The sequence below is a fragment of the Elephas maximus genome, chromosome 12 (genome assembly GCF_024166365.1).
Source record: "Elephas maximus indicus isolate mEleMax1 chromosome 12, mEleMax1 primary haplotype, whole genome shotgun sequence".
Classification (NCBI taxonomy): domain Eukaryota; kingdom Metazoa; phylum Chordata; class Mammalia; order Proboscidea; family Elephantidae; genus Elephas; species Elephas maximus.
In genome coordinates, this window is record NC_064830.1 from 21,806,639 (window position 1) to 21,878,727 (window position 72,089).

Sequence of the window (72,089 nt, forward strand, 5' to 3'; positions counted from 1 at the left end):
TGGGTCTAGTTCGACCTGGTTTGATCTGGTTATGCCCGGCTGCATCTGGTCATATCCAGCTTGGTCTGACTGGGTCCCGTTTGATCCTTGCCTTGCTTTGCTCCATTCAGGTCCTTTCGGCTCCATTCGGCTCGAATCGTGTGGATTCAGCTTGATTAGGCTCGATTCGGCTGGATTCGGCTCCATTCAGCTTGATTCGGCTCAGTTAGGCTCGATTTGACTCACGTTGGCTCTATTTGGCCTTATTCAGCCCTATTCCGCTCTATTTGGCTCTATTCGACTCTTTTCTACTCTGTTCGTATCTATTCCACTCCATTTGACTCCATTCCAAACAATTCCACTCTATTCTACACTATCCTACTCTATTCCTTTCTACCCTACCCTAACAAACTCTAATCGGTTCGATTCTATTTGACGCGATTTGTCTTATTTCCTATGCATTTGGATTGATTCGGCTCGATTCGGCTCTATCGGACTCTATTCTACTCTACACTACTCTATTCTACCCTGCTCTACTCTCCTTACCCTATTCTGTTTTATTCTGTTCCGTTGTATTCTCTTCTCTTCTACCCTAATCGACCCTACTCTATTCAATTCGATTTGTCGCATTGCAACCCTCTTCGACGCGATTCGATGTGACTAGGCTCGAATCGGCTCCAACGGGGTCCATTCGGTTCAAATCGGTTTGATTTGGCTCAGTTCAGCTCGATTTGGCTCGATTTGGCTCTAATCAGCTCTATTCGACTCAACTTCTGTATTCGATGCCATTCGACTCCATTCAAAAACATTCAGCTCCACTCCAGCATTCTACTCCATTCTAATCTCTTCTACTCTATCCTATTGTAATCTGCTGTACCCTATCCTTCTCTACTATAATCCATTCTAATAGATTTGATTCGATGCAACACGATTCAACACGAATTGCAGGGATTCGACGCCATTCAAAGTGATTCGACACCATACGATGAGATTGGGCACGATTTGTCTCCATTTGGTTCTATTCGTCTCTACTCGACTCGACTCTATTCTTTCTCTTTTGTTCTGTCCTCTTCTATTCTAGTCTACTCTACCCTACCTTAACCTGCCCTACTCTAATCTATACAATTTGATTTGAGAGATTTTGACGCGATTCGGCACCATTCGGTTCAAATCAGCTCAGTTGGGTCAGTTCAGCTCGATTCGGCGCGATTTGGTGGAATTTGGCTCGATTCGGCCCTATTCTGCCCTATTTGGCTCTAGTCAACTCTTTTCTACTCTATTCATCATTATTCGACTCCATTCGATTCCATTCTACTCCATTCTGGTCTACTCTATTCTACCCTACCCTACCCTGCTCTAGTTCACTCGAATTGATTCTCTTTGACGCCATTCAAAGCAATTTGTCTCGTTTCATCTCCATTTGGCTCTATTCGCCTCTATTCAACTCTATTCTGCTTTACTCTATTCTACTCGACTCTATTCTATTGTATTCTTTCTGTTCAGTTCTATTTTACTCTATTCTATTTTTCTACCCTACTCTACTCCATTGGATTCGACTTGACACATTTCGACACGATTCGACGCGATTCAGCTCAAATACAATTCGATTTGATTCGATGCAATTCGACACGATTTGACGGGATGCGACACGATTCTCCGTGATACAATGCGATTAGGCGCAATTCGGCTCGATTTGTCTCGATTCATCTCGTTTCATCTTGATTCAGCTCAGTTCGGCTCCATTCGGCTCTAATCAGCTCTATTTGGCTCTTTTCGACTCTATTCAACTCCACTCTTCCCTATTCTACTCTCTGCTATGCTTTCTTTTGTGTTCTGTTCTATGCCATTCTGTTCTACCCTCCCCTCCCCTACTCTGTCCAACTCTAATCTATTCGACTCTTTTCAATTGAATTCTCTTCTCTTCTATTCTTCTACTCTCTATTCCACCCTGTGCTACCCTACCCTACCCTAATCTATTCTATTCCATTCTATTTGACTCTACAGTACCCTACTCAATTCTACCCTGCCCTACCCTGTTCTGTTCCTTTCAGTTGTGTTCTATGCCGTTCTGGTCTATTCTGTTCCTTTCCAGTCTATCCTTCCCTACCCTACTCTAATCTATTCTATTCCATGTGATTTCATGCGATTCCACGAAATTTGATACAATTCGACTCTATTCTCTTTTATTTTATTCTATTCTCCCCATCCTAACCTACTGTACGCTAATCTATCCTTTTCTATTCTGCTCTGTTCTGTTCTATTCTAGTCTTCTATTCTCTCTATTCCAACCTACCCTACCCTAATCGATTCTATTCTATTCTGTTCTCTTCTACTCGATTCTACTCTGCACGACCCTACACTACCGTAATCTATACTATTCTATTCTGTTCTGTTGTATTGTATTCTATTCTACTCTTTCCTGTCCTAGTCTATTCTATCCTACACTACCCTGCTCTAATAGACTCTATTCAATGCGATTCGATATGATTTGATGATATTCGATGCAACTCGAGGCAATTCAACACAATTCAACTCTCTTCTCTTCTCTTCTTCTACTGTCTCTATTCCACCCTTCGCTCCCCTACCCTACGCTATCCCACATTACCCTACTCTTGTCTACTCATCTAGGCTACTAGCCTAGGGTAATAGTCTAGACTACTAGTCTAGTTTGTTCTAGTCTACTATAGTCCACCCTAGTCGACCCTACTCAAACTTACTCTACCTTATTCCGTTCAAATCTATTCCATTGGCTCCGATTCAAAGCCATTCAATGTGATTGGTCGGCATTTCATGGCAATCGACGGGATTCGACAGGTATCGAAGCAATTCAACACGATTTGACACGATTAGAGGCAATCCGACAGGATTCAACGTGATTCGACAAGATTCGACGGGATTCCATGCCATTCGACTTGATTCGACCCAATTCGACGGCACTCGACTTTCTTTGAAGGGATTCAGTGCAACATGACACAGATTGACACGATTCAACAAACTGAATGAGATGCGATGGGATGTGACAGGAATCGACCCGACCAGACGCCAGTCGAAGCCATTTCATGCGATTCAATGGAGTTCAACAGGTTTGGAACCGACTTGAAGCGATTCGATGCCATTGATGCAATTTGACAGGAATCGAAGCATTTCGACGTGTTGTGATGGAACTCAATACGATTTGACACGATTCAACAGGATTCGACAAGAATCGACAGGGTTCAATGGGGTTTGAAGAGATTCGTCGTGATTTGACGAAATTCAATGCGATTCAAAGGGGTGTGACGGGATTCGACGCGATTGGATGGAATTCGATGCGATTCGATGCGATTTGTTGGAATTTGTTGGGATTCGATGGCATTCAATGAGATTCGTTCGAGCTGACTCGATCCGGTTGGAATCGGATGGAACCGGTTGGATTCGCTTGGAATAGGAGGGATCAGGTTGGATCTGGTTGGATCCAGATGGAACCGATAGCAACCGGTTGGAACTGGATGGAACGGGATGGATCCAGTTGGAACCGGATGGACCCAATTGGAACCTGTTGGACCTGGATGGAAGTGTTCGGAGACAGATGGATACGGTTGGAGCTGGATGGATCCGGTTGGAAGCGTATGGATCCGGATGGAACCGGTGGGAAGCAGATAGTTCCAGAATGAACCGGTTGGAACCAGATGGATCCAGTTGGAACCGGTTGGATCCAGCTGGAAGCAGTTGAAACCTGATGGATCCGGCTGGATCTGGTTGGAGGCGGAGGGATCCGGTTGGAACCGGTTGGATCCAGCTGGAACCAGTTGAAACTTGATTGATCTGGCTGGATCCGGATGGGACCGGTTTGAACTGGATAGTTCCAGGAGGAACCGGTTGGAACCGGATGGATCCATTTGGAACCGGCTGGAACGGGTTGGATCCAGCTGGAACCAGTTGAAACCTGATTGATATGGCTGGATCTCGATGGATCCGGTTGGAAGCGGATGGATCTGGATGGAACCGGTTGGAACCGGATAGTCCCGGAAGGAACAGATTGGAGCCGGATGGATCCAGTTGGAACCGACTGGAACCGGTTGGATCCAGCTGGAACCAGTTGAAACCTGATTGATCTGGCTGGATCTGGATGGATCCGGTTGGAAGCTGATTGATGCGGATGGAACAGGTTGGAACCAGATCGATCCAGATGGGACTGGTTGGAACCGGATAGTTCCGTAAGGATACGGATGGATTCAGTTCCAACAGGTTGGAACCGGTTGGATTCTGCTAGAACCAGTTCAAACCTGATGGATCCGGCTGGGTCCACAGGGAACCAGTTGGAACCGGACGGATCCGGTTCCAATCCGTTGGATCCGGTTGGAACCCGATGGGAAAGACTGGAAGCGGATGGATCCGGTTGGAAGTGGTTGGGACTGGTTGGATCCAGGTGTATCTGTTTAGAACTGGTTGAATCCATTCGGATCTGACTGGATCCTTTTATGTCTGGCTGGATCCGGTTGTACTCGGCTGGATCTGCTTCTATCCACCTGCATTCGATTGGATCCACTTGGATCCATTAGGCCCGGTTGGATCTGGCTTGATGCGGTTGGGTCTAGTTCGACCTGGTTTGATCTGGTTATGCCCGGCTGCATCTGGTCATATCCAGCTTGGTCTGACTGGGTCCCGTTTGATCCTTGCCTTGCTTTGCTCCATTCAGGTCCTTTCGGCTCCATTCGGCTCGAATCGTGTGGATTCAGCTTGATTAGGCTCGATTCGGCTGGATTCGGCTCCATTCAGCTTGATTCGGCTCAGTTAGGCTCGATTTGACTCACGTTGGCTCTATTTGGCCTTATTCAGCCCTATTCCGCTCTATTTGGCTCTATTCGACTCTTTTCTACTCTGTTCGTATCTATTCCACTCCATTTGACTCCATTCCAAACAATTCCACTCTATTCTACACTATCCTACTCTATTCCTTTCTACCCTACCCTAACAAACTCTAATCGGTTCGATTCTATTTGACGCGATTTGTCTTATTTCCTATGCATTTGGATTGATTCGGCTCGATTCGGCTCTATCGGACTCTATTCTACTCTACACTACTCTATTCTACCCTGCTCTACTCTCCTTACCCTATTCTGTTTTATTCTGTTCCGTTGTATTCTCTTCTCTTCTACCCTAATCGACCCTACTCTATTCAATTCGATTTGTCGCATTGCAACCCTCTTCGACGCGATTCGATGTGACTAGGCTCGAATCGGCTCCAACGGGGTCCATTCGGTTCAAATCGGTTTGATTTGGCTCAGTTCAGCTCGATTTGGCTCGATTTGGCTCTAATCAGCTCTATTCGACTCAACTTCTGTATTCGATGCCATTCGACTCCATTCAAAAACATTCAGCTCCACTCCAGCATTCTACTCCATTCTAATCTCTTCTACTCTATCCTATTGTAATCTGCTGTACCCTATCCTTCTCTACTATAATCCATTCTAATAGATTTGATTCGATGCAACACGATTCAACACGAATTGCAGGGATTCGACGCCATTCAAAGTGATTCGACACCATACGATGAGATTGGGCACGATTTGTCTCCATTTGGTTCTATTCGTCTCTACTCGACTCGACTCTATTCTTTCTCTTTTGTTCTGTCCTCTTCTATTCTAGTCTACTCTACCCTACCTTAACCTGCCCTACTCTAATCTATACAATTTGATTTGAGAGATTTTGACGCGATTCGGCACCATTCGGTTCAAATCAGCTCAGTTGGGTCAGTTCAGCTCGATTCGGCGCGATTTGGTGGAATTTGGCTCGATTCGGCCCTATTCTGCCCTATTTGGCTCTAGTCAACTCTTTTCTACTCTATTCATCATTATTCGACTCCATTCGATTCCATTCTACTCCATTCTGGTCTACTCTATTCTACCCTACCCTACCCTGCTCTAGTTCACTCGAATTGATTCTCTTTGACGCCATTCAAAGCAATTTGTCTCGTTTCATCTCCATTTGGCTCTATTCGCCTCTATTCAACTCTATTCTGCTTTACTCTATTCTACTCGACTCTATTCTATTGTATTCTTTCTGTTCAGTTCTATTTTACTCTATTCTATTTTTCTACCCTACTCTACTCCATTGGATTCGACTTGACACATTTCGACACGATTCGACGCGATTCAGCTCAAATACAATTCGATTTGATTCGATGCAATTCGACACGATTTGACGGGATGCGACACGATTCTCCGTGATACAATGCGATTAGGCGCAATTCGGCTCGATTTGTCTCGATTCATCTCGTTTCATCTTGATTCAGCTCAGTTCGGCTCCATTCGGCTCTAATCAGCTCTATTTGGCTCTTTTCGACTCTATTCAACTCCACTCTTCCCTATTCTACTCTCTGCTATGCTTTCTTTTGTGTTCTGTTCTATGCCATTCTGTTCTACCCTCCCCTCCCCTACTCTGTCCAACTCTAATCTATTCGACTCTTTTCAATTGAATTCTCTTCTCTTCTATTCTTCTACTCTCTATTCCACCCTGTGCTACCCTACCCTACCCTAATCTATTCTATTCCATTCTATTTGACTCTACAGTACCCTACTCAATTCTACCCTGCCCTACCCTGTTCTGTTCCTTTCAGTTGTGTTCTATGCCGTTCTGGTCTATTCTGTTCCTTTCCAGTCTATCCTTCCCTACCCTACTCTAATCTATTCTATTCCATGTGATTTCATGCGATTCCACGAAATTTGATACAATTCGACTCTATTCTCTTTTATTTTATTCTATTCTCCCCATCCTAACCTACTGTACGCTAATCTATCCTTTTCTATTCTGCTCTGTTCTGTTCTATTCTAGTCTTCTATTCTCTCTATTCCAACCTACCCTACCCTAATCGATTCTATTCTATTCTGTTCTCTTCTACTCGATTCTACTCTGCACGACCCTACACTACCGTAATCTATACTATTCTATTCTGTTCTGTTGTATTGTATTCTATTCTACTCTTTCCTGTCCTAGTCTATTCTATCCTACACTACCCTGCTCTAATAGACTCTATTCAATGCGATTCGATATGATTTGATGATATTCGATGCAACTCGAGGCAATTCAACACAATTCAACTCTCTTCTCTTCTCTTCTTCTACTGTCTCTATTCCACCCTTCGCTCCCCTACCCTACGCTATCCCACATTACCCTACTCTTGTCTACTCATCTAGGCTACTAGCCTAGGGTAATAGTCTAGACTACTAGTCTAGTTTGTTCTAGTCTACTATAGTCCACCCTAGTCGACCCTACTCAAACTTACTCTACCTTATTCCGTTCAAATCTATTCCATTGGCTCCGATTCAAAGCCATTCAATGTGATTGGTCGGCATTTCATGGCAATCGACGGGATTCGACAGGTATCGAAGCGATTCAACACGATTTGACACGATTAGAGGCAATCCGACAGGATTCAACGTGATTCGACAAGATTCGACGGGATTCCATGCCATTCGACTTGATTCGACCCAATTCGACGGCACTCGACTTTCTTTGAAGGGATTCAGTGCAACATGACACAGATTGACACGATTCAACAAACTGAATGAGATGCGATGGGATGTGACAGGAATCGACCCGACCAGACGCCAGTCGAAGCCATTTCATGCGATTCAATGGAATTCAACAGGTTTGGAACCGACTTGAAGCGATTCGATGCCATTGATGCAATTTGACAGGAATCGAAGCATTTCGACGTGTTGTGATGGAACTCAATACGATTTGACACGATTCAACAGGATTCGACAAGAATCGACAGGGTTCAATGGGGTTTGAAGAGATTCGTCGTGATTTGACGAAATTCAATGCGATTCAAAGGGGTGTGACGGGATTCGACGCGATTGGATGGAATTCGATGCGATTCGATGCGATTTGTTGGAATTTGTTGGGATTCGATGGCATTCAATGAGATTCGTTCGAGCTGACTCGATCCGGTTGGAATCGGATGGAACCGGTTGGATTCGCTTGGAATAGGAGGGATCAGGTTGGATCTGGTTGGATCCAGATGGAACCGATAGCAACCGGTTGGAACTGGATGGAACGGGATGGATCCAGTTGGAACCGGATGGACCCAATTGGAACCTGTTGGACCTGGATGGAAGTGTTCGGAGACAGATGGATACGGTTGGAGCTGGATGGATCCGGTTGGAAGCGTATGGATCCGGATGGAACCGGTGGGAAGCAGATAGTTCCAGAATGAACCGGTTGGAACCAGATGGATCCAGTTGGAACCGGTTGGATCCAGCTGGAAGCAGTTGAAACCTGATGGATCCGGCTGGATCTGGTTGGAGGCGGAGGGATCCGGTTGGAACCGGTTGGATCCAGCTGGAACCAGTTGAAACTTGATTGATCTGGCTGGATCCGGATGGGACCGGTTTGAACTGGATAGTTCCAGGAGGAACCGGTTGGAACCGGATGGATCCATTTGGAACCGGCTGGAACGGGTTGGATCCAGCCGGATCCAGTTGAAACCTGATTGATATGGCTGGATCTCGATGGATCCGGTTGGAAGCGGATGGATCTGGATGGAACCGTTTGGAACCGGATAGTCCCGGAAGGAACAGATTGGAGCCGGATGGATCCAGTTGGAACCGACTGGAACCGGTTGGATCCAGCTGGAACCAGTTGAAACCTGATTGATCTGGCTGGATCTGGATGGATCCGGTTGGAAGCTGATTGATGCGGATGGAACAGGTTGGAACCAGATCGATCCAGATGGGACTGGTTGGAACCGGATAGTTCCGTAAGGATACGGATGGATTCAGTTCCAACAGGTTGGAACCGGTTGGATTCTGCTAGAACCAGTTCAAACCTGATGGATCCGGCTGGGTCCACAGGGAACCAGTTGGAACCGGACGGATCCGGTTCCAATCCGTTGGATCCGGTTGGAACCAGATGGGAAAGACTGGAAGCGGATGGATCCGGTTGGAAGTGGTTGGGACTGGTTGGATCCAGGTGTATCTGTTTAGAACTGGTTGAATCCATTCGGATCTGACTGGATCCTTTTATGTCTGGCTGGATCCGGTTGTACTCGGCTGGATCTGCTTCTATCCACCTGCATTCGATTGGATCCACTTGGATCCATTAGGCCCGGTTGGATCTGGCTTGATGCGGTTGGGTCTAGTTCGACCTGGTTTGATCTGGTTATGCCCGGCTGCATCTGGTCATATCCAGCTTGGTCTGACTGGGTCCCGTTTGATCCTTGCCTTGCTTTGCTCCATTCAGGTCCTTTCGGCTCCATTCGGCTCGAATCGTGTGGATTCAGCTTGATTAGGCTCGATTCGGCTGGATTCGGCTCCATTCAGCTTGATTCGGCTCAGTTAGGCTCGATTTGACTCACGTTGGCTCTATTTGGCCTTATTCAGCCCTATTCCGCTCTATTTGGCTCTATTCGACTCTTTTCTACTCTGTTCGTATCTATTCCACTCCATTTGACTCCATTCCAAACAATTCCACTCTATTCTACACTATCCTACTCTATTCCTTTCTACCCTACCCTAACAAACTCTAATCGGTTCGATTCTATTTGACGCGATTTGTCTTATTTCCTATGCATTTGGATTGATTCGGCTCGATTCGGCTCTATCGGACTCTATTCTACTCTACACTACTCTATTCTACCCTGCTCTACTCTCCTTACCCTATTCTGTTTTATTCTGTTCCGTTGTATTCTCTTCTCTTCTACCCTAATCGACCCTACTCTATTCAATTCGATTTGTCGCATTGCAACACTCTTCGACGCGATTCGATGTGACTAGGCTCGAATCGGCTCCAACGGGGTCCATTCGGTTCAAATCGGTTTGATTTGGCTCAGTTCAGCTCGATTTGGCTCGATTTGGCTCTAATCAGCTCTATTCGACTCAACTTCTGTATTCGATGCCATTCGACTCCATTCAAAAACATTCAGCTCCACTCCAGCATTCTACTCCATTCTAATCTCTTCTACTCTATCCTATTGTAATCTGCTGTACCCTATCCTTCTCTACTATAATCCATTCTAATAGATTTGATTCGATGCAACACGATTCAACACGAATTGCAGGGATTCGACGCCATTCAAAGTGATTCGACACCATACGATGAGATTGGGCACCATTTGTCTCCATTTGGTTCTATTCGTCTCTACTCGACTCGACTCTATTCTTTCTCTTTTGTTCTGTCCTCTTCTATTCTAGTCTACTCTACCCTACCTTAACCTGCCCTACTCTAATCTATACAATTTGATTTGAGAGATTTTGACGCGATTCGGCACCATTCGGTTCAAATCAGCTCAGTTGGGTCAGTTCAGCTCGATTCGGCGCGATTTGGTGGAATTTGGCTCGATTCGGCCCTATTCTGCCCTATTTGGCTCTAGTCAACTCTTTTCTACTCCATTCATCATTATTCGACTCCACTCGATTCCATTCTACTCCATTCTGGTCTACTCTATTCTACCCTACCCTACCCTGCTCTAGTTCACTCGAATTGATTCTCTTCGACGCCATTCAAAGCAATTTGTCTCGTTTCATCTCCATTTGGCTCTATTCGCCTCTATTCAACTCTATTCTGCTTTACTCTATTCTACTCGACTCTATTCTATTGTATTCTTTCTGTTCAGTTCTATTTTACTCTATTCTATTTTTCTACCCTACTCTACTCCATTGGATTCGACTTGACACATTTCGACACGATTCGACGCGATTCAGCTCAAATACAATTCGATTTGATTCGATGCAATTCGACACGATTTGACGGGATGCGACACGATTCTCCGTGATACAATGCGATTAGGCGCAATTCGGCTCGATTTGTCTCGATTCATCTCGTTTCATCTTGATTCAGCTCAGTTCGGCTCCATTCGGCTCTAATCAGCTCTATTTGGCTCTTTTCGACTCTATTCAACTCCACTCTTCCCTATTCTACTCTCTGCTATGCTTTCTTTTGTGTTCTGTTCTATGCCATTCTGTTCTACCCTCCCCTCCCCTACTCTGTCCAACTCTAATCTATTCGACTCTTTTCAATTGAATTCTCTTCTCTTCTATTCTTCTACTCTCTATTCCACCCTGTGCTACCCTACCCTACCCTAATCTATTCTATTCCATTCTATTTGACTCTACAGTACCCTACTCAATTCTACCCTGCCCTACCCTGTTCTGTTCCTTTCAGTTGTGTTCTATGCCGTTCTGGTCTATTCTGTTCCTTTCCAGTCTATCCTTCCCTACCCTACTCTAATCTATTCTATTCCATGTGATTTCATGCGATTCCACGAAATTTGATACAATTCGACTCTATTCTCTTTTATTTTATTCTATTCTCCCCATCCTAACCTACTGTACGCTAATCTATCCTTTTCTATTCTGCTCTGTTCTGTTCTATTCTAGTCTTCTATTCTCTCTATTCCAACCTACCCTACCCTAATCGATTCTATTCTATTCTGTTCTCTTCTACTCGATTCTACTCTGCACGACCCTACACTACCGTAATCTATACTATTCTATTCTGTTCTGTTGTATTGTATTCTATTCTACTCTTTCCTGTCCTAGTCTATTCTATCCTACACTACCCTGCTCTAATAGACTCTATTCAATGCGATTCGATATGATTTGATGATATTCGATGCAACTCGAGGCAATTCAACACAATTCAACTCTCTTCTCTTCTCTTCTCTTCTCTTCTTCTACTGTCTCTATTCCACCCTTCGCTCCCCTACCCTACGCTATCCCACATTACCCTACTCTTGTCTACTCATCTAGGCTACTAGCCTAGGGTAATAGTCTAGACTACTAGTCTAGTTTGTTCTAGTCTACTATAGTCCACCCTAGTCGACCCTACTCAAACTTACTCTACCTTATTCCGTTCAAATCTATTCCATTGGCTCCGATTCAAAGCCATTCAATGTGATTGGTCGGCATTTCATGGCAATCGACGGGATTCGACAGGTATCGAAGCGATTCAACACGATTTGACACGATTAGAGGCAATCCGACAGGATTCAACGTGATTCGACAAGATTCGACGGGATTCCATGCCATTCGACTTGATTCGACCCAATTCGACGGCACTCGACTTTCTTTGAAGGGATTCAGTGCAACATGACACAGATTGACACGATTCAACCAACTGAATGAGATGCGATGGGATGTGACAGGAATCGACCCGACCAGACGCCAGTCGAAGCCATTTGATGCGATTCAATGGAATTCAACGGGTTTGGAACCGACTTGAAGCGATTCGATGCCATTGATGCAATTTGACAGGAATCGAAGCATTTCGACGTGTTGTGATGGAACTCAATACGATTTGACACGATTCAACAGGATTCGACAAGAATCGACAGGGTTCAATGGGGTTTGAAGAGATTCGTCGTGATTTGACGAAATTCAATGCGATTCAAAGGGGTGTGACGGGATTCGACGCGATTGGATGGAATTCGATGCGATTCGATGCGATTTGTTGGAATTTGTTGGGATTCGATGGCATTCAACGAGATTCGTTCGAGCTGACTCGATCCGGTTGGAATCGGATGGAACCGGTTGGATTCGCTTGGAATAGGAGGGATCAGGTTGGATCTGGTTGGATCCAGATGGAACCGATAGCAACCGGTTGGAACTGGATGGAACGGGATGGATCCAGTTGGAACCGGATGGACCCAATTGGAACCTGTTGGATCTGGATGGAAGTGTTTGGAGACAGATGGATACGGTTGGAGCTGGATGGATCCGGTTGGAAGCGTATGGATCCGGATGGAACCGGTGGGAAGCAGATAGTTCCAGAATGAACCGGTTGGAACCAGATGGATCTAGTTGGAACCGGTTGGATCCAGCTGGAAGCAGTTGAAACCTGATGGATCCGGCTGGATCTGGTTGGAGGCGGAGGGATCCGGTTGGAACCGGTTGGATCCAGCTGGAAGCAGTTGAAACTTGATTGATCTGGCTGGATCCGGATGGGACCGGTTTGAACTGGATAGTTCCAGGAGGAACCGGTTGGAACCGGATGGATCCATTTGGAACCGGCTGGAACGGGTTGGATCCAGCCGGAACCAGTTGAAACCTGATTGATATGGCTGGATCTCGATGGATCCGGTTGGAAGCGGATGGATCTGGATGGAACCGGTTGGAACCGGATAGTCCCGGAAGGAACAGATTGGAGCCGGATGGATCCAGTTGGAACCGACTGGAACCGGTTGGATCCAGCTGGAACCAGTTGAAACCTGATTGATCTGGATGGATCTGGATGGATCCGGTTGGAAGCTGATTGATGCGGATGGAACAGGTTGGAACCAGATCGATCCAGATGGGACTGGTTGGAACCGGATAGTTCCGTAAGGATACGGATGGATTCAGTTCGAACAGGTTGGAACCGGTTGGATTCTGCTAGAACCAGTTCAAACCTGATGGATCCGGCTGGGTCCACAGGGAACCAGTTGGAACCGGACGGATCCTGTTCCAATCCGTTGGATCCGGTTGGAACCAGATGGGAAAGACTGGAACCGGATGGATCCGGTTGGAAGTGGTTGGGACTGGTTGGATCCAGGTGTATCTGTTTAGAACTGGTTGAATCCATTCGGATCTGACTGGATCCTTTTATGTCTGGCTGGATCCGGTTGTACTCGGCTGGATCTGCTTCTATCCACCTGCATTCGATTGGATCCACTTGGATCCATTAGGCCTGGTTGGATCTGGCTTGATGCGGTTGGGTCTAGTTCGACCTGGTTTGATCTGGTTATGCCCGGCTGCATCTGGTCATATCCAGCTTGGTCTGACTGGGTCCCGTTTGATCCTTGCCTTGCTTTGCTCCATTCAGGTCCTTTCGGCTCCATTCGGCTCGAATCGTGTGGATTCAGCTTGATTAGGCTCGATTCGGCTGGATTCGGCTCCATTCAGCTTGATTCGGCTCAGTTAGGCTCGATTTGACTCACGTTGGCTCTATTTGGCCTTATTCAGCCCTATTCCGCTCTATTTGGCTCTATTCGACTCTTTTCTACTCTGTTCGTATCTATTCCACTCCATTTGACTCCATTCCAAACAATTCCACTCTATTCTACACTATCCTACTCTATTCCTTTCTACCCTACCCTAACAAACTCTAATCGGTTCGATTCTATTTGACGCGATTTGTCTTATTTCCTATGCATTTGGATTGATTCGGCTCGATTCGGCTCTATCGGACTCTATTCTACTCTACACTACTCTATTCTACCCTGCTCTACTCTCCTTACCCTATTCTGTTTTATTCTGTTCCGTTGTATTCTCTTCTCTTCTACCCTAATCGACCCTACTCTATTCAATTCGATTTGTCGCATTGCAACACTCTTCGACGCGATTCGATGTGACTAGGCTCGAATCGGCTCCAACGGGGTCCATTCGGTTCAAATCGGTTTGATTTGGCTCAGTTCAGCTCGATTTGGCTCGATTTGGCTCTAATCAGCTCTATTCGACTCAACTTCTGTATTCGATGCCATTCGACTCCATTCAAAAACATTCAGCTCCACTCCAGCATTCTACTCCATTCTAATCTCTTCTACTCTATCCTATTGTAATCTGCTGTACCCTATCCTTCTCTACTATAATCCATTCTAATAGATTTGATTCGATGCAACACGATTCAACACGAATTGCAGGGATTCGACGCCATTCAAAGTGATTCGACACCATACGATGAGATTGGGCACGATTTGTCTCCATTTGGTTCTATTCGTCTCTACTCGACTCGACTCTATTCTTTCTCTTTTGTTCTGTCCTCTTCTATTCTAGTCTACTCTACCCTACCTTAACCTGCCCTACTCTAATCTATACAATTTGATTTGAGAGATTTTGACGCGATTCGGCACCATTCGGTTCAAATCAGCTCAGTTGGGTCAGTTCAGCTCGATTCGGCGCGATTTGGTGGAATTTGGCTCGATTCGGCCCTATTCTGCCCTATTTGGCTCTAGTCAACTCTTTTCTACTCCATTCATCATTATTCGACTCCACTCGATTCCATTCTACTCCATTCTGGTCTACTCTATTCTACCCTACCCTACCCTGCTCTAGTTCACTCGAATTGATTCTCTTCGACGCCATTCAAAGCAATTTGTCTCGTTTCATCTCCATTTGGCTCTATTCGCCTCTATTCAACTCTATTCTGCTTTACTCTATTCTACTCGACTCTATTCTATTGTATTCTTTCTGTTCAGTTCTATTTTACTCTATTCTATTTTTCTACCCTACTCTACTCCATTGGATTCGACTTGACACATTTCGACACGATTCGACGCGATTCAGCTCAAATACAATTCGATTTGATTCGATGCAATTCGACACGATTTGACGGGATGCGACACGATTCTCCGTGATACAATGCGATTAGGCGCAATTCGGCTCGATTTATCTCGATTCATCTCGTTTCATCTTGATTCAGCTCAGTTCGGCTCCATTCGGCTCTAATCAGCTCTATTTGGCTCTTTTCGACTCTATTCAACTCCACTCTTCCCTATTCTACTCTCTGCTATGCTTTCTTTTGTGTTCTGTTCTATGCCATTCTGTTCTACCCTCCCCTCCCCTACTCTGTCCAACTCTAATCTATTCGACTCTTTTCAATTGTATTCTCTTCTCTTCTATTCTTCTACTCTCTATTCCACCCTGTGCTACCCTACCCTACCCTAATCTATTCTATTCCATTCTATTTGACTCTACAGTACCCTACTCAATTCTACCCTGCCCTACCCTGTTCTGTTCCTTTCAGTTGTGTTCTATGCCGTTCTGGTCTATTCTGTTCCTTTCCAGTCTATCCTTCCCTACCCTACTCTAATCTATTCTATTCCATGTGATTTCATGCGATTCCACGAAATTTGATACAATTCGACTCTATTCTCTTTTATTCTATTCTATTCTCCCCATCCTAACCTACTGTACGCTAATCTATCCTTTTCTATTCTGCTCTGTTCTGTTCTATTCTAGTCTTCTATTCTCTCTATTCCAACCTACCCTACCCTAATCGATTCTATTCTATTCTGTTCTCTTCTACTCGATTCTACTCTGCACGACCCTACACTACCGTAATCTATACTATTCTATTCTGTTCTGTTGTATTGTATTCTATTCTACTCTTTCCTGTCCTAGTCTATTCTATCCTACACTACCCTGCTCTAATAGACTCTATTCAATGCGATTCGATATGATTTGATGATATTCGATGCAACTCGAGGCAATTCAACACAATTCAACTCTCTTCTCTTCTCTTCTTCTACTGTCTCTATTCCACCCTTCGCTCCCCTACCCTACGCTATCCCACATTACCCTACTCTTGTCTACTCATCTAGGCTACTAGCCTAGGGTAATAGTCTAGACTACTAGTCTAGTTTGTTCTAGTCTACTATAGTCCACCCTAGTCGACCCTACTCAAACTTACTCTACCTTATTCCGTTCAAATCTATTCCATTGGCTCCGATTCAAAGCCATTCAATGTGATTGGTCGGCATTTCATGGCAATCGACGGGATTCGACAGGTATCGAAGCGATTCAACACGATTTGACACGATTAGAGGCAATCCGACAGGATTCAACGTGATTCGACAAGATTCGACGGGATTCCATGCCATTCGACTTGATTCGACCCAATTCGACGGCACTCGACTTTCTTTGAAGGGATTCAGTGCAACATGACACAGATTGACACGATTCAACCAACTGAATGAGATGCGATGGGATGTGACAGGAATCGACCCGACCAGACGCCAGTCGAAGCCATTTGATGCGATTCAATGGAATTCAACGGGTTTGGAACCGACTTGAAGCGATTCGATGCCATTGATGCAATTTGACAGGAATCGAAGCATTTCGACGTGTTGTGATGGAACTCAATACGATTTGACACGATTCAACAGGATTCGACAAGAATCGACAGGGTTCAATGGGGTTTGAAGAGATTCGTCGTGATTTGACGAAATTCAATGCGATTCAAAGGGGTGTGACGGGATTCGACGCGATTGGATGGAATTCGATGCGATTCGATGCGATTTGTTGGAATTTGTTGGGATTCGATGGCATTCAACGAGATTCGTTCGAGCTGACTCGATCCGGTTGGAATCGGATGGAACCGGTTGGATTCGCTTGGAATAGGAGGGATCAGGTTGGATCTGGTTGGATCCAGATGGAACCGATAGCAACCGGTTGGAACTGGATGGAACGGGATGGATCCAGTTGGAACCGGATGGACCCAATTGGAACCTGTTGGATCTGGATGGAAGTGTTTGGAGACAGATGGATACGGTTGGAGCTGGATGGATCCGGTTGGAAGCGTATGGATCCGGATGGAACCGGTGGGAAGCAGATAGTTCCAGAATGAACCGGTTGGAACCAGATGGATCTAGTTGGAACCGGTTGGATCCAGCTGGAAGCAGTTGAAACCTGATGGATCCGGCTGGATCTGGTTGGAGGCGGAGGGATCCGGTTGGAACCGGTTGGATCCAGCTGGAAGCAGTTGAAACTTGATTGATCTGGCTGGATCCGGATGGGACCGGTTTGAACTGGATAGTTCCAGGAGGAACCGGTTGGAACCGGATGGATCCATTTGGAACCGGCTGGAACGGGTTGGATCCAGCCGGAACCAGTTGAAACCTGATTGATATGGCTGGATCTCGATGGATCCGGTTGGAAGCGGATGGATCTGGATGGAACCGGTTGGAACCGGATAGTCCCGGAAGGAACAGATTGGAGCCGGATGGATCCAGTTGGAACCGACTGGAACCGGTTGGATCCAGCTGGAACCAGTTGAAACCTGATTGATCTGGATGGATCTGGATGGATCCGGTTGGAAGCTGATTGATGCGGATGGAACAGGTTGGAACCAGATCGATCCAGATGGGACTGGTTGGAACCGGATAGTTCCGTAAGGATACGGATGGATTCAGTTCGAACAGGTTGGAACCGGTTGGATTCTGCTAGAACCAGTTCAAACCTGATGGATCCGGCTGGGTCCACAGGGAACCAGTTGGAACCGGACGGATCCTGTTCCAATCCGTTGGATCCGGTTGGAACCAGATGGGAAAGACTGGAACCGGATGGATCCGGTTGGAAGTGGTTGGGACTGGTTGGATCCAGGTGTATCTGTTTAGAACTGGTTGAATCCATTCGGATCTGACTGGATCCTTTTATGTCTGGCTGGATCCGGTTGTACTCGGCTGGATCTGCTTCTATCCACCTGCATTCGATTGGATCCACTTGGATCCATTAGGCCTGGTTGGATCTGGCTTGATGCGGTTGGGTCTAGTTCGACCTGGTTTGATCTGGTTATGCCCGGCTGCATCTGGTCATATCCAGCTTGGTCTGACTGGGTCCCGTTTGATCCTTGCCTTGCTTTGCTCCATTCAGGTCCTTTCGGCTCCATTCGGCTCGAATCGTGTGGATTCAGCTTGATTAGGCTCGATTCGGCTGGATTCGGCTCCATTCAGCTTGATTCGGCTCAGTTAGGCTCGATTTGACTCACGTTGGCTCTATTTGGCCTTATTCAGCCCTATTCCGCTCTATTTGGCTCTATTCGACTCTTTTCTACTCTGTTCGTATCTATTCCACTCCATTTGACTCCATTCCAAACAATTCCACTCTATTCTACACTATCCTACTCTATTCCTTTCTACCCTACCCTAACAAACTCTAATCGGTTCGATTCTATTTGACGCGATTTGTCTTATTTCCTATGCATTTGGATTGATTCGGCTCGATTCGGCTCTATCGGACTCTATTCTACTCTACACTACTCTATTCTACCCTGCTCTACTCTCCTTACCCTATTCTGTTTTATTCTGTTCCGTTGTATTCTCTTCTCTTCTACCCTAATCGACCCTACTCTATTCAATTCGATTTGTCGCATTGCAACACTCTTCGACGCGATTCGATGTGACTAGGCTCGAATCGGCTCCAACGGGGTCCATTCGGTTCAAATCGGTTTGATTTGGCTCAGTTCAGCTCGATTTGGCTCGATTTGGCTCTAATCAGCTCTATTCGACTCAACTTCTGTATTCGATGCCATTCGACTCCATTCAAAAACATTCAGCTCCACTCCAGCATTCTACTCCATTCTAATCTCTTCTACTCTATCCTATTGTAATCTGCTGTACCCTATCCTTCTCTACTATAATCCATTCTAATAGATTTGATTCGATGCAACACGATTCAACACGAATTGCAGGGATTCGACGCCATTCAAAGTGATTCGACACCATACGATGAGATTGGGCACGATTTGTCTCCATTTGGTTCTATTCGTCTCTACTCGACTCGACTCTATTCTTTCTCTTTTGTTCTGTCCTCTTCTATTCTAGTCTACTCTACCCTACCTTAACCTGCCCTACTCTAATCTATACAATTTGATTTGAGAGATTTTGACGCGATTCGGCACCATTCGGTTCAAATCAGCTCAGTTGGGTCAGTTCAGCTCGATTCGGCGCGATTTGGTGGAATTTGGCTCGATTCGGCCCTATTCTGCCCTATTTGGCTCTAGTCAACTCTTTTCTACTCCATTCATCATTATTCGACTCCACTCGATTCCATTCTACTCCATTCTGGTCTACTCTATTCTACCCTACCCTACCCTGCTCTAGTTCACTCGAATTGATTCTCTTCGACGCCATTCAAAGCAATTTGTCTCGTTTCATCTCCATTTGGCTCTATTCGCCTCTATTCAACTCTATTCTGCTTTACTCTATTCTACTCGACTCTATTCTATTGTATTCTTTCTGTTCAGTTCTATTTTACTCTATTCTATTTTTCTACCCTACTCTACTCCATTGGATTCGACTTGACACATTTCGACACGATTCGACGCGATTCAGCTCAAATACAATTCGATTTGATTCGATGCAATTCGACACGATTTGACGGGATGCGACACGATTCTCCGTGATACAATGCGATTAGGCGCAATTCGGCTCGATTTATCTCGATTCATCTCGTTTCATCTTGATTCAGCTCAGTTCGGCTCCATTCGGCTCTAATCAGCTCTATTTGGCTCTTTTCGACTCTATTCAACTCCACTCTTCCCTATTCTACTCTCTGCTATGCTTTCTTTTGTGTTCTGTTCTATGCCATTCTGTTCTACCCTCCCCTCCCCTACTCTGTCCAACTCTAATCTATTCGACTCTTTTCAATTGTATTCTCTTCTCTTCTATTCTTCTACTCTCTATTCCACCCTGTGCTACCCTACCCTACCCTAATCTATTCTATTCCATTCTATTTGACTCTACAGTACCCTACTCAATTCTACCCTGCCCTACCCTGTTCTGTTCCTTTCAGTTGTGTTCTATGCCGTTCTGGTCTATTCTGTTCCTTTCCAGTCTATCCTTCCCTACCCTACTCTAATCTATTCTATTCCATGTGATTTCATGCGATTCCACGAAATTTGATACAATTCGACTCTATTCTCTTTTATTCTATTCTATTCTCCCCATCCTAACCTACTGTACGCTAATCTATCCTTTTCTATTCTGCTCTGTTCTGTTCTATTCTAGTCTTCTATTCTCTCTATTCCAACCTACCCTACCCTAATCGATTCTATTCTATTCTGTTCTCTTCTACTCGATTCTACTCTGCACGACCCTACACTACCGTAATCTATACTATTCTATTCTGTTCTGTTGTATTGTATTCTATTCTACTCTTTCCTGTCCTAGTCTATTCTATCCTACACTACCCTGCTCTAATAGACTCTATTCAATGCGATTCGATATGATTTGATGATATTCGATGCAACTCGAGGCAATTCAACACAATTCAACTCTCTTCTCTTCTCTTCTTCTACTGTCTCTATTCCACCCTTCGCTCCCCTACCCTACGCTATCCCACATTACCCTACTCTTGTCTACTCATCTAGGCTACTAGCCTAGGGTAATAGTCTAGACTACTAGTCTAGTTTGTTCTAGTCTACTATAGTCCACCCTAGTCGACCCTACTCAAACTTACTCTACCTTATTCCGTTCAAATCTATTCCATTGGCTCCGATTCAAAGCCATTCAATGTGATTGGTCGGCATTTCATGGCAATCGACGGGATTCGACAGGTATCGAAGCGATTCAACACGATTTGACACGATTAGAGGCAATCCGACAGGATTCAACGTGATTCGACAAGATTCGACGGGATTCCATGCCATTCGACTTGATTCGACCCAATTCGACGGCACTCGACTTTCTTTGAAGGGATTCAGTGCAACATGACACAGATTGACACGATTCAACCAACTGAATGAGATGCGATGGGATGTGACAGGAATCGACCCGACCAGACGCCAGTCGAAGCCATTTGATGCGATTCAATGGAATTCAACGGGTTTGGAACCGACTTGAAGCGATTCGATGCCATTGATGCAATTTGACAGGAATCGAAGCATTTCGACGTGTTGTGATGGAACTCAATACGATTTGACACGATTCAACAGGATTCGACAAGAATCGACAGGGTTCAATGGGGTTTGAAGAGATTCGTCGTGATTTGACGAAATTCAATGCGATTCAAAGGGGTGTGACGGGATTCGACGCGATTGGATGGAATTCGATGCGATTCGATGCGATTTGTTGGAATTTGTTGGGATTCGATGGCATTCAACGAGATTCGTTCGAGCTGACTCGATCCGGTTGGAATCGGATGGAACCGGTTGGATTCGCTTGGAATAGGAGGGATCAGGTTGGATCTGGTTGGATCCAGATGGAACCGATAGCAACCGGTTGGAACTGGATGGAACGGGATGGATCCAGTTGGAACCGGATGGACCCAATTGGAACCTGTTGGATCTGGATGGAAGTGTTTGGAGACAGATGGATACGGTTGGAGCTGGATGGATCCGGTTGGAAGCGTATGGATCCGGATGGAACCGGTGGGAAGCAGATAGTTCCAGAATGAACCGGTTGGAACCAGATGGATCTAGTTGGAACCGGTTGGATCCAGCTGGAAGCAGTTGAAACCTGATGGATCCGGCTGGATCTGGTTGGAGGCGGAGGGATCCGGTTGGAACCGGTTGGATCCAGCTGGAACCAGTTGAAACTTGATTGATCTGGCTGGATCCGGATGGGACCGGTTTGAACTGGATAGTTCCAGGAGGAACCGGTTGGAACCGGATGGATCCATTTGGAACCGGCTGGAACGGGTTGGATCCAGCCGGAACCAGTTGAAACCTGATTGATATGGCTGGATCTCGATGGATCCGGTTGGAAGCGGATGGATCTGGATGGAACCGGTTGGAACCGGATAGTCCCGGAAGGAACAGATTGGAGCCGGATGGATCCAGTTGGAACCGACTGGAACCGGTTGGATCCAGCTGGAACCAGTTGAAACCTGATTGATCTGGATGGATCTGGATGGATCCGGTTGGAAGCTGATTGATGCGGATGGAACAGGTTGGAACCAGATCGATCCAGATGGGACTGGTTGGAACCGGATAGTTCCGTAAGGATACGGATGGATTCAGTTCGAACAGGTTGGAACCGGTTGGATTCTGCTAGAACCAGTTCAAACCTGATGGATCCGGCTGGGTCCACAGGGAACCAGTTGGAACCGGACGGATCCTGTTCCAATCCGTTGGATCCGGTTGGAACCAGATGGGAAAGACTGGAACCGGATGGATCCGGTTGGAAGTGGTTGGGACTGGTTGGATCCAGGTGTATCTGTTTAGAACTGGTTGAATCCATTCGGATCTGACTGGATCCTTTTATGTCTGGCTGGATCCGGTTGTACTCGGCTGGATCTGCTTCTATCCACCTGCATTCGATTGGATCCACTTGGATCCATTAGGCCTGGTTGGATCTGGCTTGATGCGGTTGGGTCTAGTTCGACCTGGTTTGATCTGGTTATGCCCGGCTGCATCTGGTCATATCCAGCTTGGTCTGACTGGGTCCCGTTTGATCCTTGCCTTGCTTTGCTCCATTCAGGTCCTTTCGGCTCCATTCGGCTCGAATCGTGTGGATTCAGCTTGATTAGGCTCGATTCGGCTGGATTCGGCTCCATTCAGCTTGATTCGGCTCAGTTAGGCTCGATTTGACTCACGTTGGCTCTATTTGGCCTTATTCAGCCCTATTCCGCTCTATTTGGCTCTATTCGACTCTTTTCTACTCTGTTCGTATCTATTCCACTCCATTTGACTCCATTCCAAACAATTCCACTCTATTCTACACTATCCTACTCTATTCCTTTCTACCCTACCCTAACAAACTCTAATCGGTTCGATTCTATTTGACGCGATTTGTCTTATTTCCTATGCATTTGGATTGATTCGGCTCGATTCGGCTCTATCGGACTCTATTCTACTCTACACTACTCTATTCTACCCTGCTCTACTCTCCTTACCCTATTCTGTTTTATTCTGTTCCGTTGTATTCTCTTCTCTTCTACCCTAATCGACCCTACTCTATTCAATTCGATTTGTCGCATTGCAACACTCTTCGACGCGATTCGATGTGACTAGGCTCGAATCGGCTCCAACGGGGTCCATTCGGTTCAAATCGGTTTGATTTGGCTCAGTTCAGCTCGATTTGGCTCGATTTGGCTCTAATCAGCTCTATTCGACTCAACTTCTGTATTCGATGCCATTCGACTCCATTCAAAAACATTCAGCTCCACTCCAGCATTCTACTCCATTCTAATCTCTTCTACTCTATCCTATTGTAATCTGCTGTACCCTATCCTTCTCTACTATAATCCATTCTAATAGATTTGATTCGATGCAACACGATTCAACACGAATTGCAGGGATTCGACGCCATTCAAAGTGATTCGACACCATACGATGAGATTGGGCACGATTTGTCTCCATTTGGTTCTATTCGTCTCTACTCGACTCGACTCTATTCTTTCTCTTTTGTTCTGTCCTCTTCTATTCTAGTCTACTCTACCCTACCTTAACCTACCCTACTCTAATCTATACAATTTGATTTGAGAGATTTTGACGCGATTCGGCACCATTCGGTTCAAATCAGCTCAGTTGGGTCAGTTCAGCTCGATTCGGCTCGATTTGGTGGAATTTGGCTCGATTCGGCCCAAATCTGCCCTATTTGGCTCTAGTCAACTCTTTTCTACTCTATTCATCATTATTCGACTCCATTCGATTCCATTCTACTCCATTCTGGTCTACTCTATTCTACCCTACCCTACCCTGCTCTAGTTCACTCGAATTGATTCTCTTCGACGCCATTCAAAGCAATTTGTCTCGTTTCATCTCCATTTGGCTCTATTCGCCTCTATTCAACTCTATTCTGCTTTACTCTATTCTACTCGACTCTATTCTATTGTATTCTTTCTGTTCAGTTCTATTTTACTCTATTCTATTTTTCTACCCTACTCTACTCCATTGGATTCGACTTGACACATTTCGACACGATTCGACGCGATTCAGCTCAAATACAATTCGATTTGATTCGATGCAATTCGACACGATTTGACGGGATGCGACACGATTCTCCGTGATACAATGTGCTTAGGCGCAATTCGGCTCGATTTGTCTCGATTCATCTCGTTTCATCTTGATTCAGCTCAGTTCGGCTCCATTCGGCTCTAATCAGCTCTATTTGGCTCTTTTCGACTCTATTCAACTCCACTCTTCCCTATTCTACTCTCTGCTATGCTTTCTTTTGTGTTCTGTTCTATGCCATTCTGTTCTACCCTCCCCTCCCCTACTCTGTCCAACTCTAATCTATTCGACTCTTTTCAATTGAATTCTCTTCTCTTCTATTCTTCTACTCTCTATTCCACCCTGTGCTACCCTACCCTACCCTAATCTATTCTATTCCATTCTATTTGACTCTACAGTACCCTACTCAATTCTACCCTGCCCTACCCTGTTCTGTTCCTTTCAGTTGTGTTCTATGCCGTTCTGGTCTATTCTGTTCCTTTCCAGTCTATCCTTCCCTACCCTACTCTAATCTATTCTATTCCATGTGATTTCATGCGATTCCACGAAATTTGATACAATTCGACTCTATTCTCTTTTATTCTATTCTATTCTCCCCATCCTAACCTACTGTACGCTAATCTATCCTTTTCTATTCTGCTCTGTTCTGTTCCATTCTAGTCTTCTATTCTCTCTATTCCAACCTACCCTACCCTAATCGATTCTATTCTATTCTGTTCTCTTCTACTCGATTCTACTCTGCACGACCCTACACTACCGTAATCTATACTATTCTATTCTGTTCTGTTGTATTGTATTCTATTCTACTCTTTCCTGTCCTAGTCTATTCTATCCTACACTACCCTGCTCTAATAGACTCTATTCAATGCGATTCGATATGATTTGATGATATTCGATGCAACTCGAGGCAATTCAACACAATTCAACTCTCTTCTCTTCTCTTCTTCTACTGTCTCTATTCCACCCTTCGCTCCCCTACCCTACGCTATCCCACATTACCCTACTCTTGTCTACTCATCTAGGCTACTAGCCTAGGGTAATAGTCTAGACTACTAGTCTAGTTTGTTCTAGTCTACTATAGTCCACCCTAGTCGACCCTACTCAAACTTACTCTACCTTATTCCGTTCAAATCTATTCCATTGGCTCCGATTCAAAGCCATTCAATGTGATTGGTCGGCATTTCATGGCAATCGACGGGATTCGACAGGTATCGAAGCGATTCAACACGATTTGACACGATTAGAGGCAATCCGACAGGATTCAACGTGATTCGACAAGATTCGACGGGATTCCATGCCATTCGACTTGATTCGACCCAATTCGACGGCACTCGACTTTCTTTGAAGGGATTCAGTGCAACATGACACAGATTGACACGATTCAACAAACTGAATGAGATGCGATGGGATGTGACAGGAATCGACCCGACCAGACGCCAATCGAAGCCATTTGATGCGATTCAATGGAATTCAACGGGTTTGGAACCGACTTGAAGTGATTCGATGCCATTGATGCAATTTGACAGGAATCGAAGCATTTCGACGTGTTGTGATGGAACTCAATACGATTTGACACGATTCAACAGGATTCGACAAGAATCGACAGGGTTCAATGGGGTTTGAAGAGATTCGTCGTGATTTGACGAAATTCAATGCGATTCAAAGGGGTGTGACGGGATTCGACGCGATTGGATGGAATTCGATGCGATTCGATGCGATTTGTTGGAATTTGTTGGGATTCGATGGCATTCAACGAGATTCGTTCGAGCTGACTCGATCCGGTTGGAATCGGATGGAACCGGTTGGATTCGCTTGGAATAGGAGGGATCAGGTTGGATCTGGTTGGATCCAGATGGAACCGATAGCAACCGGTTGGAACTGGATGGAACGGGATGGATCCAGTTGGAACCGGATGGACCCAATTGGAACCTGTTGGATCTGGATGGAAGTGTTTGGAGACAGATGGATACGGTTGGAGCTGGATGGATCCGGTTGGAAGCGTATGGATCCGGATGGAACCGGTGGGAAGCAGATAGTTCCAGAATGAACCGGTTGGAACCAGATGGATCTAGTTGGAACCGGTTGGATCCAGCTGGAAGCAGTTGAAACCTGATGGATCCGGCTGGATCTGGTTGGAGGCGGAGGGATCCGGTTGGAACCGGTTGGATCCAGCTGGAAGCAGTTGAAACTTGATTGATCTGGCTGGATCCGGATGGGACCGGTTTGAACTGGATAGTTCCAGGAGGAACCGGTTGGAACCGGATGGATCCATTTGGAACCGGCTGGAACGGGTTGGATCCAGCCGGAACCAGTTGAAACCTGATTGATATGGCTGGATCTCGATGGATCCGGTTGGAAGCGGATGGATCTGGATGGAACCGGTTGGAACCGGATAGTCCCGGAAGGAACAGATTGGAGCCGGATGGATCCAGTTGGAACCGACTGGAACCGGTTGGATCCAGCTGGAACCAGTTGAAACCTGATTGATCTGGATGGATCTGGATGGATCCGGTTGGAAGCTGATTGATGCGGATGGAACAGGTTGGAACCAGATCGATCCAGATGGGACTGGTTGGAACCGGATAGTTCCGTAAGGATACGGATGGATTCAGTTCGAACAGGTTGGAACCGGTTGGATTCTGCTAGAACCAGTTCAAACCTGATGGATCCGGCTGGGTCCACAGGGAACCAGTTGGAACCGGACGGATCCTGTTCCAATCCGTTGGATCCGGTTGGAACCAGATGGGAAAGACTGGAACCGGATGGATCCGGTTGGAAGTGGTTGGGACTGGTTGGATCCAGGTGTATCTGTTTAGAACTGGTTGAATCCATTCGGATCTGACTGGATCCTTTTATGTCTGGCTGGATCCGGTTGTACTCGGCTGGATCTGCTTCTATCCACCTGCATTCGATTGGATCCACTTGGATCCATTAGGCCCGGTTGGATCTGGCTTGATGCGGTTGGGTCTAGTTCGACCTGGTTTGATCTGGTTATGCCCGGCTGCATCTGGTCATATCCAGCTTGGTCTGACTGGGTCCCGTTTGATCCTTGCCTTGCTTTGCTCCATTCAGGTCCTTTCGGCTCCATTCGGCTCGAATCGTGTGGATTCAGCTTGATTAGGCTCGATTCGGCTGGATTCGGCTCCATTCAGCTTGATTCGGCTCAGTTAGGCTCGATTTGACTCACGTTGGCTCTATTTGGCCTTATTCAGCCCTATTCCGCTCTATTTGGCTCTATTCGACTCTTTTCTACTCTGTTCGTATCTATTCCACTCCATTTGACTCCATTCCAAACAATTCCACTCTATTCTACACTATCCTACTCTATTCCTTTCTACCCTACCCTAACAAACTCTAATCGGTTCGATTCTATTTGACGCGATTTGTCTTATTTCCTATGCATTTGGATTGATTCGGCTCGATTCGGCTCTATCGGACTCTATTCTACTCTACACTACTCTATTCTACCCTGCTCTACTCTCCTTACCCTATTCTGTTTTATTCTGTTCCGTTGTATTCTCTTCTCTTCTACCCTAATCGACCCTACTCTATTCAATTCGATTTGTCACATTGCAACACTCTTCGACGCGATTCGATGTGACTAGGCTCGAATCGGCTCCAACGGGGTCCATTCGGTTCAAATCGGTTTGATTTGGCTCAGTTCAGCTCGATTTGGCTCGATTTGGCTCTAATCAGCTCTATTCGACTCAACTTCTGTATTCGATGCCATTCGACTCCATTCAAAAACATTCAGCTCCACTCCAGCATTCTACTCCATTCTAATCTCTTCTACTCTATCCTATTGTAATCTGCTGTACCCTATCCTTCTCTACTATAATCCATTCTAATAGATTTGATTCGATGCAACACGATTCAACACGAATTGCAGGGATTCGACGCCATTCAAAGTGATTCGACACCATACGATGAGATTGGGCACGATTTGTCTCCATTTGGTTCTATTCGTCTCTACTCGACTCGACTCTATTCTTTCTCTTTTGTTCTGTCCTCTTCTATTCTAGTCTACTCTACCCTACCTTAACCTACCCTACTCTAATCTATACAATTTGATTTGAGAGATTTTGACGCGATTCGGCACCATTCGGTTCAAATCAGCTCAGTTGGGTCAGTTCAGCTCGATTCGGCTCGATTTGGTGGAATTTGGCTCGATTCGGCCCAAATCTGCCCTATTTGGCTCTAGTCAACTCTTTTCTACTCTATTCATCATTATTCGACTCCATTCGATTCCATTCTACTCCATTCTGGTCTACTCTATTCTACCCTACCCTACCCTGCTCTAGTTCACTCGAATTGATTCTCTTCGACGCCATTCAAAGCAATTTGTCTCGTTTCATCTCCATTTGGCTCTATTCGCCTCTATTCAACTCTATTCTGCTTTACTCTATTCTACTCGACTCTATTCTATTGTATTCTTTCTGTTCAGTTCTATTTTACTCTATTCTATTTTTCTACCCTACTCTACTCCATTGGATTCGACTTGACACATTTCGACACGATTCGACGCGATTCAGCTCAAATACAATTCGATTTGATTCGATGCAATTCGACACGATTTGACGGGATGCGACACGATTCTCCGTGATACAATGTGCTTAGGCGCAATTCGGCTCGATTTGTCTCGATTCATCTCGTTTCATCTTGATTCAGCTCAGTTCGGCTCCATTCGGCTCTAATCAGCTCTATTTGGCTCTTTTCGACTCTATTCAACTCCACTCTTCCCTATTCTACTCTCTGCTATGCTTTCTTTTGTGTTCTGTTCTATGCCATTCTGTTCTACCCTCCCCTCCCCTACTCTGTCCAACTCTAATCTATTCGACTCTTTTCAATTGAATTCTCTTCTCTTCTATTCTTCTACTCTCTATTCCACCCTGTGCTACCCTACCCTACCCTAATCTATTCTATTCCATTCTATTTGACTCTACAGTACCCTACTCAATTCTACCCTGCCCTACCCTGTTCTGTTCCTTTCAGTTGTGTTCTATGCCGTTCTGGTCTATTCTGTTCCTTTCCAGTCTATCCTTCCCTACCCTACTCTAATCTATTCTATTCCATGTGATTTCATGCGATTCCACGAAATTTGATACAATTCGACTCTATTCTCTTTTATTCTATTCTATTCTCCCCATCCTAACCTACTGTACGCTAATCTATCCTTTTCTATTCTGCTCTGTTCTGTTCTATTCTAGTCTTCTATTCTCTCTATTCCAACCTACCCTACCCTAATCGATTCTATTCTATTCTGTTCTCTTCTACTCGATTCTACTCTGCACGACCCTACACTACCGTAATCTATACTATTCTATTCTGTTCTGTTGTATTGTATTCTATTCTACTCTTTCCTGTCCTAGTCTATTCTATCCTACACTACCCTGCTCTAATAGACTCTATTCAATGCGATTCGATATGATTTGATGATATTCGATGCAACTCGAGGCAATTCAACACAATTCAACTCTCTTCTCTTCTCTTCTTCTACTGTCTCTATTCCACCCTTCGCTCCCCTACCCTACGCTATCCCACATTACCCTACTCTTGTCTACTCATCTAGGCTACTAGCCTAGGGTAATAGTCTAGACTACTAGTCTAGTTTGTTCTAGTCTACTATAGTCCACCCTAGTCGACCCTACTCAAACTTACTCTACCTTATTCCGTTCAAATCTATTCCATTGGCTCCGATTCAAAGCCATTCAATGTGATTGGTCGGCATTTCATGGCAATCGACGGGATTCGACAGGTATCGAAGCGATTCAACACGATTTGACACGATTAGAGGCAATCCGACAGGATTCAACGTGATTCGACAAGATTCGACGGGATTCCATGCCATTCGACTTGATTCGACCCAATTCGATGGCACTCGACTTTCTTTGAAGGGATTCAGTGCAACATGACACAGATTGACACGATTCAACAAACTGAATGAGATGCGAGGGGATGTGACAGGAATCGACCCGACCAGACGCCAATCGAAGCCATTTGATGCGATTCAATGGAATTCAACGGGTTTGGAACCGACTTGAAGCGATTCGATGCCATTGATGCAATTTGACAGGAATCGAAGCATTTCGACGTGTTGTGATGGAACTCAATACGATTTGACACGATTCAACAGGATTCGACAAGAATCGACAGGGTTCAATGGGGTTTGAAGAGATTCGTCGTGATTTGACGAAATTCAATGCGATTCAAAGGGGTGTGACGGGATTCGACGCGATTGGATGGAATTCGATGCGATTCGATGCGATTTGTTGGAATTTGTTGGGATTCGATGGCATTCAACGAGATTCGTTCGAGCTGACTCGATCCGGTTGGAATCGGATGGAACCGGTTGGATTCGCTTGGAATAGGAGGGATCAGGTTGGATCTGGTTGGATCCAGATGGAACCGATAGCAACCGGTTGGAACTGGATGGAACGGGATGGATCCAGTTGGAACCGGATGGACCCAATTGGAACCTGTTGGATCTGGATGGAAGTGTTTGGAGACAGATGGATACGGTTGGAGCTGGATGGATCCGGTTGGAAGCGTATGGATCCGGATGGAACTGGTGGGAAGCAGATAGTTCCAGAATGAACCGGTTGGAACCAGATGGATCCAGTTGGAACCGGTTGGATCCAGCTGGAAGCAGTTGAAACCTGATGGATCCGGCTGGATCTGGTTGGAGGCGGAGGGATCCGGTTGGAACCGGTTGGATCCAGCTGGAAGCAGTTGAAACTTGATTGATCTGGCTGGATCCAGATGGGACCGGTTTGAACTGGATAGTTCCAGGAGGAACCGGTTGGAACCGGATGGATCCATTTGGAACCGGCTGGAACGGGTTGGATCCAGCCGGAACCAGTTGAAACCTGATTGATATGGCTGGATCTCGATGGATCCGGTTGGAAGCGGATGGATCTGGATGGAACCGGTTGGAACCGGATAGTCCCGGAAGGAACAGATTGGAGCCGGATGGATCCAGTTGGAACCGACTGGAACCGGTTGGATCCAGCTGGAACCAGTTGAAACCTGATTGATCTGGATGGATCTGGATGGATCCGGTTGGAAGCTGATTGATGCGGATGGAACAGGTTGGAACCAGATCGATCCAGATGGGACTGGTTGGAACCGGATAGTTCCGTAAGGATACGGATGGATTCAGTTCCAACAGGTTGGAACCGGTTGGATTCTGCTAGAACCAGTTCAAACCTGATGGATCCGGCTGGGTCCACAGGGAACCAGTTGGAACCGGAAGGATCCGGTTCCAATCCGTTGGATCCGGTTGGAACCAGATGGGAAAGACTGGAACCGGATGGATCCGGTTGGAAGTGGTTGGGACTGGTTGGATCCAGGTGTATCTGTTTAGAACTGGTTGAATCCATTCGGATCTGACTGGATCCTTTTATGTCTGGCTGGATCCGGTTGTACTCGGCTGGATCTGCTTCTATCCACCTGCATTCGATTGGATCCACTTGGATCCATTAGGCCCGGTTGGATCTGGCTTGATGCGGTTGGGTCTAGTTCGACCTGGTTTGATCTGGTTATGCCCGGCTGCATCTGGTCATATCCAGCTTGGTCTGACTGGGTCCCGTTTGATCCTTGCCTTGCTTTGCTCCATTCAGGTCCTTTCGGCTCCATTCGGCTCGAATCGTGTGGATTCAGCTTGATTAGGCTCGATTCGGCTGGATTCGGCTCCATTCAGCTTGATTCGGCTCAGTTAGGCTCGATTTGACTCACGTTGGCTCTATTTGGCCTTATTCAGCCCTATTCCGCTCTATTTGGCTCTATTCGACTCTTTTCTACTCTGTTCGTATCTATTCCACTCCATTTGACTCCATTCCAAACAATTCCACTCTATTCTACACTATCCTACTCTATTTCTTTCTACCCTACCCTAACAAACTCTAATCGGTTCGATTCTATTTGACGCGATTTGTCTTATTTCCTATGCATTTGGATTGATTCGGCTCGATTCGGCTCTATCGGACTCTATTCTACTCTACACTACTCTATTCTACCCTGCTCTACTCTCCTTACCCTATTCTGTTTTATTCTGTTCCGTTGTATTCTCTGCTCTTCTACCCTAATCGACCCTACTCTATTCAATTCGATTTGTCGCATTGCAACACTCTTCGACGCGATTCGATGTGACTAGGCTCGAATCGGCTCCAACGGGGTCCATTCGGTTCAAATCGGTTTGATTTGGCTCAGTTCAGCTCGATTTGGCTCGATTTGGCTCTAATCAGCTCTATTCGACTCAACTTCTGTATTCGATGCCATTCGACTCCATTCAAAAACATTCAGCTCCACTCCAGCATTCTACTCCATTCTAATCTCTTCTACTCTATCCTATTGTAATCTGCTGTACCCTATCCTTCTCTACTATAATCCATTCTAATAGATTTGATTCGATGCAACACGATTCAACACGAATTGCAGGGATTCGACGCCATTCAAAGTGATTCGACACCATACGATGAGATTGGGCACGATTTGTCTCCATTTGGTTCTATTCGTCTCTACTCGACTCGACTCTATTCTTTCTCTTTTGTTCTGTCCTCTTCTATTCTAGTCTACTCTACCCTACCTTAACCTGCCCTACTCTAATCTATACAATTTGATTTGAGAGATTTTGACGCGATTCGGCACCATTCGGTTCAAATCAGCTCAGTTGGGTCAGTTCAGCTCGATTCGGCGCGATTTGGTGGAATTTGGCTCGATTCGGCCCTATTCTGCCCTATTTGGCTCTAGTCAACTCTTTTCTACTCCATTCATCATTATTCGACTCCACTCGATTCCATTCTACTCCATTCTGGTCTACTCTATTCTACCCTACCCTACCCTGCTCTAGTTCACTCGAATTGATTCTCTTCGACGCCATTCAAAGCAATTTGTCTCGTTTCATCTCCATTTGGCTCTATTCGCCTCTATTCAACTCTATTCTGCTTTACTCTATTCTACTCGACTCTATTCTATTGTATTCTTTCTGTTCAGTTCTATTTTACTCTATTCTATTTTTCTACCCTACTCTACTCCATTGGATTCGACTTGACACATTTCGACACGATTCGACGCGATTCAGCTCAAATACAATTCGATTTGATTCGATGCAATTCGACACGATTTGACGGGATGCGACACGATTCTCCGTGATACAATGCGATTAGGCGCAATTCGGCTCGATTTATCTCGATTCATCTCGTTTCATCTTGATTCAGCTCAGTTCGGCTCCATTCGGCTCTAATCAGCTCTATTTGGCTCTTTTCGACTCTATTCAACTCCACTCTTCCCTATTCTACTCTCTGCTATGCTTTCTTTTGTGTTCTGTTCTATGCCATTCTGTTCTACCCTCCCCTCCCCTACTCTGTCCAACTCTAATCTATTCGACTCTTTTCAATTGTATTCTCTTCTCTTCTATTCTTCTACTCTCTATTCCACCCTGTGCTACCCTACCCTACCCTAATCTATTCTATTCCATTCTATTTGACTCTACAGTACCCTACTCAATTCTACCCTGCCCTACCCTGTTCTGTTCCTTTCAGTTGTGTTCTATGCCGTTCTGGTCTATTCTGTTCCTTTCCAGTCTATCCTTCCCTACCCTACTCTAATCTATTCTATTCCATGTGATTTCATGCGATTCCACGAAATTTGATACAATTCGACTCTATTCTCTTTTATTCTATTCTATTCTCCCCATCCTAACCTACTGTACGCTAATCTATCCTTTTCTATTCTGCTCTGTTCTGTTCTATTCTAGTCTTCTATTCTCTCTATTCCAACCTACCCTACCCTAATCGATTCTATTCTATTCTGTTCTCTTCTACTCGATTCTACTCTGCACGACCCTACACTACCGTAATCTATACTATTCTATTCTGTTCTGTTGTATTGTATTCTATTCTACTCTTTCCTGTCCTAGTCTATTCTATCCTACACTACCCTGCTCTAATAGACTCTATTCAATGCGATTCGATATGATTTGATGATATTCGATGCAACTCGAGGCAATTCAACACAATTCAACTCTCTTCTCTTCTCTTCTTCTACTGTCTCTATTCCACCCTTCGCTCCCCTACCCTACGCTATCCCACATTACCCTACTCTTGTCTACTCATCTAGGCTACTAGCCTAGGGTAATAGTCTAGACTACTAGTCTAGTTTGTTCTAGTCTACTATAGTCCACCCTAGTCGACCCTACTCAAACTTACTCTACCTTATTCCGTTCAAATCTATTCCATTGGCTCCGATTCAAAGCCATTCAATGTGATTGGTCGGCATTTCATGGCAATCGACGGGATTCGACAGGTATCGAAGCGATTCAACACGATTTGACACGATTAGAGGCAATCCGACAGGATTCAACGTGATTCGACAAGATTCGACGGGATTCCATGCCATTCGACTTGATTCGACCCAATTCGACGGCACTCGACTTTCTTTGAAGGGATTCAGTGCAACATGACACAGATTGACACGATTCAACCAACTGAATGAGATGCGATGGGATGTGACAGGAATCGACCCGACCAGACGCCAGTCGAAGCCATTTGATGCGATTCAATGGAATTCAACGGGTTTGGAACCGACTTGAAGCGATTCGATGCCATTGATGCAATTTGACAGGAATCGAAGCATTTCGACGTGTTGTGATGGAACTCAATACGATTTGACACGATTCAACAGGATTCGACAAGAATCGACAGGGTTCAATGGGGTTTGAAGAGATTCGTCGTGATTTGACGAAATTCAATGCGATTCAAAGGGGTGTGACGGGATTCGACGCGATTGGATGGAATTCGATGCGATTCGATGCGATTTGTTGGAATTTGTTGGGATTCGATGGCATTCAACGAGATTCGTTCGAGCTGACTCGATCCGGTTGGAATCGGATGGAACCGGTTGGATTCGCTTGGAATAGGAGGGATCAGGTTGGATCTGGTTGGATCCAGATGGAACCGATAGCAACCGGTTGGAACTGGATGGAACGGGATGGATCCAGTTGGAACCGGATGGACCCAATTGGAACCTGTTGGATCTGGATGGAAGTGTTTGGAGACAGATGGATACGGTTGGAGCTGGATGGATCCGGTTGGAAGCGTATGGATCCGGATGGAACCGGTGGGAAGCAGATAGTTCCAGAATGAACCGGTTGGAACCAGATGGATCTAGTTGGAACCGGTTGGATCCAGCTGGAAGCAGTTGAAACCTGATGGATCCGGCTGGATCTGGTTGGAGGCGGAGGGATCCGGTTGGAACCGGTTGGATCCAGCTGGAAGCAGTTGAAACTTGATTGATCTGGCTGGATCCGGATGGGACCGGTTTGAACTGGATAGTTCCAGGAGGAACCGGTTGGAACCGGATGGATCCATTTGGAACCGGCTGGAACGGGTTGGATCCAGCCGGAACCAGTTGAAACCTGATTGATATGGCTGGATCTCGATGGATCCGGTTGGAAGCGGATGGATCTGGATGGAACCGGTTGGAACCGGATAGTCCCGGAAGGAACAGATTGGAGCCGGATGGATCCAGTTGGAACCGACTGGAACCGGTTGGATCCAGCTGGAACCAGTTGAAACCTGATTGATCTGGATGGATCTGGATGGATCCGGTTGGAAGCTGATTGATGCGGATGGAACAGGTTGGAACCAGATCGATCCAGATGGGACTGGTTGGAACCGGATAGTTCCGTAAGGATACGGATGGATTCAGTTCGAACAGGTTGGAACCGGTTGGATTCTGCTAGAACCAGTTCAAACCTGATGGATCCGGCTGGGTCCACAGGGAACCAGTTGGAACCGGACGGATCCTGTTCCAATCCGTTGGATCCGGTTGGAACCAGATGGGAAAGACTGGAACCGGATGGATCCGGTTGGAAGTGGTTGGGACTGGTTGGATCCAGGTGTATCTGTTTAGAACTGGTTGAATCCATTCGGATCTGACTGGATCCTTTTATGTCTGGCTGGATCCGGTTGTACTCGGCTGGATCTGCTTCTATCCACCTGCATTCGATTGGATCCACTTGGATCCATTAGGCCTGGTTGGATCTGGCTTGATGCGGTTGGGTCTAGTTCGACCTGGTTTGATCTGGTTATGCCCGGCTGCATCTGGTCATATCCAGCTTGGTCTGACTGGGTCCCGTTTGATCCTTGCCTTGCTTTGCTCCATTCAGGTCCTTTCGGCTCCATTCGGCTCGAATCGTGTGGATTCAGCTTGATTAGGCTCGATTCGGCTGGATTCGGCTCCATTCAGCTTGATTCGGCTCAGTTAGGCTCGATTTGACTCACGTTGGCTCTATTTGGCCTTATTCAGCCCTATTCCGCTCTATTTGGCTCTATTCGACTCTTTTCTACTCTGTTCGTATCTATTCCACTCCATTTGACTCCATTCCAAACAATTCCACTCTATTCTACACTATCCTACTCTATTCCTTTCTACCCTACCCTAACAAACTCTAATCGGTTCGATTCTATTTGACGCGATTTGTCTTATTTCCTATGCATTTGGATTGATTCGGCTCGATTCGGCTCTATCGGACTCTATTCTACTCTACACTACTCTATTCTACCCTGCTCTACTCTCCTTACCCTATTCTGTTTTATTCTGTTCCGTTGTATTCTCTGCTCTTCTACCCTAATCGACCCTACTCTATTCAATTCGATTTGTCGCATTGCAACACTCTTCGACGCGATTCGATGTGACTAGGCTCGAATCGGCTCCAACGGGGTCCATTCGGTTCAAATCGGTTTGATTTGGCTCAGTTCAGCTCGATTTGGCTCGATTTGGCTCTAATCAGCTCTATTCGACTCAACTTCTGTATTCGATGCCATTCGACTCCATTCAAAAACATTCAGCTCCACTCCAGCATTCTACTCCATTCTAATCTCTTCTACTCTATCCTATTGTAATCTGCTGTACCCTATCCTTCTCTACTATAATCCATTCTAATAGATTTGATTCGATGCAACACGATTCAACACGAATTGCAGGGATTCGACGCCATTCAAAGTGATTCGACACCATACGATGAGATTGGGCACGATTTGTCTCCATTTGGTTCTATTCGTCTCTACTCGACTCGACTCTATTCTTTCTCTTTTGTTCTGTCCTCTTCTATTCTAGTCTACTCTACCCTACCTTAACCTGCCCTACTCTAATCTATACAATTTGATTTGAGAGATTTTGACGCGATTCGGCACCATTCGGTTCAAATCAGCTCAGTTGGGTCAGTTCAGCTCGATTCGGCGCGATTTGGTGGAATTTGGCTCGATTCGGCCCTATTCTGCCCTATTTGGCTCTAGTCAACTCTTTTCTACTCTATTCATCATTATTCGACTCCATTCGATTCCATTCTACTCCATTCTGGTCTACTCTATTCTACCCTACCCTACCCTGCTCTAGTTCACTCGAATTGATTCTCTTCGACGCCATTCAAAGCAATTTGTCTCGTTTCATCTCCATTTGGCTCTATTCGCCTCCATTCAACTCTATTCTGCTTTACTCTATTCTACTCGACTCTATTCTATTGTATTCTTTCTGTTCAGTTCTATTTTACTCTATTCTATTTTTCTACCCTACTCTACTCCATTGGATTCGACTTGACACATTTCGACACGATTCGACGCGATTCAGCTCAAATACAATTCGATTTGATTCGATGCAATTCGACACGATTTGACGGGATGCGACACGATTCTCCGTGATACAATGTGCTTAGGCGCAATTCGGCTCGATTTGTCTCGATTCATCTCGTTTCATCTTGATTCAGCTCAGTTCGGCTCCATTCGGCTCTAATCAGCTCTATTTGGCTCTTTTCGACTCTATTCAACTCCACTCTTCCCTATTCTACTCTCTGCTATGCTTTCTTTTGTGTTCTGTTCTATGCCATTCTGTTCTACCCTCCCCTCCCCTACTCTGTCCAACTCTAATCTATTCGACTCTTTTCAATTGAATTCTCTTCTCTTCTATTCTTCTACTCTCTATTCCACCCTGTGCTACCCTACCCTACCCTAATCTATTCTATTCCATTCTATTTGACTCTACAGTACCCTACTCAATTCTACCCTGCCCTACCCTGTTCTGTTCCTTTCAGTTGTGTTCTATGCCGTTCTGGTCTATTCTGTTCCTTTCCAGTCTATCCTTCCCTACCCTACTCTAATCTATTCTATTCCATGTGATTTCATGCGATTCCACGAAATTTGATACAATTCGACTCTATTCTCTTTTATTCTATTCTATTCTCCCCATCCTAACCTACTGTACGCTAATCTATCCTTTTCTATTCTGCTCTGTTCTGTTCTATTCTAGTCTTCTATTCTCTCTATTCCAACCTACCCTACCCTAATCGATTCTATTCTATTCTGTTCTCTTCTACTCGATTCTACTCTGCACGACCCTACACTACCGTAATCTATACTATTCTATTCTGTTCTGTTGTATTGTATTCTATTCTACTCTTTCCTGTCCTAGTCTATTCTATCCTACACTACCCTGCTCTAATAGACTCTATTCAATGCGATTCGATATGATTTGATGATATTCGATGCAACTCGAGGCAATTCAACACAATTCAACTCTCTTCTCTTCTCTTCTTCTACTGTCTCTATTCCACCCTTCGCTCCCCTACCCTACGCTATCCCACATTACCCTACTCTTGTCTACTCATCTAGGCTACTAGCCTAGGGTAATAGTCTAGACTACTAGTCTAGTTTGTTCTAGTCTACTATAGTCCACCCTAGTCGACCCTACTCAAACTTACTCTACCTTATTCCGTTCAAATCTATTCCATTGGCTCCGATTCAAAGCCATTCAATGTGATTGGTCGGCATTTCATGGCAATCGACGGGATTCGACAGGTATCGAAGCGATTCAACACGATTTGACACGATTAGAGGCAATCCGACAGGATTCAACGTGATTCGACAAGATTCGACGGGATTCCATGCCATTCGACTTGATTCGACCCAATTCGACGGCACTCGACTTTCTTTGAAGGGATTCAGTGCAACATGACACAGATTGACACGATTCAACAAACTGAATGAGATGCGATGGGATGTGACAGGAATCGACCCGACCAGACGCCAATCGAAGCCATTTGATGCGATTCAATGGAATTCAACGGGTTTGGAACCGACTTGAAGTGATTCGATGCCATTGATGCAATTTGACAGGAATCGAAGCATTTCGACGTGTTGTGATGGAACTCAATACGATTTGACACGATTCAACAGGATTCGACAAGAATCGACAGGGTTCAATGGGGTTTGAAGAGATTCGTCGTGATTTGACGAAATTCAATGCGATTCAAAGGGGTGTGACGGGATTCGACGCGATTGGATGGAATTCGATGCGATTCGATGCGATTTGTTGGAATTTGTTGGGATTCGATGGCATTCAACGAGATTCGTTCGAGCTGACTCGATCCGGTTGGAATCGGATGGAACCGGTTGGATTCGCTTGGAATAGGAGGGATCAGGTTGGATCTGGTTGGATCCAGATGGAACCGATAGCAACCGGTTGGAACTGGATGGAACGGGATGGATCCAGTTGGAACCGGATGGACCCAATTGGAACCTGTTGGATCTGGATGGAAGTGTTTGGAGACAGATGGATACGGTTGGAGCTGGATGGATCCGGTTGGAAGCGTATGGATCCGGATGGAACCGGTGGGAAGCAGATAGTTCCAGAATGAACCGGTTGGAACCAGATGGATCTAGTTGGAACCGGTTGGATCCAGCTGGAAGCAGTTGAAACCTGATGGATCCGGCTGGATCTGGTTGGAGGCGGAGGGATCCGATGGAACCGGTTGGATCCAGCTGGAAGCAGTTGAAACTTGATTGATCTGGCTGGATCCGGATGGGACCGGTTTGAACTGGATAGTTCCAGGAGGAACCGGTTGGAACCGGATGGATCCATTTGGAACCGGCTGGAACGGGTTGGATCCAGCCGGAACCAGTTGAAACCTGATTGATATGGCTGGATCTCGATGGATCCGGTTGGAAGCGGATGGATCTGGATGGAACCGGTTGGAACCGGATAGTCCCGGAAGGAACAGATTGGAGCCGGATGGATCCAGTTGGAACCGACTGGAACCGGTTGGATCCAGCTGGAACCAGTTGAAACCTGATTGATCTGGATGGATCTGGATGGATCCGGTTGGAAGCTGATTGATGCGGATGGAACAGGTTGGAACCAGATCGATCCAGATGGGACTGGTTGGAACCGGATAGTTCCGTAAGGATACGGATGGATTCAGTTCGAACAGGTTGGAACCGGTTGGATTCTGCTAGAACCAGTTCAAACCTGATGGATCCGGCTGGGTCCACAGGGAACCAGTTGGAACCGGACGGATCCTGTTCCAATCCGTTGGATCCGGTTGGAACCAGATGGGAAAGACTGGAACCGGATGGATCCGGTTGGAAGTGGTTGGGACTGGTTGGATCCAGGTGTATCTGTTTAGAACTGGTTGAATCCATTCGGATCTGACTGGATCCTTTTATGTCTGGCTGGATCCGGTTGTACTCGGCTGGATCTGCTTCTATCCACCTGCATTCGATTGGATCCACTTGGATCCATTAGGCCTGGTTGGATCTGGCTTGATGCGGTTGGGTCTAGTTCGACCTGGTTTGATCTGGTTATGCCCGGCTGCATCTGGTCATATCCAGCTTGGTCTGACTGGGTCCCGTTTGATCCTTGCCTTGCTTTGCTCCATTCAGGTCCTTTCGGCTCCATTCGGCTCGAATCGTGTGGATTCAGCTTGATTAGGCTCGATTCGGCTGGATTCGGCTCCATTCAGCTTGATTCGGCTCAGTTAGGCTCGATTTGACTCACGTTGGCTCTATTTGGCCTTATTCAGCCCTATTCCGCTCTATTTGGCTCTATTCGACTCTTTTCTACTCTGTTCGTATCTATTCCACTCCATTTGACTCCATTCCAAACAATTCCACTCTATTCTACACTATCCTACTCTATTCCTTTCTACCCTACCCTAACAAACTCTAATCGGTTCGATTCTATTTGACGCGATTTGTCTTATTTCCTATGCATTTGGATTGATTCGGCTCGATTCGGCTCTATCGGACTCTATTCTACTCTACACTACTCTATTCTACCCTGCTCTACTCTCCTTACCCTATTCTGTTTTATTCTGTTCCGTTGTATTCTCTTCTCTTCTACCCTAATCGACCCTACTCTATTCAATTCGATTTGTCACATTGCAACACTCTTCGACGCGATTCGATGTGACTAGGCTCGAATCGGCTCCAACGGGGTCCATTCGGTTCAAATCGGTTTGATTTGGCTCAGTTCAGCTCGATTTGGCTCGATTTGGCTCTAATCAGCTCTATTCGACTCAACTTCTGTATTCGATGCCATTCGACTCCATTCAAAAACATTCAGCTCCACTCCAGCATTCTACTCCATTCTAATCTCTTCTACTCTATCCTATTGTAATCTGCTGTACCCTATCCTTCTCTACTATAATCCATTCTAATAGATTTGATTCGATGCAACACGATTCAACACGAATTGCAGGGATTCGACGCCATTCAAAGTGATTCGACACCATACGATGAGATTGGGCACGATTTGTCTCCATTTGGTTCTATTCGTCTCTACTCGACTCGACTCTATTCTTTCTCTTTTGTTCTGTCCTCTTCTATTCTAGTCTACTCTACCCTACCTTAACCTACCCTACTCTAATCTATACAATTTGATTTGAGAGATTTTGACGCGATTCGGCACCATTCGGTTCAAATCAGCTCAGTTGGGTCAGTTCAGCTCGATTCGGCTCGATTTGGTGGAATTTGGCTCGATTCGGCCCAAATCTGCCCTATTTGGCTCTAGTCAACTCTTTTCTACTCTATTCATCATTATTCGACTCCATTCGATTCCATTCTACTCCATTCTGGTCTACTCTATTCTACCCTACCCTACCCTGCTCTAGTTCACTCGAATTGATTCTCTTCGACGCCATTCAAAGCAATTTGTCTCGTTTCATCTCCATTTGGCTCTATTCGCCTCTATTCAACTCTATTCTGCTTTACTCTATTCTACTCGACTCTATTCTATTGTATTCTTTCTGTTCAGTTCTATTTTACTCTATTCTATTTTTCTACCCTACTCTACTCCATTGGATTCGACTTGACACATTTCGACACGATTCGACGCGATTCAGCTCAAATACAATTCGATTTGATTCGATGCAATTCGACACGATTTGACGGGATGCGACACGATTCTCCGTGATACAATGTGCTTAGGCGCAATTCGGCTCGATTTGTCTCGATTCATCTCGTTTCATCTTGATTCAGCTCAGTTCGGCTCCATTCGGCTCTAATCAGCTCTATTTGGCTCTTTTCGACTCTATTCAACTCCACTCTTCCCTATTCTACTCTCTGCTATGCTTTCTTTTGTGTTCTGTTCTATGCCATTCTGTTCTACCCTCCCCTCCCCTACTCTGTCCAACTCTAATCTATTCGACTCTTTTCAATTGAATTCTCTTCTCTTCTATTCTTCTACTCTCTATTCCACCCTGTGCTACCCTACCCTACCCTAATCTATTCTATTCCATTCTATTTGACTCTACAGTACCCTACTCAATTCTACCCTGCCCTACCCTGTTCTGTTCCTTTCAGTTGTGTTCTATGCCGTTCTGGTCTATTCTGTTCCTTTCCAGTCTATCCTTCCCTACCCTACTCTAATCTATTCTATTCCATGTGATTTCATGCGATTCCACGAAATTTGATACAATTCGACTCTATTCTCTTTTATTCTATTCTATTCTCCCCATCCTAACCTACTGTACGCTAATCTATCCTTTTCTATTCTGCTCTGTTCTGTTCTATTCTAGTCTTCTATTCTCTCTATTCCAACCTACCCTACCCTAATCGATTCTATTCTATTCTGTTCTCTTCTACTCGATTCTACTCTGCACGACCCTACACTACCGTAATCTATACTATTCTATTCTGTTCTGTTGTATTGTATTCTATTCTACTCTTTCCTGTCCTAGTCTATTCTATCCTACACTACCCTGCTCTAATAGACTCTATTCAATGCGATTCGATATGATTTGATGATATTCGATGCAACTCGAGGCAATTCAACACAATTCAACTCTCTTCTCTTCTCTTCTTCTACTGTCTCTATTCCACCCTTCGCTCCCCTACCCTACGCTATCCCACATTACCCTACTCTTGTCTACTCATCTAGGCTACTAGCCTAGGGTAATAGTCTAGACTACTAGTCTAGTTTGTTCTAGTCTACTATAGTCCACCCTAGTCGACCCTACTCAAACTTACTCTACCTTATTCCGTTCAAATCTATTCCATTGGCTCCGATTCAAAGCCATTCAATGTGATTGGTCGGCATTTCATGGCAATCGACGGGATTCGACAGGTATCGAAGCGATTCAACACGATTTGACACGATTAGAGGCAATCCGACAGGATTCAACGTGATTCGACAAGATTCGACGGGATTCCATGCCATTCGACTTGATTCGACCCAATTCGACGGCACTCGACTTTCTTTGAAGGGATTCAGTGCAACATGACACAGATTGACACGATTCAACAAACTGAATGAGATGCGATGGGATGTGACAGGAATCGACCCGACCAGACGCCAATCAAAGCCATTTGATGCGATTCAATGGAATTCAACGGGTTTGGAACCGACTTGAAGCGATTCGATGCCATTGATGCAATTTGACAGGAATCGAAGCATTTCGACGTGTTGTGATGGAACTCAATACGATTTGACACGATTCAACAGGATTCGACAAGAATCGACAGGGTTCAATGGGGTTTGAAGAGATTCGTCGTGATTTGACGAAATTCAATGCGATTCAAAGGGGTGTGACGGGATTCGACGCGATTGGATGGAATTCGATGCGATTCGATGCGATTTGTTGGAATTTGTTGGGATTCGATGGCATTCAACGAGATTCGTTCGAGCTGACTCGATCCGGTTGGAATCGGATGGAACCGGTTGGATTCGCTTGGAATAGGAGGGATCAGGTTGGATCTGGTTGGATCCAGATGGAACCGATAGCAACCGGTTGGAACTGGATGGAACGGGATGGATCCAGTTGGAACCGGATGGACCCAATTGGAACCTGTTGGATCTGGATGGAAGTGTTTGGAGACAGATGGATACGGTTGGAGCTGGATGGATCCGGTTGGAAGCGTATGGATCCGGATGGAACTGGTGGGAAGCAGATAGTTCCAGAATGAACCGGTTGGAACCAGATGGATCCAGTTGGAACCGGTTGGATCCAGCTGGAAGCAGTTGAAACCTGATGGATCCGGCTGGATCTGGTTGGAGGCGGAGGGATCCGGTTGGAACCGGTTGGATCCAGCTGGAAGCAGTTGAAACTTGATTGATCTGGCTGGATCCAGATGGGACCGGTTTGAACTGGATAGTTCCAGGAGGAACCGGTTGGAACCGGATGGATCCATTTGGAACCGGCTGGAACGGGTTGGATCCAGCCGGAACCAGTTGAAACCTGATTGATATGGCTGGATCTCGATGGAGCCGGTTGGAAGCGGATGGATCTGGATGGAACCGGTTGGAACCGGATAGTCCCGGAAGGAACAGATTGGAGCCGGATGGATCCAGTTGGAACCGACTGGAACCGGTTGGATCCAGCTGGAACCAGTTGAAACCTGATTGATCTGGATGGATCTGGATGGATCCGGTTGGAAGCTGATTGATGCGGATGGAACAGGTTGGAACCAGATCGATCCAGATGGGACTGGTTGGAACCGGATAGTTCCGTAAGGATACGGATGGATTCAGTTCCAACAGGTTGGAACCGGTTGGATTCTGCTAGAACCAGTTCAAACCTGATGGATCCGGCTGGGTCCACAGGGAACCAGTTGGAACCGGAAGGATCCGGTTCCAATCCGTTGGATCCGGTTGGAACCAGATGGGAAAGACTGGAAGCGGATGGATCCGGTTGGAAGTGGTTGGGACTGGTTGGATCCAGGTGTATCTGTTTAGAACTGGTTGAATCCATTCGGATCTGACTGGATCCTTTTATGTCTGGCTGGATCCGGTTGTACTCGGCTGGATCTGCTTCTATCCACCTGCATTCGATTGGATCCACTTGGATCCATTAGGCCCGGTTGGATCTGGCTTGATGCGTTTGGGTCTAGTTCGACCTGGTTTGATCTGGTTATGCCCGGCTGCATCTGGTCATATCCAGCTTGGTCTGACTGGGTCCCGTTTGATCCTTGCCTTGCTTTGCTCCATTCAGGTCCTTTCGGCTCCATTCGGCTCGAATCGTGTGGATTCAGCTTGATTAGGCTCGATTCGGCTGGATTCGGCTCCATTCAGCTTGATTCGGCTCAGTTAGGCTCGATTTGACTCACGTTGGCTCTATTTGGCCTTATTCAGCCCTATTCCGCTCTATTTGGCTCTATTCGACTCTTTTCTACTCTGTTCGTATCTATTCCACTCCATTTGACTCCATTCCAAACAATTCCACTCTATTCTACACTATCCTACTCTATTCCTTTCTACCCTACCCTAACAAACTCTAATCGGTTCGATTCTATTTGACGCGATTTGTCTTATTTCCTATGCATTTGGATTGATTCGGCTCGATTCGGCTCTATCGGACTCTATTCTACTCTACACTACTCTATTCTACCCTGCTCTACTCTCCTTACCCTATTCTGTTTTATTCTGTTCCGTTGTATTCTCTGCTCTTCTACCCTAATCGACCCTACTCTATTCAATTCGATTTGTCGCATTGCAACACTCTTCGACGCGATTCGATGTGACTAGGCTCGAATCGGCTCCAACGGGGTCCATTCGGTTCAAATCGGTTTGATTTGGCTCAGTTCAGCTCGATTTGGCTCGATTTGGCTCTAATCAGCTCTATTCGACTCAACTTCTGTATTCGATGCCATTCGACTCCATTCAAAAACATTCAGCTCCACTCCAGCATTCTACTCCATTCTAATCTCTTCTACTCTATCCTATTGTAATCTGCTGTACCCTATCCTTCTCTACTATAATCCATTCTAATAGATTTGATTCGATGCAACACAATTCAACACGAATTGCAGGGATTCGACGCCATTCAAAGTGATTCGACACCATACGATGAGATTGGGCACGATTTGTCTCCATTTGGTTCTATTCGTCTCTACTCGACTCGACTCTATTCTTTCTCTTTTGTTCTGTCCTCTTCTATTCTAGTCTACTCTACCCTTCCTTAACCTGCCCTACTCTAATCTATACAATTTGATTTGAGAGATTTTGACGCGATTCGGCACCATTCGGTTCAAATCAGCTCAGTTGGGTCAGTTCAGCTCGATTCGGCTCGATTTGGTGGAATTTGGCTCGATTCGGCCCTATTCTGCCCTATTTGGCTCTAGTCAACTCTTTTCTACTCCATTCATCATTATTCGACTCCACTCGATTCCATTCTACTCCATTCTGGTCTACTCTATTCTACCCTACCCTACCCTGCTCTAGTTCACTCGAATTGATTCTCTTCGACGCCATTCAAAGCAATTTGTCTCGTTTCATCTCCATTTGGCTCTATTCGCCTCTATTCAACTCTATTCTGCTTTACTCTATTCTACTCGACTCTATTCTATTGTATTCTTTCTGTTCAGTTCTATTTTACTCTATTCTATTTTTCTACCCTACTCTACTCCATTGGATTCGACTTGACACATTTCGACACGATTCGACGCGATTCAGCTCAAATACAATTCGATTTGATTCGATGCAATTCGACACGATTTGACGGGATGCGACACGATTCTCCGTGATACAATGCGATTAGGCGCAATTCGGCTCGATTTGTCTCGATTCATCTCGTTTCATCTTGATTCAGCTCAGTTCGGCTCCATTCGGCTCTAATCAGCTCTATTTGGCTCTTTTCGACTCTATTCAACTCCACTCTTCCCTATTCTACTCTCTGCTATGCTTTCTTTTGTGTTCTGTTCTATGCCATTCTGTTCTACCCTCCCCTCCCCTACTCTGTCCAACTCTAATCTATTCGACTCTTTTCAATTGAATTCTCTTCTCTTCTATTCTTCTACTCTCTATTCCACCCTGTGCTACCCTACCCTACCCTAATCTATTCTATTCCATTCTATTTGACTCTACAGTACCCTACTCAATTCTACCCTGCCCTACCCTGTTCTGTTCCTTTCAGTTGTGTTCTATGCCGTTCTGGTCTATTCTGTTCCTTTCCAGTCTATCCTTCCCTACCCTACTCTAATCTATTCTATTCCATGTGATTTCATGCGATTCCACGAAATTTGATACAATTCGACTCTATTCTCTTTTATTCTATTCTATTCTCCCCATCCTAACCTACTGTACGCTAATCTATCCTTTTCTATTCTGCTCTGTTCTGTTCCATTCTAGTCTTCTATTCTCTCTATTCCAACCTACCCTACCCTAATCGATTCTATTCTATTCTGTTCTCTTCTACTCGATTCTACTCTGCACGACCCTACACTACCGTAATCTATACTATTCTATTCTGTTCTGTTGTATTGTATTCTATTCTACTCTTTCCTGTCCTAGTCTATTCTATCCTACACTACCCTGCTCTAATAGACTCTATTCAATGCGATTCGATATGATTTGATGATATTCGATGCAACTCGAGGCAATTCAACACAATTCAACTCTCTTCTCTTCTCTTCTTCTACTGTCTCTATTCCACCCTTCGCTCCCCTACCCTACGCTATCCCACATTACCCTACTCTTGTCTACTCATCTAGGCTACTAGCCTAGGGTAATAGTCTAGACTACTAGTCTAGTTTGTTCTAGTCTACTATAGTCCACCCTAGTCGACCCTACTCAAACTTACTCTACCTTATTCCGTTCAAATCTATTCCATTGGCTCCGATTCAAAGCCATTCAATGTGATTGGTCGGCATTTCATGGCAATCGACGGGATTCGACAGGTATCGAAGCGATTCAACACGATTTGACACGATTAGAGGCAATCCGACAGGATTCAACGTGATTCGACAAGATTCGACGGGATTCCATGCCATTCGACTTGATTCGACCCAATTCGACGGCACTCGACTTTCTTTGAAGGGATTCAGTGCAACATGACACAGATTGACACGATTCAACAAACTGAATGAGATGCGATGGGATGTGACAGGAATCGACCCGACCAGACGCCAATCAAAGCCATTTGATGCGATTCAATGGAATTCAACGGGTTTGGAACCGACTTGAAGCGATTCGATGCCATTGATGCAATTTGACAGGAATCGAAGCATTTCGACGTGTTGTGATGGAACTCAATACGATTTGACACGATTCAACAGGATTCGACAAGAATCGACAGGGTTCAATGGGGTTTGAAGAGATTCGTCGTGATTTGACGAAATTCAATGCGATTCAAAGGGGTGTGACGGGATTCGACGCGATTGGATGGAATTCGATGCGATTCGATGCGATTTGTTGGAATTTGTTGGGATTCGATGGCATTCAACGAGATTCGTTCGAGCTGACTCGATCCGGTTGGAATCGGATGGAACCGGTTGGATTCGCTTGGAATAGGAGGGATCAGGTTGGATCTGGTTGGATCCAGATGGAACCGATAGCAACCGGTTGGAACTGGATGGAACGGGATGGATCCAGTTGGAACCGGATGGACCCAATTGGAACCTGTTGGATCTGGATGGAAGTGTTTGGAGACAGATGGATACGGTTGGAGCTGGATGGATCCGGTTGGAAGCGTATGGATCCGGATGGAACCGGTGGGAAGCAGATAGTTCCAGAATGAACCGGTTGGAACCAGATGGATCCAGTTGGAACCGGTTGGATCCAGCTGGAAGCAGTTGAAACCTGATGGATCCGGCTGGATCTGGTTGGAGGCGGAGGGATCCGGTTGGAACCGGTTGGATCCAGCTGGAAGCAGTTGAAACTTGATTGATCTGGCTGGATCCAGATGGGACCGGTTTGAACTGGATAGTTCCAGGAGGAACCGGTTGGAACCGGATGGATCCATTTGGAACCGGCTGGAACGGGTTGGATCCAGCCGGAACCAGTTGAAACCTGATTGATATGGCTGGATCTCGATGGAGCCGGTTGGAAGCGGATGGATCTGGATGGAACCGGTTGGAACCGGATAGTCCCGGAAGGAACAGATTGGAGCCGGATGGATCCAGTTGGAACCGACTGGAACCGGTTGGATCCAGCTGGAACCAGTTGAAACCTGATTGATCTGGATGGATCTGGATGGATCCGGTTGGAAGCTGATTGATGCGGATGGAACAGGTTGGAACCAGATCGATCCAGATGGGACTGGTTGGAACCGGATAGTTCCGTAAGGATACGGATGGATTCAGTTCCAACAGGTTGGAACCGGTTGGATTCTGCTAGAACCAGTTCAAACCTGATGGATCCGGCTGGGTCCACAGGGAACCAGTTGGAACCGGAAGGATCCGGTTCCAATCCGTTGGATCCGGTTGGAACCAGATGGGAAAGACTGGAAGCGGATGGATCCGGTTGGAAGTGGTTGGGACTGGTTGGATCCAGGTGTATCTGTTTAGAACTGGTTGAATCCATTCGGATCTGACTGGATCCTTTTATGTCTGGCTGGATCCGGTTGTACTCGGCTGGATCTGCTTCTATCCACCTGCATTCGATTGGATCCACTTGGATCCATTAGGCCCGGTTGGATCTGGCTTGATGCGGTTGGGTCTAGTTCGACCTGGTTTGATCTGGTTATGCCCGGCTGCATCTGGTCATATCCAGCTTGGTCTGACTGGGTCCCGTTTGATCCTTGCCTTGCTTTGCTCCATTCAGGTCCTTTCGGCTCCATTCGGCTCGAATCGTGTGGATTCAGCTTGATTAGGCTCGATTCGGCTGGATTCGGCTCCATTCAGCTTGATTCGGCTCAGTTAGGCTCGATTTGACTCACGTTGGCTCTATTTGGCCTTATTCAGCCCTATTCCGCTCTATTTGGCTCTATTCGACTCTTTTCTACTCTGTTCGTATCTATTCCACTCCATTTGACTCCATTCCAAACAATTCCACTCTATTCTACACTATCCTACTCTATTCCTTTCTACCCTACCCTAACAAACTCTAATCGGTTCGATTCTATTTGACGCGATTTGTCTTATTTCCTATGCATTTGGATTGATTCGGCTCGATTCGGCTCTATCGGACTCTATTCTACTCTACACTACTCTATTCTACCCTGCTCTACTCTCCTTACCCTATTCTGTTTTATTCTGTTCCGTTGTATTCTCTGCTCTTCTACCCTAATCGACCCTACTCTATTCAATTCGATTTGTCGCATTGCAACACTCTTCGACGCGATTCGATGTGACTAGGCTCGAATCGGCTCCAACGGGGTCCATTCGGTTCAAATCGGTTTGATTTGGCTCAGTTCAGCTCGATTTGGCTCGATTTGGCTCTAATCAGCTCTATTCGACTCAACTTCTGTATTCGATGCCATTCGACTCCATTCAAAAACATTCAGCTCCACTCCAGCATTCTACTCCATTCTAATCTCTTCTACTCTATCCTATTGTAATCTGCTGTACCCTATCCTTCTCTACTATAATCCATTCTAATAGATTTGATTCGATGCAACACGATTCAACACGAATTGCAGGGATTCGACGCCATTCAAAGTGATTCGACACCATACGATGAGATTGGGCACGATTTGTCTCCATTTGGTTCTATTCGTCTCTACTCGACTCGACTCTATTCTTTCTCTTTTGTTCTGTCCTCTTCTATTCTAGTCTACTCTACCCTTCCTTAACCTGCCCTACTCTAATCTATACAATTTGATTTGAGAGATTTTGACGCGATTCGGCACCATTCGGTTCAAATCAGCTCAGTTGGGTCAGTTCAGCTCGATTCGGCTCGATTTGGTGGAATTTGGCTCGATTCGGCCCTATTCTGCCCTATTTGGCTCTAGTCAACTCTTTTCTACTCCATTCATCATTATTCGACTCCACTCGATTCCATTCTACTCCATTCTGGTCTACTCTATTCTACCCTACCCTACCCTGCTCTAGTTCACTCGAATTGATTCTCTTCGACGCCATTCAAAGCAATTTGTCTCGTTTCATCTCCATTTGGCTCTATTCGCCTCTATTCAACTCTATTCTGCTTTACTCTATTCTACTCGACTCTATTCTATTGTATTCTTTCTGTTCAGTTCTATTTTACTCTATTCTATTTTTCTACCCTACTCTACTCCATTGGATTCGACTTGACACATTTCGACACGATTCGACGCGATTCAGCTCAAATACAATTCGATTTGATTCGATGCAATTCGACACGATTTGACGGGATGCGACACGATTCTCCGTGATACAATGCGATTAGGCGCAATTCGGCTCGATTTGTCTCGATTCATCTCGTTTCATCTTGATTCAGCTCAGTTCGGCTCCATTCGGCTCTAATCAGCTCTATTTGGCTCTTTTCGACTCTATTCAACTCCACTCTTCCCTATTCTACTCTCTGCTATGCTTTCTTTTGTGTTCTGTTCTATGCCATTCTGTTCTACCCTCCCCTCCCCTACTCTGTCCAACTCTAATCTATTCGACTCTTTTCAATTGAATTCTCTTCTCTTCTATTCTTCTACTCTCTATTCCACCCTGTGCTACCCTACCCTACCCTAATCTATTCTATTCCATTCTATTTGACTCTACAGTACCCTACTCAATTCTACCCTGCCCTACCCTGTTCTGTTCCTTTCAGTTGTGTTCTATGCCGTTCTGGTCTATTCTGTTCCTTTCCAGTCTATCCTTCCCTACCCTACTCTAATCTATTCTATTCCATGTGATTTCATGCGATTCCACGAAATTTGATACAATTCGACTCTATTCTCTTTTATTCTATTCTATTCTCCCCATCCTAACCTACTGTACGCTAATCTATCCTTTTCTATTCTGCTCTGTTCTGTTCCATTCTAGTCTTCTATTCTCTCTATTCCAACCTACCCTACCCTAATCGATTCTATTCTATTCTGTTCTCTTCTACTCGATTCTACTCTGCACGACCCTACACTACCGTAATCTATACTATTCTATTCTGTTCTGTTGTATTGTATTCTATTCTACTCTTTCCTGTCCTAGTCTATTCTATCCTACACTACCCTGCTCTAATAGACTCTATTCAATGCGATTCGATATGATTTGATGATATTCGATGCAACTCGAGGCAATTCAACACAATTCAACTCTCTTCTCTTCTCTTCTTCTACTGTCTCTATTCCACCCTTCGCTCCCCTACCCTACGCTATCCCACATTACCCTACTCTTGTCTACTCATCTAGGCTACTAGCCTAGGGTAATAGTCTAGACTACTAGTCTAGTTTGTTCTAGTCTACTATAGTCCACCCTAGTCGACCCTACTCAAACTTACTCTACCTTATTCCGTTCAAATCTATTCCATTGGCTCCGATTCAAAGCCATTCAATGTGATTGGTCGGCATTTCATGGCAATCGACGGGATTCGACAGGTATCGAAGCGATTCAACACGATTTGACACGATTAGAGGCAATCCGACAGGATTCAACGTGATTCGACAAGATTCGACGGGATTCCATGCCATTCGACTTGATTCGACCCAATTCGACGGCACTCGACTTTCTTTGAAGGGATTCAGTGCAACATGACACAGATTGACACGATTCAACAAACTGAATGAGATGCGATGGGATGTGACAGGAATCGACCCGACCAGACGCCAATCAAAGCCATTTGATGCGATTCAATGGAATTCAACGGGTTTGGAACCGACTTGAAGCGATTCGATGCCATTGATGCAATTTGACAGGAATCGAAGCATTTCGACGTGTTGTGATGGAACTCAATACGATTTGACACGATTCAACAGGATTCGACAAGAATCGACAGGGTTCAATGGGGTTTGAAGAGATTCGTCGTGATTTGACGAAATTCAATGCGATTCAAAGGGGTGTGACGGGATTCGACGCGATTGGATGGAATTCGATGCGATTCGATGCGATTTGTTGGAATTTGTTGGGATTCGATGGCATTCAACGAGATTCGTTCGAGCTGACTCGATCCGGTTGGAATCGGATGGAACCGGTTGGATTCGCTTGGAATAGGAGGGATCAGGTTGGATCTGGTTGGATCCAGATGGAACCGATAGCAACCGGTTGGAACTGGATGGAACGGGATGGATCCAGTTGGAACCGGATGGACCCAATTGGAACCTGTTGGATCTGGATGGAATTTTTGGAGACAGATGGATACGGTTGGAGCTGGATGGATCCGGTTCAAGCGTATGGATCCGGATGGAACCGGTGGGAAGCAGATAGTTCCAGAATGAACCGGTTGGAACCAGATGGATCCAGTTGGAACCGGTTGGATCCAGCTGGAAGCAGTTGAAACCTGATGGATCCGGCTGGTTCTGGTTGGAGGCGGAGGGATCCGGTTGGAACCGGTTGGATCCAGCTGGAACCAGTTGAAACTTGATTGATCTGGCTGGATCCGGATGGGACCGGATTGAACTGGATAGTTCCAGGAGGAACCGGTTGGAACCGGATGGATCCATTTGGAACCGGCTGGAACGGGTTGGATCCAGCCGGAACCAGTTGAAACCTGATTGATATGGCTGGATCTCGATGGATCCGGTTGGAAGCGGATGGATCTGGATGGAACCGGTTGGAACCGGATAGTCCCGGAAGGAACAGATTGGAGCCGGATGGATCCAGTTGGAACCGACTGGAACCGGTTGGATCCAGCTGGAACCAGTTGAAACCTGATTGATCTGGCTGGATCTGGATGGATCCGGTTGGAAGCTGATTGATGCGGATGGAACAGGTTGGAACCAGATCGATCCAGATGGGACTGGTTGGAACCGGATAGTTCCGTAAGGATACGGATGGATTCAGTTCCAACAGGTTGGAACCGGTTGGATTCTGCTAGAACCAGTTCAAACCTGATGGATCCGGCTGGGTCCGCAGGGAACCAGTTGGAACCGGACGGATCCGGTTCCAATCCGTTGGATCCGGTTGGAACCAGATGGGAAAGACTGGAAGCGGATGGATCCGGTTGGAAGTGGTTGGGACTGGTTGGATCCAGGTGTATCTGTTTAGAACTGGTTGAATCCATTCGGATCTGACTGGATCCTTTTATGTCTGGCTGGATCCGGTTGTACTCGGCTGGATCTGCTTCTATCCACCTGCATTCGATTGGATCCACTTGGATCCATTAGGCCCGGTTGGATCTGGCTTGATGCGGTTGGGTCTAGTTCGACCTGGTTTGATCTGGTTATGCCCGGCTGCATCTGGTCATATCCAGCTTGGTCTGACTGGGTCCCGTTTGATCCTTGCCTTGCTTTGCTCCATTCAGGTCCTTTCGGCTCCATTCGGCTCGAATCGTGTGGATTCAGCTTGATTAGGCTCGATTCGGCTGGATTCGGCTCCATTCAGCTTGATTCGGCTCAGTTAGGCTCGATTCGACTCACGTTGGCTCTATTTGGCCTTATTCAGCCCTATTCCGCTCTATTTGGCTCTATTCGACTCTTTTCTACTCTGTTCGTATCTATTCCACTCCATTTGACTCCATTCCAAACAATTCCACTCTATTCTACACTATCCTACTCTATTCCTTTCTACCCTACCCTAACAAACTCTAATCGGTTCGATTCTATTTGACGCGATTTGTCTTATTTCCTATGCATTTGGATTGATTCGGCTCGATTCGGCTCTATCGGACTCTATTCTACTCTACACTACTCTATTCTACCCTGCTCTACTCTCCTTACCCTATTCTGTTTTATTCTGTTCCGTTGTATTCTCTGCTCTTCTACCCTAATCGACCCTACTCTATTCAATTCGATTTGTCGCATTGCAACCCTCTTCGACGCGATTCGATGTGACTAGGCTCGAATCGGCTCCAACGGGGTCCATTCGGTTCAAATCGGTTTGATTTGGCTCAGTTCAGCTCGATTTGGCTCGATTTGGCTCTAATCAGCTCTATTCGACTCAACTTCTGTATTCGATGCCATTCGACTCCATTCAAAAACATTCAGCTCCACTCCAGCATTCTACTCCATTCTAATCTCTTCTACTCTATCCTATTGTAATCTGCTGTACCCTATCCTTCTCTACTATAATCCATTCTAATAGATTTGATTCGATGCAACACGATTCAACACGAATTGCAGGGATTCGACGCCATTCAAAGTGATTCGACACCATACGATGAGATTGGGCACGATTTGTCTCCATTTGGTTCTATTCGTCTCTACTCGACTCGACTCTATTCTTTCTCTTTTGTTCTGTCCTCTTCTATTCTAGTCTACTCTACCCTACCTTAACCTGCCCTACTCTAATCTATACAATTTGATTTGAGAGATTTTGACGCGATTCGGCACCATTCGGTTCAAATCAGCTCAGTTGGGTCAGTTCAGCTCGATTCGGCGCGATTTGGTGGAATTTGGCTCGATTCGGCCCTATTCTGCCCTATTTGGCTCTAGTCAACTCTTTTCTACTCCATTCATCATTATTCGACTCCACTCGATTCCATTCTACTCCATTCTGGTCTACTCTATTCTACCCTACCCTACCCTGCTCTAGTTCACTCGAATTGATTCTCTTCGACGCCATTCAAAGCAATTTGTCTCGTTTCATCTCCATTTGGCTCTATTCGCCTCTATTCAACTCTATTCTGCTTTACTCTATTCTACTCGACTCTATTCTATTGTATTCTTTCTGTTCAGTTCTATTTTACTCTATTCTATTTTTCTACCCTACTCTACTCCATTGGATTCGACTTGACACATTTCGACACGATTCGACGCGATTCAGCTCAAATACAATTCGATTTGATTCGATGCAATTCGACACGATTTGACGGGATGCGACACGATTCTCCGTGATACAATGCGATTAGGCGCAATTCGGCTCGATTTGTCTCGATTCATCTCGTTTCATCTTGATTCAGCTCAGTTCGGCTCCATTCGGCTCTAATCAGCTCTATTTGGCTCTTTTCGACTCTATTCAACTCCACTCTTCCCTATTCTACTCTCTGCTATGCTTTCTTTTGTGTTCTGTTCTATGCCATTCTGTTCTACCCTCCCCTCCCCTACTCTGTCCAACTCTAATCTATTCGACTCTTTTCAATTGAATTCTCTTCTCTTCTATTCTTCTACTCTCTATTCCACCCTGTGCTACCCTACCCTACCCTAATCTATTCTATTCCATTCTATTTGACTCTACAGTACCCTACTCAATTCTACCCTGCCCTACCCTGTTCTGTTCCTTTCAGTTGTGTTCTATGCCGTTCTGGTCTATTCTGTTCCTTTCCAGTCTATCCTTCCCTACCCTACTCTAATCTATTCTATTCCATGTGATTTCATGCGATTCCACGAAATTTGATACAATTCGACTCTATTCTCTTTTATTCTATTCTATTCTCCCCATCCTAACCTACTGTACGCTAATCTATCCTTTTCTATTCTGCTCTGTTCTGTTCTATTCTAGTCTTCTATTCTCTCTATTCCAACCTACCCTACCCTAATCGATTCTATTCTATTCTGTTCTCTTCTACTCGATTCTACTCTGCACGACCCTACACTACCGTAATCTATACTATTCTATTCTGTTCTGTTGTATTGTATTGTATTCTACTCTTTCCTGTCCTAGTCTATTCTATCCTACACTACCCTGCTCTAATAGACTCTATTCAATGCGATTCGATATGATTTGATGATATTCGATGCAACTCGAGGCAATTCAACACAATTCAACTCTCTTCTCTTCTCTTCTTCTACTGTCTCTATTCCACCCTTCGCTCCCCTACCCTACGCTATCCCACATTACCCTACTCTTGTCTACTCATCTAGGCTACTAGCCTAGGGTAATAGTCTAGACTACTAGTCTAGTTTGTTCTAGTCTACTATAGTCCACCCTAGTCGACCCTACTCAAACTTACTCTACCTTATTCCGTTCAAATCTATTCCATTGGCTCCGATTCAAAGCCATTCAATGTGATTGGTCGGCATTTCATGGCAATCGACGGGATTCGACAGGTATCGAAGCGATTCAACACGATTTGACACGATTAGAGGCAATCCGACAGGATTCAACGTGATTCGACAAGATTCGACGGGATTCCATGCCATTCGACTTGATTCGACCCAATTCGACGGCACTCGACTTTCTTTGAAGGGATTCAGTGCAACATGACACAGATTGACACGATTCAACAAACTGAATGAGATGCGATGGGATGTGACAGGAATCGACCCGACCAGACGCCAATCGAAGCCATTTGATGCGATTCAATGGAATTCAACGGGTTTGGAACCGACTTGAAGCGATTCGATGCCATTGATGCAATTTGACAGGAATCGAAGCATTTCGACGTGTTGTGATGGAACTCAATACGATTTGACACGATTCAACAGGATTCGACAAGAATCGACAGGGTTCAATGGGGTTTGAAGAGATTCGTCGTGATTTGACGAAATTCAATGCGATTCAAAGGGGTGTGACGGGATTCGACGCGATTGGATGGAATTCGATGCGATTCGATGCGATTTGTTGGAATTTGTTGGGATTCGATGGCATTCAACGAGATTCGTTCGAGCTGACTCGATCCGGTTGGAATCGGATGGAACCGGTTGGATTCGCTTGGAATAGGAGGGATCAGGTTGGATCTGGTTGGATCCAGATGGAACCGATAGCAACCGGTTGGAACTGGATGGAACGGGATGGATCCAGTTGGAACCGGATGGACCCAATTGGAACCTGTTGGATCTGGATGGAATTTTTGGAGACAGATGGATACGGTTGGAGCTGGATGGATCCGGTTCAAGCGTATGGATCCGGATGGAACCGGTGGGAAGCAGATAGTTCCAGAATGAACCGGTTGGAACCAGATGGATCCAGTTGGAACCGGTTGGATCCAGCTGGAAGCAGTTGAAACCTGATGGATCCGGCTGGTTCTGGTTGGAGGCGGAGGGATCCGGTTGGAACCGGTTGGATCCAGCTGGAACCAGTTGAAACTTGATTGATCTGGCTGGATCCGGATGGGACCGGATTGAACTGGATAGTTCCAGGAGGAACCGGTTGGAACCGGATGGATCCATTTGGAACCGGCTGGAACGGGTTGGATCCAGCCGGAACCAGTTGAAACCTGATTGATATGGCTGGATCTCGATGGATCCGGTTGGAAGCGGATGGATCTGGATGGAACCGTTTGGAACCGGATAGTCCCGGAAGGAACAGATTGGAGCCGGATGGATCCAGTTGGAACCGACTGGAACCGGTTGGATCCAGCTGGAACCAGTTGAAACCTGATTGATCTGGCTGGATCTGGATGGATCCGGTTGGAAGCTGATTGATGCGGATGGAACAGGTTGGAACCAGATCGATCCAGATGGGACTGGTTGGAACCGGATAGTTCCGTAAGGATACGGATGGATTCAGTTCCAACAGGTTGGAACCGGTTGGATTCTGCTAGAACCAGTTCAAACCTGATGGATCCGGCTGGGTCCGCAGGGAACCAGTTGGAACCGGAAGGATCCGGTTCCAATCCGTTGGATCCGGTTGGAACCAGATGGGAAAGACTGGAACCGGATGGATCCGGTTGGAAGTGGTTGGGACTGGTTGGATCCAGGTGTATCTGTTTAGAACTGGTTGAATCCATTCGGATCTGACTGGATCCTTTTATGTCTGGCTGGATCCGGTTGTACTCGGCTGGATCTGCTTCTATCCACCTGCATTCGATTGGATCCACTTGGATCCATTAGGCCCGGTTGGATCTGGCTTGATGCGGTTGGGTCTAGTTCGACCTGGTTTGATCTGGTTATGCCCGGCTGCATCTGGTCATATCCAGTTTGGTCTGACTGGGTCCCGTTTGATCCTTGCCTTGCTTTGCTCCATTCAGGTCCTTTCGGCTCCATTCGGCTCGAATCGTGTGGATTCAGCTTGATTAGGCTCGATTCGGCTGGATTCGGCTCCATTCAGCTTGATTCGGCTCAGTTAGGCTCGATTTGACTCACGTTGGCTCTATTTGGCCTTATTCAGCCCTATTCCGCTCTATTTGGCTCTATTCGACTCTTTTCTACTCTGTTCGTATCTATTCCACTCCATTTGACTCCATTCCAAACAATTCCACTCTATTCTACACTATCCTACTCTATTTCTTTCTACCCTACCCTAACAAACTCTAATCGGTTCGATTCTATTTGACGCGATTTGTCTTATTTCCTATGCATTTGGATTGATTCGGCTCGATTCGGCTCTATCGGACTCTATTCTACTCTACACTACTCTATTCTACCCTGCTCTACTCTCCTTACCCTATTCTGTTTTATTCTGTTCCGTTGTATTCTCTGCTCTTCTACCCTAATCGACCCTACTCTATTCAATTCGATTTGTCGCATTGCAACACTCTTCGACGCGATTCGATGTGACTAGGCTCGAATCGGCTCCAACGGGGTCCATTCGGTTCAAATCGGTTTGATTTGGCTCAGTTCAGCTCGATTTGGCTCGATTTGGCTCTAATCAGCTCTATTCGACTCAACTTCTGTATTCGATGCCATTCGACTCCATTCAAAAACATTCAGCTCCACTCCAGCATTCTACTCCATTCTAATCTCTTCTACTCTATCCTATTGTAATCTGCTGTACCCTATCCTTCTCTACTATAATCCATTCTAATAGATTTGATTCGATGCAACACGATTCAACACGAATTGCAGGGATTCGACGCCATTCAAAGTGATTCGACACCATACGATGAGATTGGGCACCATTTGTCTCCATTTGGTTCTATTCGTCTCTACTCGACTCGACTCTATTCTTTCTCTTTTGTTCTGTCCTCTTCTATTCTAGTCTACTCTACCCTACCTTAACCTGCCCTACTCTAATCTATACAATTTGATTTGAGAGATTTTGACGCGATTCGGCACCATTCGGTTCAAATCAGCTCAGTTGGGTCAGTTCAGCTCGATTCGGCGCGATTTGGTGGAATTTGGCTCGATTCGGCCCTATTCTGCCCTATTTGGCTCTAGTCAACTCTTTTCTACTCCATTCATCATTATTCGACTCCACTCGATTCCATTCTACTCCATTCTGGTCTACTCTATTCTACCCTACCCTACCCTGCTCTAGTTCACTCGAATTGATTCTCTTCGACGCCATTCAAAGCAATTTGTCTCGTTTCATCTCCATTTGGCTCTATTCGCCTCTATTCAACTCTATTCTGCTTTACTCTATTCTACTCGACTCTATTCTATTGTATTCTTTCTGTTCAGTTCTATTTTACTCTATTCTATTTTTCTACCCTACTCTACTCCATTGGATTCGACTTGACACATTTCGACACGATTCGACGCGATTCAGCTCAAATACAATTCGATTTGATTCGATGCAATTCGACACGATTTGACGGGATGCGACACGATTCTCCGTGATACAATGCGATTAGGCGCAATTCGGCTCGATTTGTCTCGATTCATCTCGTTTCATCTTGATTCAGCTCAGTTCGGCTCCATTCGGCTCTAATCAGCTCTATTTGGCTCTTTTCGACTCTATTCAACTCCACTCTTCCCTATTCTACTCTCTGCTATGCTTTCTTTTGTGTTCTGTTCTATGCCATTCTGTTCTACCCTCCCCTCCCCTACTCTGTCCAACTCTAATCTATTCGACTCTTTTCAATTGAATTCTCTTCTCTTCTATTCTTCTACTCTCTATTCCACCCTGTGCTACCCTACCCTACCCTAATCTATTCTATTCCATTCTATTTGACTCTACAGTACCCTACTCAATTCTACCCTGCCCTACCCTGTTCTGTTCCTTTCAGTTGTGTTCTATGCCGTTCTGGTCTATTCTGTTCCTTTCCAGTCTATCCTTCCCTACCCTACTCTAATCTATTCTATTCCATGTGATTTCATGCGATTCCACGAAATTTGATACAATTCGGCTCTATTCTCTTTTATTCTATTCTATTCTCCCCATCCTAACCTACTGTACGCTAATCTATCCTTTTCTATTCTGCTCTGTTCTGTTCTATTCTAGTCTTCTATTCTCTCTATTCCAACCTACCCTACCCTAATCGATTCTATTCTATTCTGTTCTCTTCTACTCGATTCTACTCTGCACGACCCTACACTACCGTAATCTATACTATTCTATTCTGTTCTGTTGTATTGTATTCTATTCTACTCTTTCCTGTCCTAGTCTATTCTATCCTACACTACCCTGCTCTAATAGACTCTATTCAATGCGATTCGATATGATTTGATGATATTCGATGCAACTCGAGGCAATTCAACACAATTCAACTCTCTTCTCTTCTCTTCTTCTACTGTCTCTATTCCACCCTTCGCTCCCCTACCCTACGCTATCCCACATTACCCTACTCTTGTCTACTCATCTAGGCTACTAGCCTAGGGTAATAGTCTAGACTACTAGTCTAGTTTGTTCTAGTCTACTATAGTCCACCCTAGTCGACCCTACTCAAACTTACTCTACCTTATTCCGTTCAAATCTATTCCATTGGCTCCGATTCAAAGCCATTCAATGTGATTGGTCGGCATTTCATGGCAATCGACGGGATTCGACAGGTATCGAAGCGATTCAACACGATTTGACACGATTAGAGGCAATCCGACAGGATTCAACGTGATTCGACAAGATTCGACGGGATTCCATGCCATTCGACTTGATTCGACCCAATTCGACGGCACTCGACTTTCTTTGAAGGGATTCAGTGCAACATGACACAGATTGACACGATTCAACAAACTGAATGAGATGCGATGGGATGTGACAGGAATCGACCCGACCAGACGCCAATCGAAGCCATTTGATGCGATTCAATGGAATTCAACGGGTTTGGAACCGACTTGAAGCGATTCGATGCCATTGATGCAATTTGACAGGAATCGAAGCATTTCGACGTGTTGTGATGGAACTCAATACGATTTGACACGATTCAACAGGATTCGACAAGAATCGACAGGGTTCAATGGGGTTTGAAGAGATTCGTCGTGATTTGACGAAATTCAATGCGATTCAAAGGGGTGTGACGGGATTCGACGCGATTGGATGGAATTCGATGCGATTCGATGCGATTTGTTGGAATTTGTTGGGATTCGATGGCATTCAACGAGATTCGTTCGAGCTGACTCGATCCGGTTGGAATCGGATGGAACCGGTTGGATTCGCTTGGAATAGGAGGGATCAGGTTGGATCTGGTTGGATCCAGATGGAACCGATAGCAACCGGTTGGAACTGGATGGAACGGGATGGATCCAGTTGGAACCGGATGGACCCAATTGGAACCTGTTGGATCTGGATGGAAGTGTTCGGAGACAGATGGATACGGTTGGAGCTGGGTGGATCCGGTTGGAAGCGTATGGATCCGGATGGAACCGGTGGGAAGCAGATAGTTCCAGAATGAACCGGTTGGAACCAGATGGATCCAGTTGGAACCAGTTGGATCCAGCTGGAAGCAGTTGAAACCTGATGGATCCGGCTGGATCTGGTTGGAGGCGGAGGGATCCGGTTGGAACCGGTTGGATCCAGCTGGAACCAGTTGAAACTTGATTGATCTGGCTGGATCCGGATGGGACCGGTTTGAACTGGATAGTTCCAGGAGGAACCGGTTGGAACCGGATGGATCCATTTGGAACCGGCTGGAACGGGTTGGATCCAGCCGGAACCAGTTGAAACCCGATTGATATGGCTGGATCTCGATGGATCCGGTTGGAAGCGGATGGATCTGGATGGAACCGTTTGGAACCGGATAGTCCCGGAAGGAACAGATTGGAGCCGGATGGATCCAGTTGGAACCGACTGGAACCGGTTGGATCCAGCTGGAACCAGTTGAAACCTGATTGATCTGGCTGGATCTGGATGGATCCGGTTGGAAGCTGATTGATGCGGATGGAACAGGTTGGAACCAGATCGATCCAGATGGGACTGGTTGGAACCGGATAGTTCCGTAAGGATACGGATGGATTCAGTTCCAACAGGTTGGAACCGGTTGGATTCTGCTAGAACCAGTTCAAACCTGATGGATCCGGCTGGGTCCACAGGGAACCAGTTGGAACCGGACGGATCCGGTTCCAATCCGTTGGATCCGGTTGGAACCAGATGGGAAAGACTGGAAGCGGATGGATCCGGTTGGAAGTGGTTGGGACTGGTTGGATCCAGGTGTATCTGTTTAGAACTGGTTGAATCCATTCGGATCTGACTGGATCCTTTTATGTCTGGCTGGATCCGGTTGTACTCGGCTGGATCTGCTTCTATCCACCTGCATTCGATTGGATCCACTTGGATCCATTAGGCCCGGTTGGATCTGGCTTGATGCGGTTGGGTCTAGTTCGACCTGGTTTGATCTGGTTATGCCCGGCTGCATCTGGTCATATCCAGCTTGGTCTGACTGGGTCCCGTTTGATCCTTGCCTTGCTTTGCTCCATTCAGGTCCTTTCGGCTCCATTCGGCTCGAATCGTGTGGATTCAGCTTGATTAGGCTCGATTCGGCTGGATTCGGCTCCATTCAGCTTGATTCGGCTCAGTTAGGCTCGATTTGACTCACGTTGGCTCTATTTGGCCTTATTCAGCCCTATTCCGCTCTATTTGGCTCTATTCGACTCTTTTCTACTCTGTTCGTATCTATTCCACTCCATTTGACTCCATTCCAAACAATTCCACTCTATTCTACACTATCCTACTCTATTCCTTTCTACCCTACCCTAACAAACTCTAATCGGTTCGATTCTATTTGACGCGATTTGTCTTATTTCCTATGCATTTGGATTGATTCGGCTCGATTCGGCTCTATCGGACTCTATTCTACTCTACACTACTCTATTCTACCCTGCTCTACTCTCCTTACCCTATTCTGTTTTATTCTGTTCCGTTGTATTCTCTTCTCTTCTACCCTAATCGACCCTACTCTATTCAATTCGATTTGTCGCATTGCAACACTCTTCGACGCGATTCGATGTGACTAGGCTCGAATCGGCTCCAACGGGGTCCATTCGGTTCAAATCGGTTTGATTTGGCTCAGTTCAGCTCGATTTGGCTCGATTTGGCTCTAATCAGCTCTATTCGACTCAACTTCTGTATTCGATGCCATTCGACTCCATTCAAAAACATTCAGCTCCACTCCAGCATTCTACTCCATTCTAATCTCTTCTACTCTATCCTATTGTAATCTGCTGTACCCTATCCTTCTCTACTATAATCCATTCTAATAGATTTGATTCGATGCAACACGATTCAACACGAATTGCAGGGATTCGACGCCATTCAAAGTGATTCGACACCATACGATGAGATTGGGCACCATTTGTCTCCATTTGGTTCTATTCGTCTCTACTCGACTCGACTCTATTCTTTCTCTTTTGTTCTGTCCTCTTCTATTCTAGTCTACTCTACCCTACCTTAACCTGCCCTACTCTAATCTATACAATTTGATTTGAGAGATTTTGACGCGATTCGGCACCATTCGGTTCAAATCAGCTCAGTTGGGTCAGTTCAGCTCGATTCGGCGCGATTTGGTGGAATTTGGCTCGATTCGGCCCTATTCTGCCCTATTTGGCTCTAGTCAACTCTTTTCTACTCTATTCATCATTATTCGACTCCATTCGATTCCATTCTACTCCATTCTGGTCTACTCTATTCTACCCTACCCTACCCTGCTCTAGTTCACTCGAATTGATTCTCTTTGACGCCATTCAAAGCAATTTGTCTCGTTTCATCTCCATTTGGCTCTATTCGCCTCTATTCAACTCTATTCTGCTTTACTCTATTCTACTCGACTCTATTCTATTGTATTCTTTCTGTTCAGTTCTATTTTACTCTATTCTATTTTTCTACCCTACTCTACTCCATTGGATTCGACTTGACACATTTCGACACGATTCGACGCGATTCAGCTCAAATACAATTCGATTTGATTCGATGCAATTCGACACGATTTGACGGGATGCGACACGATTCTCCGTGATACAATGCGATTAGGCGCAATTCGGCTCGATTTGTCTCGATTCATCTCGTTTCATCTTGATTCAGCTCAGTTCGGCTCCATTCGGCTCTAATCAGCTCTATTTGGCTCTTTTCGACTCTATTCAACTCCACTCTTCCCTATTCTACTCTCTGCTATGCTTTCTTTTGTGTTCTGTTCTATGCCATTCTGTTCTACCCTCCCCTCCCCTACTCTGTCCAACTCTAATCTATTCGACTCTTTTCAATTGAATTCTCTTCTCTTCTATTCTTCTACTCTCTATTCCACCCTGTGCTACCCTACCCTACCCTAATCTATTCTATTCCATTCTATTTGACTCTACAGTACCCTACTCAATTCTACCCTGCCCTACCCTGTTCTGTTCCTTTCAGTTGTGTTCTATGCCGTTCTGGTCTATTCTGTTCCTTTCCAGTCTATCCTTCCCTACCCTACTCTAATCTATTCTATTCCATGTGATTTCATGCGATTCCACGAAATTTGATACAATTCGACTCTATTCTCTTTTATTTTATTCTATTCTCCCCATCCTAACCTACTGTACGCTAATCTATCCTTTTCTATTCTGCTCTGTTCTGTTCTATTCTAGTCTTCTATTCTCTCTATTCCAACCTACCCTACCCTAATCGATTCTATTCTATTCTGTTCTCTTCTACTCGATTCTACTCTGCACGACCCTACACTACTGTAATCTATACTATTCTATTCTGTTCTGTTGTATTGTATTCTATTCTACTCTTTCCTGTCCTAGTCTATTCTATCCTACACTACCCTGCTCTAATAGACTCTATTCAATGCGATTCGATATGATTTGATGATATTCGATGCAACTCGAGGCAATTCAACACAATTCAACTCTCTTCTCTTCTCTTCTTCTACTGTCTCTATTCCACCCTTCGCTCCCCTACCCTACGCTATCCCACATTACCCTACTCTTGTCTGCTCATCTAGGCTACTAGCCTAGGGTAATAGTCTAGACTACTAGTCTAGTTTGTTCTAGTCTACTATAGTCCACCCTAGTCGACCCTACTCAAACTTACTCTACCTTATTCCGTTCAAATCTATTCCATTGGCTCCGATTCAAAGCCATTCAATGTGATTGGTCGGCATTTCATGGCAATCGAGGGGATTCGACAGGTATCGAAGCGATTCAACACGATTTGACACGATTAGAGGCAATCCGACAGGATTCAACGTGATTCGACAAGATTCGACGGGATTCCATGCCATTCGACTTGATTCGACCCAATTCGACGGCACTCGACTTTCTTTGAAGGGATTCAGTGCAACATGACACAGATTGACACGATTCAACAAACTGAATGAGATGCGATGGGATGTGACAGGAATCGACCCGACCAGACGCCAGTCGAAGCCATTTGATGCGATTCAATGGAATTCAACAGGTTTGGAACCGACTTGAAGCGATTCGATGCCATTGATGCAATTTGACAGGAATCGAAGCATTTCGACGTGTTGTGATGGAACTCAATACGATTTGACACGATTCAACAGGATTCGACAAGAATCGACAGGGTTCAATGGGGTTTGAAGAGATTCGTCGTGATTTGACGAAATTCAATGCGATTCAAAGGGGTGTGACGGGATTCGACGCGATTGGATGGAATTCGATGCGATTCGATGCGATTTGTTGGAATTTGTTGGGATTCGATGGCATTCAACGAGATTCGTTCGAGCTGACTCGATCCGGTTGGAATCGGATGGAACCGGTTGGATTCGCTTGGAATAGGAGGGATCAGGTTGGATCTGGTTGGATCCAGATGGAACCGATAGCAACCGGTTGGAACTGGATGGAACGGGATGGATCCAGTTGGAACCGGATGGACCCAATTGGAACCTGTTGGACCTGGATGGAAGTGTTCGGAGACAGATGGATACGGTTGGAGCTGGATGGATCCGGTTGGAAGCGTATGGATCCGGATGGAACCGGTGGGAAGCAGATAGTTCCAGAATGAACCGGTTGGAACCAGATGGATCCAGTTGGAACCGGTTGGATCCAGCTGGAAGCAGTTGAAACCTGATGGATCCGGCTGGATCTGGTTGGAGGCGGAGGGATCCGGTTGGAACCGGTTGGATCCAGCTGGAACCAGTTGAAACTTGATTGATCTGGCTGGATCCGGATGGGACCGGTTTGAACTGGATAGTTCCAGGAGGAACCGGTTGGAACCGGATGGATCCATTTGGAACCGGCTGGAACGGGTTGGATCCAGCCGGAACCAGTTGAAACCCGATTGATATGGCTGGATCTCGATGGATCCGGTTGGAAGCGGATGGATCTGGATGGAACCGTTTGGAACCGGATAGTCCCGGAAGGAACAGATTGGAGCCGGATGGATCCAGTTGGAACCGACTGGAACCGGTTGGATCCAGCTGGAACCAGTTGAAACCTGATTGATCTGGCTGGATCTGGATGGATCCGGTTGGAAGCTGATTGATGCGGATGGAACAGGTTGGAACCAGATCGATCCAGATGGGACTGGTTGGAACCGGATAGTTCCGTAAGGATACGGATGGATTCAGTTCCAACAGGTTGGAACCGGTTGGATTCTGCTAGAACCAGTTCAAACCTGATGGATCCGGCTGGGTCCACAGGGAACCAGTTGGAACCGGACGGATCCGGTTCCAATCCGTTGGATCCGGTTGGAACCCGATGGGAAAGACTGGAAGCGGATGGATCCGGTTGGAAGTGGTTGGGACTGGTTGGATCCAGGTGTATCTGTTTAGAACTGGTTGAATCCATTCGGATCTGACTGGATCCTTTTATGTCTGGCTGGATCCGGTTGTACTCGGCTGGATCTGCTTCTATCCACCTGCATTCGATTGGATCCACTTGGATCCATTAGGCCCGGTTGGATCTGGCTTGATGCGGTTGGGTCTAGTTCGACCTGGTTTGATCTGGTTATGCCCGGCTGCATCTGGTCATATCCAGCTTGGTCTGACTGGGTCCCGTTTGATCCTTGCCTTGCTTTGCTCCATTCAGGTCCTTTCGGCTCCATTCGGCTCGAATCGTGTGGATTCAGCTTGATTAGGCTCGATTCGGCTGGATTCGGCTCCATTCAGCTTGATTCGGCTCAGTTAGGCTCGATTTGACTCACGTTGGCTCTATTTGGCCTTATTCAGCCCTATTCCGCTCTATTTGGCTCTATTCGACTCTTTTCTACTCTGTTCGTATCTATTCCACTCCATTTGACTCCATTCCAAACAATTCCACTCTATTCTACACTATCCTACTCTATTCCTTTCTACCCTACCCTAACAAACTCTAATCGGTTCGATTCTATTTGACGCGATTTGTCTTATTTCCTATGCATTTGGATTGATTCGGCTCGATTCGGCTCTATCGGACTCTATTCTACTCTACACTACTCTATTCTACCCTGCTCTACTCTCCTTACCCTATTCTGTTTTATTCTGTTCCGTTGTATTCTCTTCTCTTCTACCCTAATCGACCCTACTCTATTCAATTCGATTTGTCGCATTGCAACCCTCTTCGACGCGATTCGATGTGACTAGGCTCGAATCGGCTCCAACGGGGTCCATTCGGTTCAAATCGGTTTGATTTGGCTCAGTTCAGCTCGATTTGGCTCGATTTGGCTCTAATCAGCTCTATTCGACTCAACTTCTGTATTCGATGCCATTCGACTCCATTCAAAAACATTCAGCTCCACTCCAGCATTCTACTCCATTCTAATCTCTTCTACTCTATCCTATTGTAATCTGCTGTACCCTATCCTTCTCTACTATAATCCATTCTAATAGATTTGATTCGATGCAACACGATTCAACACGAATTGCAGGGATTCGACGCCATTCAAAGTGATTCGACACCATACGATGAGATTGGGCACCATTTGTCTCCATTTGGTTCTATTCGTCTCTACTCGACTCGACTCTATTCTTTCTCTTTTGTTCTGTCCTCTTCTATTCTAGTCTACTCTACCCTACCTTAACCTGCCCTACTCTAATCTATACAATTTGATTTGAGAGATTTTGACGCGATTCGGCACCATTCGGTTCAAATCAGCTCAGTTGGGTCAGTTCAGCTCGATTCGGCGCGATTTGGTGGAATTTGGCTCGATTCGGCCCTATTCTGCCCTATTTGGCTCTAGTCAACTCTTTTCTACTCTATTCATCATTATTCGACTCCATTCGATTCCATTCTACTCCATTCTGGTCTACTCTATTCTACCCTACCCTACCCTGCTCTAGTTCACTCGAATTGATTCTCTTTGACGCCATTCAAAGCAATTTGTCTCGTTTCATCTCCATTTGGCTCTATTCGCCTCTATTCAACTCTATTCTGCTTTACTCTATTCTACTCGACTCTATTCTATTGTATTCTTTCTGTTCAGTTCTATTTTACTCTATTCTATTTTTCTACCCTACTCTACTCCATTGGATTCGACTTGACACATTTCGACACGATTCGACGCGATTCAGCTCAAATACAATTCGATTTGATTCGATGCAATTCGACACGATTTGACGGGATGCGACACGATTCTCCGTGATACAATGCGATTAGGCGCAATTCGGCTCGATTTGTCTCGATTCATCTCGTTTCATCTTGATTCAGCTCAGTTCGGCTCCATTCGGCTCTAATCAGCTCTATTTGGCTCTTTTCGACTCTATTCAACTCCACTCTTCCCTATTCTACTCTCTGCTATGCTTTCTTTTGTGTTCTGTTCTATGCCATTCTGTTCTACCCTCCCCTCCCCTACTCTGTCCAACTCTAATCTATTCGACTCTTTTCAATTGAATTCTCTTCTCTTCTATTCTTCTACTCTCTATTCCACCCTGTGCTACCCTACCCTACCCTAATCTATTCTATTCCATTCTATTTGACTCTACAGTACCCTACTCAATTCTACCCTGCCCTACCCTGTTCTGTTCCTTTCAGTTGTGTTCTATGCCGTTCTGGTCTATTCTGTTCCTTTCCAGTCTATCCTTCCCTACCCTACTCTAATCTATTCTATTCCATGTGATTTCATGCGATTCCACGAAATTTGATACAATTCGACTCTATTCTCTTTTATTTTATTCTATTCTCCCCATCCTAACCTACTGTACGCTAATCTATCCTTTTCTATTCTGCTCTGTTCTGTTCTATTCTAGTCTTCTATTCTCTCTATTCCAACCTACCCTACCCTAATCGATTCTATTCTATTCTGTTCTCTTCTACTCGATTCTACTCTGCACGACCCTACACTACTGTAATCTATACTATTCTATTCTGTTCTGTTGTATTGTATTCTATTCTACTCTTTCCTGTCCTAGTCTATTCTATCCTACACTACCCTGCTCTAATAGACTCTATTCAATGCGATTCGATATGATTTGATGATATTCGATGCAACTCGAGGCAATTCAACACAATTCAACTCTCTTCTCTTCTCTTCTTCTACTGTCTCTATTCCACCCTTCGCTCCCCTACCCTACGCTATCCCACATTACCCTACTCTTGTCTACTCATCTAGGCTACTAGCCTAGGGTAATAGTCTAGACTACTAGTCTAGTTTGTTCTAGTCTACTATAGTCCACCCTAGTCGACCCTACTCAAACTTACTCTACCTTATTCCGTTCAAATCTATTCCATTGGCTCCGATTCAAAGCCATTCAATGTGATTGGTCGGCATTTCATGGCAATCGACGGGATTCGACAGGTATCGAAGCGATTCAACACGATTTGACACGATTAGAGGCAATCCGACAGGATTCAACGTGATTCGACAAGATTCGACGGGATTCCATGCCATTCGACTTGATTCGACCCAATTCGACGGCACTCGACTTTCTTTGAAGGGATTCAGTGCAACATGACACAGATTGACACGATTCAACAAACTGAATGAGATGCGATGGGATGTGACAGGAATCGACCCGACCAGACGCCAGTCGAAGCCATTTGATGCGATTCAATGGAATTCAACAGGTTTGGAACCGACTTGAAGCGATTCGATGCCATTGATGCAATTTGACAGGAATCGAAGCATTTCGACGTGTTGTGATGGAACTCAATACGATTTGACACGATTCAACAGGATTCGACAAGAATCGACAGGGTTCAATGGGGTTTGAAGAGATTCGTCGTGATTTGACGAAATTCAATGCGATTCAAAGGGGTGTGACGGGATTCGACGCGATTGGATGGAATTCGATGCGATTCGATGCGATTTGTTGGAATTTGTTGGGATTCGATGGCATTCAACGAGATTCGTTCGAGCTGACTCGATCCGGTTGGAATCGGATGGAACCGGTTGGATTCGCTTGGAATAGGAGGGATCAGGTTGGATCTGGTTGGATCCAGATGGAACCGATAGCAACCGGTTGGAACTGGATGGAACGGGATGGATCCAGTTGGAACCGGATGGACCCAATTGGAACCTGTTGGACCTGGATGGAAGTGTTCGGAGACAGATGGATACGGTTGGAGCTGGATGGATCCGGTTGGAAGCGTATGGATCCGGATGGAACCGGTGGGAAGCAGATAGTTCCAGAATGAACCGGTTGGAACCAGATGGATCCAGTTGGAACCGGTTGGATCCAGCTGGAAGCAGTTGAAACCTGATGGATCCGGCTGGATCTGGTTGGAGGCGGAGGGATCCGGTTGGAACCGGTTGGATCCAGCTGGAACCAGTTGAAACTTGATTGATCTGGCTGGATCCGGATGGGACCGGTTTGAACTGGATAGTTCCAGGAGGAACCGGTTGGAACCGGATGGATCCATTTGGAACCGGCTGGAACGGGTT